At 37.7% G+C, this 72,089-nt stretch overlaps 2 protein-coding genes and 1 long non-coding RNA gene across 3 annotated transcripts; 2 read left to right on the top strand and 1 right to left on the bottom strand.

Moving 5' to 3' along the window:
* Positions 1-22,922: 22,922 nt before the first annotated feature.
* LOC118487495 lies at positions 22,923-25,119 on the bottom strand. Its single transcript, XM_035984386.1, has 4 exons — positions 25,108-25,119; positions 24,922-24,989; positions 23,572-23,688; positions 22,923-23,463 (listed from the first exon to the last, which is right to left on the bottom strand). The coding sequence occupies exons 1-4, from the start codon at positions 25,117-25,119 to the stop codon at positions 22,923-22,925; spliced, it is 738 nt and encodes a 245-aa protein (XP_035840279.1).
* Positions 25,120-29,794: 4,675 nt separating this feature from the next.
* On the top strand, positions 29,795-38,019 carry LOC110912032. The gene is made up of 8 exons (XM_022156699.2): positions 29,795-30,004; positions 34,764-34,812; positions 35,785-35,858; positions 35,964-36,065; positions 36,958-37,089; positions 37,172-37,223; positions 37,739-37,812; positions 37,920-38,019. The coding sequence occupies exons 1-8, from the start codon at positions 29,874-29,876 to the stop codon at positions 38,017-38,019; spliced, it is 714 nt and encodes a 237-aa protein (XP_022012391.2). The 5' UTR covers positions 29,795-29,873.
* A 20,580-nt stretch (positions 38,020-58,599) lies between these two features.
* On the top strand, positions 58,600-59,356 carry LOC110909890. Its single transcript, XR_002575699.2, has 3 exons — positions 58,600-58,750; positions 58,953-59,007; positions 59,134-59,356. It is a non-coding gene; the product is annotated as an uncharacterized LOC110909890 (long non-coding RNA).
* Positions 59,357-72,089: the final 12,733 nt, after the last annotated feature.

Consider the following 72,089-nt stretch of genomic DNA (forward strand, 5'->3'; position numbering starts at 1 on the left):
AAGGTCTGCGCTGCCCGCACTGTTCTTCAGGCTAGGATCAAGTTAACCCAGGAGGCTATGGATACTGCGTTCGACCGCTCTGCTTGGGACATTACTGGATGGAAGCAGGCTCTCCTAAACCTGGGTGGTGATGGCGATGTGGATCAGGTGATGGCTCTAGAAGCAGGACCAAGCAGGGTTAAGGATCAGAAGGAGGCTGGTGAAAAGGGTGCAGCTGAAGGTGGTGCTGCTAAAGTGGGTAACGAAGGATGATATAGACGAGGCTTGAGCCCACTTTTTTTAGGATATGTGGTTTGGTTTTTTGGTTTACGGTGTTTGAATTCTAAACAATTTGGTTTGTAAGTATTTGAATAATAGTTTTTAGGGTAAGGATGCATGATCCTTAAGACAATAGGGGGTGGCAAAAGTGGATGGGTCCTTCTGTTTGTGGGGGATGAAGCCTTTACACCTCTCGTCTTTACTTTCCTGCATCTTAAGAACAATTAGTATGGACACCCTTTATCAACCCAAGTGGACGTGCCATGTTTTGCTGGTAGAAACTTGTGTTGATGATTTTGGTAACCATTTAACGGGGTTTTAATAAAAGTTACAACCTTTTAACTATATCTGGTGTTGTATTTTTATTTCTGAAATGTTTTTTTGATGTGTTTATGTTTATTGTTAGCTTTATTTATAAAATTTAGAGAATTTTGGATTGTTAAAAATATACCAATTCTCCATTATAACTCTAGAAAATATGAGAAGTTATATGATCAAGGATCATATATCCTGAATTAAATGGTCTAGGGTGTAATCAACTATGTAAATAAACTAAGGATAAAACATACCAAAGAATCCAAGTTAGGATCCTATATCCTTAAGACTTACAATTGCATAAACAGACCTGAGAAATCAGTTAAGGTTTAAGGATTCAGGTTCCTTATTTGCAAACCTTTAAAGCTTCAAGAACCTGTAAAAAACAACTTGGGACTAAGCCAAATATACTGGGGACAAGCCCAAATAAACTGGGGCCAAGCCCAAATAAACTGGGGCCAAGCCCAAAATCCTTGGAATACTAGGGTTCGGCCCAAACTGATGACTAGCCCAACGTAAGTGACATGAAAATGCCAAACCCTTAGCTAATGTGAAAACGTTAGAAACCTTAGGATAATGGATGTATGGTACGTCTACCATATACTGGAGATCCTACATATGGCCAACAATAATGAAATTGTCAGCCACTAAGCGTGTACTGGTCCCATTGCCTCGAACCATACTTGGATAAACGTGCGCTACTGGTGGGGTGTTAAAACCCAATTCGTATGAAAGGTGAAAACCTTTAAACCTTATAAGGTATAAGATACCTTAAACTGGGGATAATCCCAAAAACTTTAGAGAGGTAGCCAACCCCTTAATCCTCTGTGAAAGATGTTAAAAACTCTATGAAAGCTTAAAACTTGATAAAAATGGATGTTAAATTATTAACATCCTCCCATTATAATGAATAATAAGTATGAAATGAAAGAGAGTGAAAGTAACAAGTTACCGAAGTAAGGATCATATATTCTTCGAGGTTCCTTGAGCCTGGGTCAGAATATTGGAGTCTCTGGGGATCCTTGATCCTTCTTACATGAAGTATTTCTTCAGATGAGCAATGTTCCAAGCTCTTGGTAGGATATCACCATCCATAGTTAATAAGCGATATGCCCCCTTTCTAGCTTCTGCTTATATCAAATAGGGGCCTTCCCATTTTGGTGCTAATTTACCATCAGCTGGATTTGTAGTGTTATGCTTTCCTTAGCACCAAATCACCAACTTGAAATCTTCTGATCTTGACATTTTGTTGTATGCTCTAGCCAATCTTTGTTGATAACTAGCCATCCTTATTCTTGCTAAATCTCTGAGCTCATCCACAGTATCCAGGTCCTGAGTCAGGTTTTCAGCATTTGTCTCAAGATCACGGATGCTTGTTCTGGCTGTAGGAACAAACATCTCTGTAGGGATCACTATCCCAGTTCCAAAGACTAGGGAGAATGGAGTCTGGCCTATGGCATTCTTTGGAGTTGTCCTATCTGCCCAAAGGACATATGGTAGCTCTTCAGCCCACTTTCCTTCCTTGGATCCTAATTTCTTTTTCAAGTTGTTGATGATGATATTGTTGCTTGATTTTGCTTGACCATTAGTTTGTGGGTGGACTGGTGTTGATGTTATCATCTTAATCCCCTAGTTGTCACAAAAGTTAGTAGTTCTATTCCCTATAAATTGGGATCCATTATCACAAACAATTTCGAAAGGAATTCCAAATCTAGTAATACTGTTTCTTTTAATGAAGGATATGACTTCCTTTTCCCTGACTTAAACAAAAGCTTTTGTTTCTATCCATTTGGAGAAGTAGTCTGTCATAGCTAGCATAAATACTTTTCCTCCAGGTGCTTTTGGGAGTTTGCCTACTATATCCATCCCCCATTTCATGAATGGCTAAGAGGAAATTATTGGATATAAAGGCTCTGCTGGCTGATGTAGGATGTTGCTATGTCTTTGGCAAGCATCACATTTCCTTGCAAACTCTACAACATCCTTCTTCATTGTAGGACAATAGTAACCCGTTGTAAGGATCCTTGAGAATAATGCTCTGCCCCCAGGGTGATTTCCACAGTCTCCTTCATGAAAATCCTTCAAGACTCCTTGAATCTCTGGATACTCAATACACCGCAAATAGAGACCTGCAAGAGATCTCTTATACAACATGTTATTTAATATAGTGAATTGAGATACCTTAATCCTGAAGACTCTGGGATGCTCCCTTGTGGGAATTTCCCTACTCTGAATATACTTCAAAATTGGAAGGATCCATGATCCTGAATTTGACTGCACATCATTACTAGGTACAATAGCAGTATCCTGCACTATCTCCATTGCTTCATTTTCCTCAATTGCAGGATAAAGGATATGGATGATGGGAATCATCACATCCTCCGGTATTTTCAAGGATGATCCTATGTTTGCTAAGGCATCTGCCTTTGCATTCTCCTCTCTAGGCACCTGTGTTAAGCTGAAAAAATCAAAAGAATCTACCAGTTTCCTGACTATTTCTAAATATTTTATTAGTTTTTCTCCTTTGACAGTATATGAGCCATTAAAATGGTTAGTGATTAGTAATGAATCTATATACACTTGAAGATACCTGATCCTCATTTGCTTAGCTAATTGCAAACCTGTTATTAAGGCCTCATATCCTGCTTCATTGTTGGTAGTTTGGAATTCACATGCAATGGATCGGGGTATTATGTCCCCCTATGGCGATTTTAGTAGTATGCCTAGTCCAGTTCATTTGACATTTGAAGAGTGTCCAAGGATCCTTGGTCTCCTAAAGTTATTGAACCTCTAGTTCAACTTCCCTTTGTAGATCACTACTGAAATCAACCACAAAGTCAGCCAAAGCTTGAGACTTGATAGCAGTCCTGGGTTCATACTTAATGTAATATGCACTAAGCTATACTGTCTACTTTGCCATTCTATCTGACATTTCAGGTTTCCTGAGAACATTCTTAAAAGGAAAGTTAGTTTTCACAATAATAGTATGAGTTTCAAAATAATGTCTAAGTTTAGTGGAAGCCATAATTAAAGCAAGAATTATTTTCTCTAAATGAGAATACCTGGCTTCAACATCAAGAAAGCTTTTACTTACATAGTATACTGGATGTTGTTGGCCTTAATGATTCTTAACTAACACTGCACTTACTGCTTTACCTGAAACAACTAAGTACAAGGATAATGGCTCACCATCTTCTGGTTTCATCAGGGCTGGTGTTGAGGATAGATAATCCTTCAGAGCTTTGAGTGCTGCTTCATGCTTCTCAGTCCAATCAAATTTCTTATTCTTCCTCAGAATGTCATAAAAATCCTTGCACTTCTCTGAAAACTTTGAGATGAACCTATTTATGGCAACAATCCTTCCTTTTAGCCTCTGTATATCCTTAGCATTGCTTGGAGATTTTATATTTACTATTGCCTTGATCTGTTCAGGACTAGCTTCAATCCCCCCTTTGGTCACCATGTATCCTAGGAATTTCCTAGCTTTGACACCAAAATGACACTTTGAAGGTTTAGCTTCATGTTGTACTGGTCAAAGATGTTAAATGCCACTTCTAGATCCTTAAGATGATCTTCTGCTTTCTTGAATTTGACCACCATGTCATCAATGTAGACCTCCATAGTGTTTCCAAGTTGTTCTTTGAACATCATATTCACTAGTCTTTGATAAGTGGCACCTGCATTTCTCAATCCAGAAGGTATAGCAATATAACAGTATATGCCAGTGGGGGTCTTGAATGCTGTATCCTCCTGATCAAATGGTTCCATCTGAATTTGTTGAAATCCAGATGAAACATCTATAAAAGTAAGCAATTCATGGCCTGCTGCTGCATCCACCATGGAGTCAATGTGTGGAAGTGGAAAAGGATCCTTGGGACATGCTTTATTTAAATCAGTAAAGTCAACACATACCCTCCACTTTCCGTTTTTATTTTGGACAACCACCACATTGGCTCACCATTTTGGATACTTGACTTCCCTAATCATACCTGCCTTTTAGTGTTTGTCAACTTCTTCTTGGATAACGACATTCCTTTCAGGTGCCAACTTACTTCTCTTTTGATGGATTGGCCTGAAAGATTTATCAATACCCCTTTTATGAGTAATAATGTCTTTGGAGATACCTGTCATATCTTCGTGCTTCCAAGCGAAGGTAGACTTTCTTCTCTTTAAGAAGGATATGATATCCTGCTCTATACTGTCAAGGATCCCAGATCCTATAAAAACTTTGGATTCAGGATCCTCAGGGTCCAGTACTATATCCTTGATGTCTTGCTCCCTTGCCTCCATGACATCCCTTGGAGGATACTTTAATTTTTATATTGCCCTTGGTTTCGAAGCTGGCTTCATTGAAGAGGTGTAACAGTTCTTCTCCTCTTGCTGATCACTTTCTATTTTCACCATTCCCCATGGGGTTGGTAGCTTCACACATTGACTCGAAGAAATGGAAGGGGAACTACAATAAGAAGCCTAATGTAAAGGTCCAAAAGCGGGATGCAGGTGTAAGTGCTTCTTGCTGTAATGACTCCAAAGGGAAGATTCACTGCAAGTTCTGCCGTAAGGTGGGACATAAGCAGAAGGACTGCCCGGAATTTAAGGAGTGGCTAGCCAAGAAAGGTGATAATCTTTTCGTGATACTTGAGTCCTTTAATTTAAATGTCCCATCTAATACTTGGCAGGACTATCCTTAGTTTAGTTTACTTTTTTATGTTTTCTAGTTTAGTTTTAATTTTCAGGGATAAAACACACTCGGGATGGTGAAGGATACCAAGGGAAACTTGAACCAGCACCCCATGCACAAAAACAGATTCATCCGACAAAATTTTCTTCATTACAGCAAGTTCAGTACGGGCCGTGCCCGTCCAACACGGCCCAGTGCTGCACAATCTGCAGGAAATGCCCAGTTCAGGTAACTGGACACGGGGCGTGCTCACTAAACACGCCCCCGTGTCCAGGCTTCTGTTTCTTTTTAACAATTTATGTTACTGGCGATCTGAACACGGGGCCGTGTCCAGACGCCCAGTAACATAAATTTTGCTTTTTCACACCTTTTTACACATTCAATCAACCTAAAAACTTATTTTTGGGACACAATGAGGACAATGTGTAATTTAAATGGGGGGGGGGGTGCTAAAACCTTGAATCTTGCAAGTCCTAAATACAAGCCTTACACAAAACTCTATTGGAATCGCTAATCACCCCAAATTTTTTCAATTTTTTTTTACTTGTCTAGGTTTAATTTGGGAATTTCAAATTCTAAAAAAAGGTTATATTTTTACAAATTTACAACCGATAGCGTCGTGATAAAAAGAACCAACATAAGAACATTATGAAACGGCATGACAAGTTTAGTTAAAATTTGATTATATATACTTGATCACATAAAAACCCATTCCCACAAAAAAGGTGAGTTTTGAGCCTTTATTGAGCATACAAATACATATCTTTAAACTAAATGCTCATTTTTCGTTTCTTGTGTGAATAGCCGCTTGGTGCTTACGACTCTAGAACTTGCCACGACGATACATTCCCGGTCCTTACCAACTTAAACCCGAGTAAGTAAATGATGGAGGCATTAGGACTAACCCCTTTTTATTTCTACATCTTTATTTTTCTTTTTCTTTTTTTACCACCTACCCAAAATCCCCCTAGTTAACCCCTTTGAGCCTAAACCTTTTCATTTCTTAACCCAAAACAAACAGCCTTTTACCCACCAAAACCCTTTTTCATTTTAAACCCTTTATTTTAGTAACAAGGCTCCGTTTTTCTTATGACTTGCTTATGAAAAAAAAATGATGATGATAAAGCCAAAAGAAATAAACAAACAAGTTTATCAAAAAGAACTTTGTTTGAAAGAAATACTACCTCAAAATAAAAAGTAATGAAAAATAAAAAGTCTTCCGAAAACCGACGCTTTTTACGCCTTTCGCCCTTTTACAAACCACTAACCCAACCACCCACCTTTAGCCCAAGCCTAACCCTTCACCCCAAAAGTCCTCTTGATATTTACAAAGGTGTATAGTTAAAAAGGAGGAGGATTGATTGCTTGGCAAGCTTATGGTAGGAGTAAGTTTCATGCCGCTCTCAAGTGATTCACTAAAATACATCTTCGGCCGAGTGTTGAGTGGTCCCCCGTGAGGTATGTGAACTTGTATATAAATGGAATTATAAAAAAGGCATGTTATGCCCTAATAAGTAATTTATCTTATGTAATGTTTTAAATAAATCATGACGAATAGGATTGTAAATAAATAAAAATAAAACTTAATAAAGAACCTTGGAAATCCCGACACTCTATGACAAGCCCAAAAACCTTCTCTTCTACCCATTCCATTCGAGAGTGTAAAGCCACATTATAAAGAGTTTTGCTTGAGGACAAGCAAAGATTCAAGTGTGGGGGTATTTGATGTGCACAAAATGCAACATATAAATTACATCAATTGTTGCATAAAACTAACCCTTTTTAAGTACTAATGTTGGAAAAAGTGTGTTTTGTCTTCCTTTTGTATTTTCAGGATTAAATGAGCTCAAATGAACAAAAGAAGCAAAAAAGGTAGCTAAATCTAACATAAATACAAGAAAAGGGACAAACGTGGCATGCCCGACCCCCCGACAACATCTTCCCAAGCAAAAACAAGAGAACAGAATACTGAACACGCCCCGTGCTCACTGAGCACGGGGGCGTGTCCAAGTGTCAGCAGAAAAGACAAAGTTGTAGAAGCTTCTATCACCCACCACGGGGGCGTGTCCAGCGGACACGGGGCCGTGGTCAACTCTAAGATTCGCAGAATCTAAGGAAATCTTGATAGTACAGATACGCTTCTGCACACGGGGTCGTGCTCAGCGGACACGGGGGCATAGTCAACTAATGCAGACAAACTGCAATTAATGAAGAAAGAGAAGGAGGATGGACACGGGGCCATGCCCAATGGACATGGGGCCGTGCCCAAGCTGCTGTTCAGGCTATAAATAGGGGTGCTTGGCTCATTTGCAAACCATCCCTTGGCACACCACCTCTCTCACACTTCACCCACCCACCACCACCATCACAACACCATCATCCACCACCACCATCATCCATCATCCATCATAGAGTGTGTGAGTCGTCTCGGGATCCAAGATTGATCGTAAGAGTTCTTGACAACCATAGGCCATGTTTGCCTAAGTCTCTTACATCACTTGGTGAAGACAAGTGTTTAGTGTAATACTTTTTATTTTTAATCTTTTTGCACTTTTTATTTGGTTATGTATTAATGACTTTAATAACTAGTTTCTTATGTTGAAGGTGATTCTTCCTTATCGTTTGTTCGTGGTGTCTTGGCATTATTTTACTGTCTATATAAAATAAAAGATTTTCACCATTCATTTCTCCATGGTCTATATGGAGATATGTTGGCTACCTGGTCGAGGGTTAAGGGAACGGTTTGGTAAGAGTCTTGCCATTGTTTAGTGTATAGATCCTGCAAAGGACCTGGGTCAAATTTAGTAGGACCTCCTTCAATACCCACCGGTATTGGATGGCGGGGGTCCAAACTCTTTGATTTGATTAGATGTTGAGGATAAACCGGTACTAAAAGCTCTTGTGTCCTTGGACGACCTCGGTATCTTACCAACACTATTCTACGTCCACGATGGGTGCACTTGCCCATATGTGTGTTTAGTGTTAGTAAATATCGTGTTTTATAAATTTAAAACTTGGCAAAAAAAAGTATAAAAGGGCTTTAAATATATATATAAAAATATATAACACCACACACACATCAATACCTTATATATTCCTGAGATTACTCGGAATCTTGTATCAGGACCAAAGTTAGACGTAGACGGATTTCTTGTTTCTCATGGTCATGGCAAACTTACTATCAGTTTTAATTCTCAAATTTTTGGTTATGGCTTCTTGGATGGTGGTCTCTATCGATTAGAATTAGATGATGATTTTTCCATGTCTTTGTTATCATATAATATTAGTGAGAACTTAACAAAGAGAAAACGCAAACGAGACTTAGAAACTTCATCCATGTTGTGGCATCAACGTTTAGGCCACATTTCATGATAATGCTTAACTCGACTTGTGAAGGATGAGGTCTTACCACCTCTCGATTTCAATGATTTTGGAACATGGGTCAAATGCCTTAAAGGTAAAATGACATCAGCGAATAAGAAAGATGCCACTAGGAGCTCTAATTTATTAGTACTCATTCATACTGATATTAGCGGCCCTTATAACATCGCTGGCATAACTGGACACACTTCATTTATCACGTTTATTTATGATTATTCACATTATATGCACTTGTATTTCATTAAAGAAAATTTTGAATCTCTCACAACGTTTAAAGACTATAAAGCTGAAGTTGAAAAACAATTAGATCGTCAAATAAAAGTTGTTAGATCAGATAGAGGAGGCGAATACTATGGTCGACATACTGACGTGGGTCAGGCTCCTGGTCCATTTTATGAGTTTTGTAAGGGCCAGGGGATCGTGAACCAATATACTATGCCCGATACTCCTCAGCAGAATGGTGTTGCTGAGAGAAGAAATAGAACCCTAATGGACATGGTACGCAGTATGTTAGCCAACTTAGGTTTGCCCTTATTCCTATGGACCGAGGCCTTAAAAGCATCTGTTCATATACTCAATAGAGTTCCTTCGAAGTGTGTCCCTAAAACTCCTTATGAACTTTGGACAGGAAGGAAACCAAGTCTTAGATATATGAAAGTATGGGGTTGCCTTGCCGAAGCTAAACTTTATAACCCTTTCTTAAAGAAACTGGATATGAAAACAACAAGTTGTTTCTTTATTGGATATCCAGATCACTCAAAGGGTTATAGATTCTATTATCCATCCCATGTTACTCGTATTGTAGAAACCAAGCGTGCCGCGTTTCTTGAGGACTCTAAGGTCAGTGGGAGCAGTGAAAATCCTTACCCTGATTTACAAGAAGTACAAGACACGGGTGGGGGAGGTGACACTCATCCATTTCATTACCTCCTATTACTACTCCTCTTGTACTCGATGCTGAACCGCATGTCACTGCACCACCTCCAACTCATTCAGAATTAATTGTTGCTCTGCATGTACCTGAGAATGAAGGACCCTCCAATGTCGAAGTTGAGAATCAACCTAGGAGGTCATCTAGGGCGAGGAGGCCCACTAATTTTGATGATTATGAAACCTACCTAGCTGAAGCCGTATCAGATGATGGAAAGTTTACCGATCCTAACTCTTACAATGAAGCCATTAGTAGTGATCAGTCTTCTGAATGGAACAAAGCTATGATTGACGAGCTTGACTACATGAAGAAAAATGATGTTTGGGATTTGGTTGAATTACCCGACGGTGTTAAACCCATAGGATGTAAATGGGTCTTCAAAACAAAACAAAACTAAATCCGGATGGAAGCGTTAAACGATATAAAGCAAGATTGGTTGCAAAGGGCTACACTCAGAAAGAGGGAATCGATTATCAAGAGACTTTTTCACCTGTCTCTCAAAAATATTCCTTAAGGATCGTCTTGGCCCTAGTAGCTCATTTTGATTTAAAGTTGCATCAGATGGATGTCAAGATTGCTTTCCTCAATAGAGACTTGTATGAGGACGTGTTCATGAAGCAACCTGAAGGGCTCAAACCTGAAGGTCAAGAACATCTTGTCTGCAAGCTGAAGAAATTCATATACGGTTTGAAGCAAGCATCACGTCAATGGCATCTTAAGTTTGATGAAGTCATGAAGACGCAAGGCTTTATGAAGAACCAAGTGGATCAATACACCTACCTCAAGACGAGTGGGAGCAATTTTGCATTACTTATCCTTTTCGTAGATGATATTCTATTGGCAAGTAATAGCTTAGATACGTTGCATGAATCGAAGCGCTTACTCTCGCATAACTTTGACATGAAAGATCTCGGAGAGGCTTCTTACGTTATTGGCATCAAAATACACCGAGATAGGAGAAATGGAATTTTGGGCTTATCACAAAAGGCTTACATTGATCGTGTCCTTAGTCGATATAACATGCAACACAACTCTCCCTCTGTAGCTCCAGTAGTTAAAGGAGATGTTTTCGGTTCTATTCAGTGTCCGAAAACTGAGGATGAAAAGGCACAAATGAGAATGATACCTTATGCCTCAGTAGTTGGGAGCCTCATGTATGCTCAAGTCTGCACCTGTCGTTACAGGGATGCTAGGCCGTTATCTGTCTAATCCTGGCCTTGATCACTGGAAAGCAGCGAAAAAAGTATTTCGATATCTTCAGGGGACAAAAGACTATAAACTGACTTATAGAAGAAGTGACGTTTTGGAAGTGGTTGGTTATTTTGATTCTGACTTTGCTAAATGCAAAGATGACAAGAAATCCACTTCGGGGTATATCTTTATGTTAGCCGGCGGACCTATTTCATGGAGGAGTCGTAAACAACAGCTAACTTCAACATCCACTATGATGGCAGAATACATTGTTGTATATAACGCTACCTGTCATGGAATGTTGGTAAAGAATCTGATTACTGGACTCAAAGTTGTTAATTCCATATCTAGACCATTGAAGTTGTACTGTGATAACTCAGCTGCCGTTAACTTCTCAAACAGTAACAGTTCGACCGGAGTTGTATTATATCTTGATACAAAGTATTTGTTCGTACGTGAACGTGTTGAGGAAAATAAGCTTTGTATTGAGTATATAAGTATGAAAAATATGCTTGCGGATCCGATGACTAAAGGTCTCCCACCTAAAGTATTCGAAGAACATGTTTCAAAGATGGGCTTTCGTAAAGACCTTATTTAAATGCATATTGTACTTACTTACGTTTAATGATAAAAATTTCCTCATTTGATTCGTTTGTCTCTAACTACGTTTTGCTAGCCTAATGACGTAAAGACTATTATTATACAAATCATCGTTTAAGGTCTTACTTGTAAATTGATCCTTATTTTGCTTAGGTTTTAAATTTGGGATTGTAGTATGATTAATGGGGGTCCTAAGTTGAATAACTGACTCAACGACTGTATTTTCTGCTGCAATTTTGGTTTAAAACTAAAATGAGTATTAACTCCTCATCATGCTTATCTAATACTCATAATAAATGATCATTCGGCCAAGTGGGAGAATGTTAGCGTAAATTATTTATTTAATTATTTATTAAATAATTTATGATGCCCTTATTGATCATTTATCTAATGACTAGATCAATATTTACCTTAATATCCCTATAAAATTAACTGGGTTTTATTTGATGGACATAAAGGCCCGTACTAGTTAATTAGGGTTTCCCCTTGGGTGAAGCATATAAATACAGATTATTGGGAACCCTAAAGACACACCATAAAGTTTACGCCCCCCTCACTGCATTAACCTAATTCGTATTCAACTCCATCCTAACTGCTCACCCTAAACAGGAACCGGTCAAGATGGCTTCTTCTTCATCTCTAACCACTACTGGATTGTCAGGTATATCAAGATCCCTAAAGTGTCTTTCCATTAGATATTAAAAGATCTGATTAACATGTAAATGTTGTATTCGGACTGGAATCTTGGTTTCAAACCAAAGATGAATTGAGATCGTTACTCGTAACATTTCATTGTGATGAATGGTTATTTAATTTGTTGTTTTTCAAATATATCATTCTGGCTTTTCTTCTTTCAACAGAGTCATGGTGTATATACATATATATATATATATATATATATATATATATATATATATATATATATATATATATATATATAATATTAGGTTGCATTTCTTAAAAGAATTTTGAACTTAGCATTGAAGATATTAGACAAAGGAGTTGTTGAACAACGATTTATGGAAGGCATGTCCGCAATTGATAATGCAGTGTTAAATGCAACTGTGGTATTCGGACTCAAATTTCTTTATGAGGTATAGATGAACTTAGATTATTGATCGTGCCATTACTTCCAGATGATTTGTTCATCAGTCTTTTATTATTCAAATACATCCTTCTTGCTTTTCTTCGCTCAGCTGACTCATTTATTCGATTATAGCGAACAGTATCTGTACTCAATTAGTGATTACTTATTATTTAAACATATATAAAAATATTAGACTGCATTTATATGATTGAAAACTTGAACTTACCATTCCATATCTGAGACAATGGAGTTGGTGGACTACAAATTATATTAGGAACGCATGCGTTTGATGCAATGTTAGGTGTAAATGATGTATTCGGACTGAAATTTTCTTTGTTATGCATAAATGAGTTGACGGTACCATTGCTTTGGGATGCATTGTTATAGAACCTTTTGTTGTTCATATATATCCTTCTTGCTTTTCTTCTTTCAGCAGCCTCGTTCACTTGGATATTGCGAATAGTAACTGAAATGAAACATTGATCAATAAAATATTACATATATTTTTAATAATAATAATACACTGTAGTAATCGAATTTATAGTTGAACCTACCATTGGAGATATCAGATAAAGGACTTCTTGAACATCCAATTATGTTAGGAACATCCGCACTTGAGGATGAAGTACTTTTTCGTCTTCGTGACATTTTTTTGAATATTCAATATATCTCGCATGTAATATACATAAGATTAAATCTATATATATATATATATATATATATATATATATATATATATATATATATATATATATATATAAATGAGATGGATTTGGGCTAGGTGGCATTTGATTTTGGCCATTTTTAATGATGTGGAAACTTTTGGTGGATGTGGATTTTGAGTTTAGGAGGGAATTGAGAATAGAATTCTAAATTCACAAAGAATGCCTCATTGGATGCGAGATCCGTTTGTTATTCGGGTCGAAATCCTGAATTCGGGTCAAGCCTGACGGATAGTATATATTTCCTTTTTTTTCTCATTCTTCTTGCACACACTTTACAAACCCTAGAAAAACTAAGTTGCAGCCTCTCTCCCACCACCACCACCAAGATCCTCAGTTCCAAACCATAGCCAAAAACCTTTGCAACATCATCTTCTTCACACAAATCAATCCTATTAACCAATCAAAGGTATGTTTCTATGTTTTTGATTTTATTGTTTCTGATTTCTTTGTTTTACGATTGTAATCTACGCAATCGATCCTAAATCTGCTTTATTTATGTTATTCAATTCTATAGAAACTTGATTTTATAAAGATTGCTTCGAATGCTATTAACTTCTTCTTTGTCCTAAACTTTGTAGATCTGATCATAAAAATTAAAGGTATGTTGTTTTAGTTTGTTGTTTATCTATTGTGTATCTTTAATCAAGCGATTGAACATTTATCTTTTTGTTTTTTTACAAACAAAATCAAGATCAGAGGTTTTATTATCATCATCTACATTCTCCGATTTATGTAATGTTTATGAACGTTAATCATCTCTTCGACATTTATCAAAGTTACTGATTTTTGTTGATTTTGTTTTTCATGTGGAACCCTAAATCGTGAATAAAATCGGACTCCGATCATTCGTGAAACAACAGAGGTTAGTTAAATGTTATAGTCGTTTTCTCTTTTTTAAGTTTGTGTAGGTTTGATTTTATCCTTTCTGTTTGGTATTTTTTTTTTCAAAAATTAATAACATATGTTCTGAATGTTTATGGTTTGTTTTTCTCATGGTAAACCCTCAATCTTTTGTGACAATCGGACTCGAATTGTTCGTCGACCAAAACAGGTTAGTTCAGTTTTGTTGGTGTTGTTTGTTTTTTGATATGTATAGTCTTTCTTTTTTATTTTTGTCTTTAGGCGTTAATTTGAAATTTTATGTGATTATCTTTTAAATTTCTTATGGTTTGTTTTGTGAGTTATAATTTTTTATATTTAGTTATAATTTTTGTATTTAGTTAATTGTTAATTCTTTAAAGATGTCTTTAATTTCTTTTTAAAGTTGTTTTTGTTTCTATAAACAGATTAGTGTTGTTAAAGATGATTTTTGTATTCGAAATTATGATTCGGTTTATGTAAATAGACTTTGTTTCTATAAATAGATTACCGTTATATTTTTTTAAAACAGTGGTTACTTCCATTGCAGTTATGGATCATGAAAACAACGCTCCTTCGTTGTTAAAGTTGATTGGGGACTATGATCCTATATTTTTGGTATGTTTCTTAAGTTTTCAGTTTTGTGCACACAATAAGTTATTGCAACTTATATGTTTTTTTTTTTGTTTCGATTGATAGGAAATACCATATGATTTTGCAACTTTATTGTGGGGAGAACAACATCCATATGTGATATGCAACTTATATGTTTTTTTGTTTCGATTGATAGGAAATACCGTATGATTTTGCAACCTTATTGTGGGGAGAAAAACTTCTATATGTCAATGTCTTAAAATTATTGATGATGATTTATCGTGAGTCATTTAGTTATAGTTTTTGTATTTAGTTCGTTGTTAATTCTTTAAAGATGCCTTTAATTTCATTTTTAAAGTTGTTTTTGTTTCTATAAACAGATTACTGTTGTTAAAGATGATTTTTGTATTCGGAATTATGAATCGGTTTCTGTAAATAGACTTTGTTTCTATAAATATATTTCCATTATATATTTTTTTTAAAACATTGGTTACTTCCTTTGCAGTTATGGATCCTAAAAACAACTCTCATTCGTTGTTAAAGTTGATTGAGGAATATGATCCTATATTTTTGGTATGTTTCCTTAGTGGTTTGTTTTTTAAATTTTAAATTTTGAAATTAATCATTATTTTAAATTTAAATTTTGAAGTAAACCATTATTTTGTTTGATTTTAAATTTACAATTACGAAGTCAATTATTATTTTAAATTTAAATTTGAAAGTTTTCCATTAATGTGTTTCATTTTAAATTTCGAATCTTCTAAATTGAATTTAAATTTGAAAGGTTAGACTTTCCTAATAAGTTTGCTTGATTTACGGGATTGGATATTAGTGATTTGATTTTTAGATTTTAAATTTTAAATTTTGAGTCAATCATTATTTTAAATTTAAATTTTAAAGTAAACCATTATTGTGTTTGATTTTAAATTTTGAATGCTTTGAAATCTTGATGTTTTTTTATGAGATGCTTTGACTATATTATTTGTAATTTTAGGGATGCTTCGAGTCTTCGACTATTGTTTTTGTACTCGAGTTGCATATCTAATTCAAATTGTGTTTTGTAATTTTAGGTGAAGAGCTTCTTTCAGACTCCTTCCCCTACAAGGAACTCTTGAATGGGTTCCTATGAGAAGTTGAAGGAAAGGTATATCATGCACCGTTCTTTATCTATATCTATGTATCTTAAATGGGATTCTGTGGGAAATTGATCTCTATTCGATTCACTGATGTATATTCTTCTCCTCACCATTTTGTTCCATTAATCAACTCATGTGTGCTCTTATGTTTGATACCCGATCTTATTCCAGTGATTAATATCCGCTTGAGTAACCCAATCTGAGTCTGATTTTTTTCTTCATGTAAACTTTCCCGATTTGGGTTTTCTGCAAGGCTAATCATCTAAATTAATTTGTTATTTTTATGGTTTACCGTTGCATAAGTTAGTATAATTTGTTGACAAAGTTTTGTTTTGGGGGATAGTAGTCATAAATTGAGTAATATTCAAAAATTAATAACATATGTTCTGAATGTTTAATGGTTTGTTTTTCTCATGGTAAACCCTCAATCTTTTGTGACAATCGGACTCGAATTCTTCGTTGACCAAAACAGGTTAGTTCAGTTTTGTTGGTGTTGTTTGTTTTTTGATATGTATAGTCTTTCTTTTTTATTTTTTTTCTTTAGGCGTTAATTTGAAATTTTATGTGATTATTTTTTGAAGTTCTTATGGTTTGTTTTGTGAGTTATAAGTTTTTGTATTTAGTTATAATTTTTGTATTTAATTAGTTTTTAATTCTTTAAAGAGGTCTTTAATTTCTTTTTAAAGTTGTTTTTGTTTCTATAAATAGATTAGTGTTGTTAAAGATGATTTTTGTATTCGAAATTATGATTCGGTTTTTGTAAATAGACTTTATTTCTATAAATAGATTACCGTTACATTTTTTTAAAACAGTGGTTACTTCCTTTGCAGTTATGGATCATGAAAACAACGCTCTTTCGTTGTTAAAGTTGATTGAGGACTATTATCCTATATTTTTCGAATTGTTCGTCGACCAAAAACAGGTTAGTTCAGTTTTGTTGGTGTTGTTTGTTTTTTGATATGTATAGTCTTTCTTTTTTATTTTTGTCTTTAGGTGTTAATTTGAAATTTTATGTGATTATCTTTTGAAGTTCTTATGGTTTGTTTTGTGAGTTATAATTTTTTGTATTTAGTTATAATTTTTGTATTTATTTAATTGTTAATTCTTTAAAGATGTCTTTAATTTCTTTTTAAAGTTGTTTTTGTTTATATAAATAGATTAGTGTTGTTAAAGATGATTTTTGTATTCGAAATTATGATTCGGATTATGCAAATAGACTTTGTTTCTATAAATAGATTACCGCTATATTTTTTTTAAAATAGTGGTTACTTCCATTGCAGTTATGGATCATGAAAACAACACTCCTTCGTTGTTAAAGTTGATTGGGGACTATGATCCTATATTTTTGGTATGTTTCTTAAGTTTTCAGTTTTGTGCACACAATAAGTGATTGCAGCTTATATGTTTTTTTGTTTTGTTTCGATTGATATGAAATACCGTATGATTTTGCAACCTTATTGTGGGGAGAACAACTTCCATATGTCAATGTCTTAAAATTATTAATGACGATTTATCGTGAGTCATTTAGTTATAATTTTTGTATTTAGTTAGTTGTTAATTCTTTAAAGATGCCTTTAATTTCATTTTTAAAGTTGTTTTGTTTCTATAAACAGATTACTGTTGTTAAAGATGATTTTTGTATTCGGAATTATGATTCGGTTTCTGTAAATAGACTTTGTTTCTATAAATATATTACCATTATATATTTTTTAAAACATTGGTTACTTCCTTTGCAGTTATGGATCCTAAAACAACTCTCATTCATTGTTAAAGTTGATTGAGGAATATGATCCTATATTTTTTGTATGTTTCCTTAGTGGTTTGATTTTTAAATTTTAAATTTTGAAATTAATCATTATTTTAAATTTAAATTTTGAAGTAAAGAATTATTTTGTTTGATTTTAAATTTACGATTACGAAGTCAATTATCATTTTAAATTTAAATTTTAAAGTTTTCCATTAATGTGTTTCATTTTAAATTTCGAATCTTCTAAATTGAATTTAAATTTGAAAGGTTAGACTTTCCTTATAAGTTTGCTTGATTTACGGAATTGGATATTAGTGATTTGATTTTTAGATTTTAAATTTTAAATTTTGAAGTCAATCATTATTTTAAATTTAAATTTTGAAGTAAACCAATATTGTGTTTGATTTTAAATTTTGAATGCTTTGAAATCTTGATGTTTTTTTATGAGATGCTTTGACTATATTATTTGTAATTTTAGGGATGCTTCGAGTCTTCGACTATTGTTTTTGTACTCGAGTTGCATATCTAATTCAAATTGTGTTTTGTAATTTTAGGTGAAGAGCTTCTTTCAGACTCCTTCCCCTACAAGGAACTCTTGAATGGGTTCCTATGAGAAGTTGAAGGAAAGGTATATCTTGCACCGTTCTTTATCTATATCTATGTATCTTAAATGGGATTCTGTGGGAAATTGATCTCTATTCGATTCACTGATGTATATTCTTCTCCTCACCATTTTGTTCCATTAATCAACTCATGTGTGCTCTTATGTTTGATACCCGATCTTATTCCAGTGATTAATATCCGCTTGAGTAACCCAATCTGAGTCTGATTTTTTTCTTCATGTAAACTTTCCCGATTTGGGTTTTCTGCAAGGCTAATCATCTAAATTAATTTGTTATTTTTATGGTTTACCGTTGCATAAGTTAGTATAATTTGTTGACAAAGTTTTGTTTTGGGGGATAGTAGTCATAAATTGAGTAATATTCAAAAAATAATAACATATGTTCTGAATGTTTAATGGTTTGTTTTTCTCATGGTAAACCCTCAATCTTTTGTGACAATCGGACTCGAATTCTTCGTGGACCAAAACAGGTTAGTTCAGTTTTGTTGGTGTTGTTTGTTTTTTTGATATGTATAGTCTTTCTTTTTTATTTTTTTTAGGCGTTAATTTGAAATTTTATGTGATTATCTTTTGAAGTTCTTATGGTTTGTTTTGTGAGTTATAAGTTTTTGTATTTAGTTATAATTTTTGTATTTAATTAGTTTTTACTTCTTTAAAGACGTCTTTAATTTCTTTTTAAAGTTGTTTTTGTTTCTATAAATAGATTAGTGTTGTTAAAGATGATTTTTGTATTCGAAATTATGATTCGGATTCTGTAAATAGACTTTGTTTCTATAAATAGATTACCGTTACATTTTTTTAAAACAGTGGTTACTTCCTTTGCAGTTATGGATCATGAAAACAACGCTCTTTCGTTGTTAAAGTTGATTGAGGACTATGATCCTATATTTTTCGAATTGTTCGTCGACCAAAAACAGGTTAGTTCAGTTTTGTTGGTGTTGTTTGTTTTTTGATATGTATAGTCTTTCTTTTTTATTTTTGTCTTTAGGTGTTAATTTGAAATTTTATGTGATTATCTTTTGAAGTTCTTTTGGTTTGTTTTGTGAGTTATAATTTTTTGTATTTAGTTATAATTTTTGTATTTAGTTAATTGTTAATTCTTTAAAGATGTCTTTAATTTCTTTTTAAAGTTGTTTTTGTTTATATAAATAGATTAGTGTTGTTAAAGATGATTTTTGTATTCGAAATTATGATTCGGATTATGTAAATAGACTTTGTTTCTATAAATAGATTACCGCTATATTTTTTTTTAAAACAGTGGTTACTTCCAATGCAGTTATGGATCATGAAAACAACACTCCTTCGTTGTTAAAGTTGATTGGGGACTATGATCCTATATTTTTGGTATGTTTCTTAAGTTTTCAGTTTTGTGCACACAATAAGTGATTGCAGCTTATATGTTTTTTTTTGTTTCGATTGATATGAAATACCGTATGATTTTGCAACCTTATTGTGGGGAGAACAACTTCCATATGTCAATGTCTTAAAATTATTAATGATGATTTATCGTGAGTCATTTAGTTATAATTTTTATATTTAGTTAGTTGTTAATTCTTTAAAGATGCCTTTAATTTCATTTTTAAAGTTGTTTTGTTCCTATAAACAGATTACTGTTGTTAAAGATGATTTTTGTATTCGGAATTATGATTCGGTTTCTGTAAATAGACTTTGTTTCTATAAATATATTCCCATTATATATTTTTTAAAACAATGGTTACTTCCTTTGCAGTTATGGATCCTAAAACAACTCTCATTCATTGTTAAAGTTGATTGAGGAATATGATCCTATATTTTTGGTATGTTTCGTTAGTGGTTTGATTTTTAAATTTTAAATTTTGAAATTAATCATTATTTTAAATTTAAATTTTGAAGTAAAGAATTATTTTGTTTGATTTTAAATTTACAATTACGAAGTCAATTATTATTTTAGATTTAAATTTGAAAGTTTTCCATTAATGTGTTTCATTTTAAATTTCGAATCTTCTAAATTGAATTTAAATTTGAAAGGTTAGACTTTCCTAATAAGTTTGCTTGATTTACGGGATTGGATATTAGTGATTTGATTTTTAGATTTTAAATTTTAAATTTTGAAGTCAATCATTATTTTAAATTTAAATTTTGAAGTAAACCATTATTGTGTTTGATTTTAAATTTTGAATGCTTTGAAATCTTGATGTTTTTTTATGAGATGCTTTGACTATATTATTTGTAATTTTAAGGATGCTTCGAGTCTTCGACTATTGTTTTTGTACTCGAGTTGCATATCTAATTCAAATTGTGTTTTGTAATTTTAGGTGAAGAGCTTCTTTCAGATTCCTTCCCCTACAAGGAACTCTTGAATGGGTTCCTATGAGAAGTTGAAGGAAAGGTATATCTTGCACCGTTCTTTATCTATATCTATGTATCTTAAATGGGATTCTGTGGGAAATTGATCTCTATTCGATTCACTGATGTATATTCTTCTCCTCACCATTTTGTTCCATTAATCAACTCATGTGTGCTTTTATGTTTGATACCCGATCTTATTCCAGTGATTAATATCCGCTTGAGTAACCCAATCTGAGTCTGATTTTTTTCGTTAACGATTCATGTAAACTTTCCCGATTTGGGTTTTCTGCAAGGCTAATCATCTAAATTAATTTTTTGTTTTTATGGTTTACCATTGCATAAGTTAGTATAATTTGTTGACAAAGTTTTGTTTTGGGGGATAGTAGTCATAAATTGAGTAATATTCAAGGTTTATGTGTTTTTATTTTGATTCATTAGGTGTTTATTTTGGATGGTCCGGAGTTGTTGGTTGCAACTATGTTGGACAGAGATATGCTTGCTATGGCTGGAAATTGGTACCATGTCGGTTGGTTTTGCTTGGCAAGGTTAGACTTTCCTAATAAGTTTGCTAGATTTACGGGATTGGATATTAGTGATTTGATTTTCAGATTTTAAATTTTAAATTTTGAAGTCAATCATCATTTTAAATTTAAATTTTAAAGTAAACCATTGTTGTGTTTGATTTTAAATTTTCAATTTGGAAGTCAATTATTATGTTAAATTTAAATTTGAAAGTTTGCCATTAATGTGTTTGATTCTAAATTTTGAATCTGTAAATCGAATTTAAATTTGAAAGGTTAGACTTTCCTAATATGTTTGCTTGATTTACGGGATTGGATATTAGTGATTTGATTTTCAGATTTTAAATTTTAAATTTTGAAGTCAATAATTATTTTAAATTTAAATTTTGAAGTAAACCATTATTGTGTTTGATTTTAAATTTTGAATGCTTTGAAATCTTGATGTTTTTTTATGAGATGCTTTGACTATATTATTTGTAATTTTAGGAATGCTTCGAGTCTTCGACTATTGCTTTTGTACCCGAGTTGCATATCTAATTCAAACTGTGTTTTGTAATTTTAGGTGATAAACTTCTTTCAGACTCCTTCCCCTACAAGGAACTCTTGAATGGGATCCTATGAGAAGTTGAAGGAAAGGTATATCTTGCACCGTTCTTTATCTATATCTATATATCTATATATCTTGAATGGGATCCTATGGGAAATTGATCTCTATTCGATTAACTGATGTATATTCTTTTCTTCACCATTTTGTTCCGTTAATAAACTCATGTGTGCTCTTATGTTTGATACCGGATCTTATTGCAGTGATTAATATCCGCTTGAGTAACCCAATCTGAGTCTGATTTTTTTCGTTAACGATTCGGGTAAACTTTCCCGATTTGGGTTTTCTGCAAAGCTAATCATCTAAATTAATTTGTTATTTTTATGGTTTACCATTGCATAAGTTAGTATAATTTGTTGACAAAGTTTTGTTTTGTGGGATAGTAGTCATAAATTGAGTAATATTCAAGGTTTATGTGTTTTTATTTTGATTCATTAGGTGTTTGTTTTGGATGGTCCGGAGTTTTTGGCTGCAACTATGTTGGACAGAGATATGCTTGCTATGGCTGTAAATTGGTACCATGTCGGTTGATTTTGCTTGGCAAGGTTAGACTTTCCTAATAAGTTTGCTTGATTTATGAGATTAGATATTAGTGATTTGATTTTAAAATTTTAAATTTTAAATTTTAAGTTTTTGAAGTTAATTATTATTTTAAATTTAAATTTTGAAATAAACCATTATTGTGTTTGATTTTAAATTTTCAATTTCGAAGTCAATTATTATGTTAAATTTAAATTTGAAAGTTTGCCATTAATGTGTTTCATTTTAAATTTCGAATCTGTAAATTGAATTTAAATTTGAAAAGTTAGACTTTCCTAATAAGTTTGCTTGATTTACAGAATTGGATATTAGTATACTTTGTTTATTGGGTTTTAACTAATAATTGATTGACTCGGTTGTTAGATTTGTGACGATGCGTCGTACAAACAACATTGGGAAAAGATACAGCCTTGAGCCTTGGTAAGTTAACACATTAGTTAAGATTATGAAGTTTTTTCATGGCACCCTCAATACGCATCGTATAGGCCTATACGATGAGTATTTAGTTGGTTAATTAATTCTGTGGCAGTCAAAGGTTGACACTGTCTGACGGGGTAAAAGTAATATGCATCGTATAGGCCTATACGATGCGTATTACTTTTTTTAGAAAGTACCATCAGCTTTCTGTCACTGTTGAGTGACGTAAAGTTATTGACATAAGCCCTATACGCATCGTATAGGGCTTACGACTCGTATTGAATTCTGAATTTGAATTCTTCCTCCCCTATTTAAACGACGAAGAAGACGATATATATCGTCTTCGTTATATATTCACATTCACTAACAAACATGTCTTGGTACAACTATATTTTCGGTGAGCCGTCTGACGCAACACGAGCGCGTCTACTCCACGTAAGGTTCGGTGGCGACATTGGATAGTCCCCTTCAAGTCTGACGTGGATGAAATGACTATGATTAACAAATAACAGTGAAACGAACTGATGGGGGGCACACGCGTGCTCTGGATCATATAAGGGAAATACAGTAGAACAACCTTGGATGTCTAATATGTGAACAATCACACCAAACCTATTGGCAAGAAGGAGTGCTGCTTGAGGCATCTCCATCCAATGTTCCCTGGGTGTCATTCCAACCCCGGTAAAATCTATTCTCTGTACTTGTTGGTCGTAGTCCCCTAGTAATTCACTATCGAAGACGTACTTCCACATTTCTTTGTTCGGACCTGTCAGCTCTTCAAGTAGTTGGTTTCGAATATACCCAAAGTAGTCTTGTTCAAACCCTAAACCCACAGTCGCCGCCCGAAACCCACAATGTCCATCCAGCCTGACATCTTTTATTCTTGAAATGTAGGGGTGGAACACTTTTGGAATTTGTTTTTTGTATCTGTGCGCACATTAAAGCATTCCCTCATCAGTGATTAACGAAAAGCCATTGTCCTTGCCAGGCTCTTCTTCATGTGAAGATGTTGAAAGACCGCGTCGATTTAACGACCTTTGAGACTTTAGAGACATTGCAGACGTAGACGGTATTAGGGAATCTTGCGACGGTACATAAGAGCTATGTCGAGGAGGGTCACACCTACTTTGTTGTCTAGGAGGCCCATCTGAGCTATAATACAATAATTAACGATATAAAAATAATAGAGATGTGATACGATACGACACGATAAGCTATAATACGATACTTAACGATATAAAAATAACAAAGATTTTAAAACTTATTAAAATAAAAATAACCAATAATAAACTCAAAACACCAAATCCCAACACAACACACAAAAAATAAACTTCAAAAATTCAGGGTGTCAATACGCATCGTATAGGCCTATACGATGCGTATGATGCCAGCCGCCAGACAACACCTGCACCTGTCAGTTTGCAATGTTTTTTTAACTTTTTTCAATACATATCGTATAGACCTATACAATGCGTATTGAAAATCCAGGGTGTGCGGATAGATAATGAGGTGTGGGAATAGAATTCCCCAAATCCATATTTAAATGTTTTGTGGTGACATCAGGGAATTAATTCAACTTTTAATATTAATGTGTAGTATTAGTCCCTCAAAATTCCATGCTTGTCATGATGAATTTTCCACTTTCATTTATTGCAACTCAGGTCCTTCTAGTAAAACATACAATAAAATAAGCGTTCGTTGATCCGTTTAAGCACGTTTCGATTCCTTTTTCGCACCGAGACTTGTAACAAAATAAAATAGTAAAACATACGATAAAACTAATAAAACTGACTCTAATTAGTTACTAAACTATACAAAATACATAGGATAAAAAATGTGTATTTTACAACACATCAATTCATCAAATATCCCTACACTTACTCTTTTTTCGTCTCTAAAAAACTCTGCAAATGGAATTAGAACTAGAAGACTTAGGGCATGTTTGGCTAAACCTTTTGAAATAATTTATTGACTTATTGGCTTTTTGAAAAATCATAAGCTACAAATTGATGTTTGACAATAAGGATGTATGTGAGGGGAAAAAAGTCAATAAGTCACTCTATACTAGCTTTTCCAAAAAGCTAGTAAGTCAATAAGTTGTTTCAAAAAGCTTAGCCAAACATACACTTAGATTTCGCATTTCAAATCAATGAAAAATAATTATAAAATTATTTTTTATTGATATGTGAGCAGTCTTGATGTTTTCAAGGTGATGACCCATTTTCAAGTAGCAAAGAAATTAGGTGATCTTTTGTCTTTTGTTGACTTTATGTTAAATTTTTCACATGAAAATTGAATGCACGTCTACTACTGATCCTATTATTTTAGGCTAGTCGGTATGGGGTTTGGCCTCGGGTCGTCCTGGGTCGGCGACGGTCCAAACACCGTGCCGCCCCCGTCCCGTCTTCCGCGTCGGATTCCTGCCGTTTGCGACGAAGCAAAAGTGGTGGGCCCTTCAAACATTGTGACCGTTGAAAATAAAAAAAAATTAATTTATAATTGACATTAAATATTCAAACGGTCATAATTCAAAATATACCCAAATTCACTTCCATTTTTATAAATACTCACATCTTTAACCATTTTTTTCACAACTTTTCACCCACTACCACCCCATCTCTCTCAAATTTTATAAACCACTCTTCCCTATTTATAAAAACTCATCATAATTTTGTACCATTTTTTACCCGCTACCACCCAATCTCTCGCTAAAAAATTATCATGACTTCACCCGTTTCTTCCATTTCTTCAATTTCTTCTATGTCTTCATCGTCTTCGTCCGCGTGGTATTCATCATCTTCGGAAGAGGATGCTATTATGCACAACATGATTATGAACGCGGCTCAGGTGTTCATGGCGGCTGATGAAGGGTCGTCCCAACGGCTAACTAGACGAGCAAAATATAACCACCAAGAAGGTATTTTACTTTTTTTTTTCCTTATGTTTTATATAGATTTTAAAATGTATTTTATAATTAATTTCATTTATGTTTTGTTCTAAATTTATAGCCGGCCACGATAAACTAGTAGCCGATTATTTTGCCGATGAACATGTGTACCCAGCCGAGATTTTTCGACGTCGTTTCCGCATGAGTCGTCCACTATTTTTACGTATTGCAGGCGACATGGCCCAGTCTGATCCGTTTTTTACATTGCGAAACGATGCTAGGGGGCAAAGGGGTTTCAGTAATTTACAAAAATGTACGTCGGCCATTCGCCAACTTGCATACGGTTTCGCACCAGATGCATTAGACGAGTACATTAGAGTGTCTGAAAGAACCGCACGTCGATGTTTGCACAAGTTTTGCCAATGGGTTGTCAAATTGTATAGCAAGCGATACCTGCGAAAACCGAACGCAAACGACGTCCAAAAATTATATCAAGCACACGAACAGAGACATGGTTTCCCAGGAATGCTCGGGAGCATTGATTGCATGCACTGGCAGTGGAAGAACTGCCCAGTTGCATGGCAAGGTCAGTATACTAGGGGAGATCAGGGACATCCGACTATCATTCTAGAGGCTGTTGTGTCACAGGATCTCTGGATATGGCATGCTTTTTTTGGTCTACCTGGTTCGCTCAATGACCTTAACATCATATACCAGTCACAGATTTTTGATGATGTAGTGGCGGGTACAGGTCCAAACACAAGCTTTACGGTTTCAGGGGTGGAGTACAGGCGAGGTTACTTTATTTGTTAAATGTTAAAAAAAATTAGAAGATTAAAAAAAACATAAAAGTGGTGTAAGACTATGACTAGAACCATCCTTCCATGCCCCCTAGTTTTGGAGGATGATCCATCCTTGGGAGGACTATGACATGTCGCCTACGTGGCGAATCATCCTCCAAGGATCGTCCATCACCATACCTTGTAGTCTTATATATTCATCGTCTAGTTAACAAAAACTGTGAAGGTTGGGCAACGCTTCTCCACACACTTTACGTGCAAAAATGGTGGCGGCAGCATCTATTGGAGTCTCAGTGAAGACGTTGTTTATCGTATTATATTGTGTGATGGCAGCTGCGTTTGTTTACTTGTTCATGTTCGGTGACTTAATTTCTTGTTTTGACATACATTCGAGGTAACTTACATACCAGATCTTTTGTTCTCTTGATAAAAACTAAAGGTACATACATATAAATAAATGGTTCTTATTCCGGTACTTTAGCTCAATACATAATGTTGGTCCTGATTTTTAATAAAAATCTACAATAATTTAGCTCCAATATATAATGGACAATATATTATTGTTCAAGAACACTTAATTTTGGCACTTTAGCTCCAAAACATAATCTTGGACTATTTGCCGGTAAAACTATGTTGCTTGAACTTTTGAGTGACAGAAAGCAACCTAGTACGCATCGTACAGGCATATACGATGCGTATTGGGGTTGTACACATGAACCATTTTATTCATGTCAGATTAGAAGGGGAATATCCAATGCCAACCCCATCATGATACTGGAGACAACTGACACGGAATACACCAGCAGAAAGTTGGTATCACTGTTATAAGGAACGTATTGACCAATATAATAGGATCGTTGATGAATACAGGACCAGGGCATACGTGGATTTAGGTGGCCTATGAATATAAAATGTTATTTGCATGTTTTGACAATTTGTAATGATGAACATACACGTTATATAAATGTTTTGGCAACTTGTTGAAATTGAACTTGAAAAAACTTTTAAAATGTTATTTGCATATTTTGACAATTTGTAATGATGAACATACACGTTATATAAATGTTTTGGCAACTTGTTGAAATTGAACTTGAAAAAACTTTTAAAATGTTATTTACATGTTTTGACAATTTGTAATGATGAACATACACGTTATTTAAATGTTTTGGCAACTTGTTGAAATTGAACTTGAAAAAACGTTTAAACGAATCAACGTTAACACATACCAGCTGTATCTTCGTCACTTCCTCATATAGTAATTTAAGAAAAATGAAAAATACTCAATTGTATACGGGTCGTATAAATGTATACGTCTCGTATACAGTGATCAATATGAAATATATGACTGAATTAAAAAAACATTTAATTATTGTATACGGGTCGTATACATTTATACGGCCCGTATACATAGAAAAAAAGATCGTATAAGATTTATACGACCTCATTTCCACCATACGGCCTCAACATTCCATCAAAAATTCTGTCGGTTTTCTCTCGGATCGTTCTTGGATAGCGTTCTTCGACATTTATGGCGTTTTCTTCTCGTTCTTCCTATACGGTACGTTTTCGTATAGTATACTTTCAAATTCCGAAACATGTTAGACTATGGTCTTGTATAGTAAAGGATCGAATAACGTAGATAGGCGTAACGATTAAGATTGTATAATTGAATTTGAAAAAAAAAATTGAAACTGAAAATTGTAACTGATTATTCAAGTGTATATGGTCGTATACAATTTATACGATCGTATACAAGTTGAATATTCAAACTGTATATGATCGTATACATTATATACGCTCGTATAATGTTTGAATATTCAAACTATATACGACCGTATACGATATACGGTCGTATACAGATTGAATGTTCAATCTGTATACGATCGTAAACATTGTATATGATCGTATGAACTTATATTTTATTCCCAATTTGTTATATTTTTAGCGTATCCGCGACGTGTAATACGTGCGTATAGGAAACATATATATGATGTGTACGTAGCGTATATGTGCGTATAATACTTGCGCGTACGGTCGTATACTTCATGTTTAGGGATCGTGTATCGGATCTATAACATGTGAGTATACGAAACCTATACTTGATGTGTATAGAGCGTATATGAGATGTACAATACGTTCGTATACAAGAACAGCAGTCGTATAATACGTTAACGCTAGTCGTATAGTGATTGCTAAGTTGTAATTGTTATTTTTATTTTTACAGACGATATGGCTGAGTCATCAGCAGCTGTTACGGCCCGTAGAGGTCAAGGTCAGGGTCGGGGCCGTGGAGGTGGACGCGGACGGGGACGTGGACGTGGACAGGAGGAGGAGAGAGAGAGTTAGAGAGAGAGAGTGCAGGTTTTTTTAGAGAGGGAGAAGAATTTTTTAGAGAGGGAGAAGAAAGAGGGGAGAGAGAGAGTTAGAGAGAGAAAGAGCGCAGGTTTTTTTTATTTATACTTTATTCTTTTATTTTTTACATAATTAGTTCCTTAATATAACGGAGTTACTCAATAGCTGATTTGAAGATGCTGATTTGAACAAGGCTGGTGAAGACGAAGCTCCATCGGAGTTTGCGAACGGAAACGAATCGCTGCGGTCGGAATTTGAAAGGCCTCAGGCGTTTATTGGGTATAATTCCAAAGTCTGCATGGCTGGATCTCCAAGCATGTGCATGAAAAATCAAAAGGATCTTTCTGTTCCCAATATTGAAGAGCACGTGCATGTAGAGTGCTTTGGAAACCAGGAACCACCGTTTTCTTTATTTAATGAAGAGAGAGAACTTGTGGGGCCTATGTTGAGCTATGGCCTTGAAGCCGAACAGGGTAGGCCTCCGGATGCAGGTAATAGGCCCAGTTACATCACATGCAGGCCCAAACGCGGTAATAAAACCAAAAAAAGGTCCGAAACGTAATTATCCCTGATCTTAATCAGGAGCCGGAGATTTCAAACACTTTGGACCCGTTCAACCTCGAGGAGATATTCCGTTTGGAGGAGGAGGTTAACAGGATGAGGGAAACTGGTCCAAGATGTAGTATACACAGGGAGGCGTCCGAAGAAATTGCGGGGGAAGAGCAGGTTCGTCTTAAATTTGAGGAAGAAGTCTCTCGTACATTGGAATTTGGGGCCTGTCTGGGAATAGGTGTGGATGGATTTGAGAATCACGTGAAAAAATTGATTTGTGAGGAGATGGAGATGAACTGGGATCAATGAATTTTATCTCATATATATATCAATGGGGGTTTGGTGTCGGCTTGGGAGCCGGATGGAATTGGTTAAATTTTGATACTGTAGGGCTGTTGTAATTGTCTTTGTGTTTTCTGTCGTTTTTGTTTTTCCTATTTTGTTTCCCAGTTTCTAACTGGCTCTTTATATATATATATATATATAAAGTGATTTGCGGTTCAAAAAAAATTATTTTTTATTGATATGTGAGCAGTGTTGATGTTTTCGAGGTGATAACCCATTTTCAAGTAGCAAAGAATTTAGGTGGCTTTTTGTCTTTTGTTGACTTATTTTCATAATCATCATGATAAATTTTCCACATCAAAATTCAATGCACGTCTACCACTGATCCTATTATATATTCATCCTATTAACAAAAACTGTAAAGGTTGGGCAACGCTTCTCCACACACTTTACATGCAAAAATGGTGGCGGCAGCATCTATTGGAGTCTCAGTGAAGACGTTGTTTATCGTATTGTATTGTGTGATGGCAGCTGCGTTTGTTTACTTGTTCATGTTCGGTGACTTAATTTCTTGTTTTGACATACATTCGAGGTAACTTACATACCAGATCTTGTGTTCTCTTGATATTAACTAAAGGTACATACATATAGATGGTTCTTATTATTAAAAAGTTAAAAGCTGCCAAACTTTTCTTAGTTTTTTTGAGGCGTATATACATATTATTAGTTCTTAATCTTTTTTCATTTCAAAAGAAAATATATTGGATATAATTGTTTGATTAACATCCATATCTATACACACATATATATATATATATATAGGGAGCCGCTAGAATGAGAACCACCCCGAGTTGTAAGAACCGCGAGAACTACACCCCACGGAGCGCCGTTCGCCATGATTTTTTTTTACAAGTAGATGTGTATATTATAAACACAGCCGTAAAAACTCATGGCGAACGGCGCTCCGTGGGGTGTAGTTTTTTACACCACAAGTTTGGTGAAAAAAAAAATTAAAAAACACCAAACTTGTGGTGTAAAAAACTACACCCCACGGAGCGTCGTTCGCCATGATTTTTTACGGCTGTGTTTATAATACACACATCTACTTGTAAAAAAAAAATCATGGCGAACGGCGCTCCGTGGGGTGTAGTTCTCGCGGTTCTTACAACTCGGGGTGGTTCTCATTCTAGCAGCCCCCTATATATATATATATAGTGGAGGGTTCAAATGAGAAGAAAAATTTTGTAAGAATAAAGAGAATATGTTTTAAACCAATAGAAATGCTCCATTTACTTCATTTAATATGAGTATTTAATGTTATTAATAAGGGCATATAGGTAAATTTCTAATTGTAATTAATTAGCTAACTAATTAAAATTGTAACTCACTTTTAAATATTCTTTTTCAAGATAAAATAATTTAGGATGAAGGACAATTTTCGACATGTGTAGGATAAATTTTAGTATGTGTAGGATAAATTCTTAAATGTGTCTGATAAATCTAGATATGCGTAGGGTAATTTTCGGTAAGTGTAAGATACATGTAGGATAAATTTTGAAATGTGTAGGATAAAATGTTTTTTGCTTTATTAATTAGAGATAACATAATTAATGGGGGAGTTATAAACTATTTAATGTTTTACCATTATGCCTTTCTTCTTTTTCTTCTCACATTAAATTTCTTCTCAAATGAACCTTCCCATATATATATATATATATATATATATATAGGGTGGGGTTCTAGAGTGAACACTAGTGTATTTGCGAGTGAACAAATCCTGACCATTTATCTACACACGTGTATGGCCAGGATCTCATCATCAAATCGTAAAATACACTAGTGTATTTCAACATCAAATTCTGGACATTGATCTACACACGTGTATGGCCAGGATTAGTCAAATTCAACATCAAATTCTACACACGTGCAAGCTACACTAGTGTTCACTCTTGACCCTAACTATATATATATATATATATATATATATATATATATATATATATATATTGCACACTGTTACCTTATACTTTGTCTTTGAATAAAAAATAAATTCACAAAGACATTTACTTTTGTTGTCAAAAGCTTATTGGAAATGTCATATCCATCTATAAGACCGTGGGGTGTGATGGGACAGGGTTTTGGAGCATGGGTTGACACATGGCTTGAGGGGCTTCACTGGGCTGACCCACATTGAAGACGGTATGGTGGGGCGGAGGTTTGGGGCGTGGCCAGCCCAAACGGGTGTATTATATTTTAAAAAAAAAAAAATTAAATTTTTTAATGTTTTTTAAATAAAGAAAATTACATAAAAAAATTCCTAACGCTTATATTTTTTCTTTATCTGTTCTCTCGTCTCCAACATTAGTTCCAACTCTTCACCCTCTAGATGATCAATGGGCTGAGCTAGAAATTTCATATCATCTCGTCTTTGTTTCAGGGCATCCCTAGCTTCTTTGCTCTTCCGAATTTCGGCCATTTGTTGTTGGAATACGTTGAATGTATCTAACTTGTATGCAATGTCATCCAACCGATCGCTGTATACTCCCCTACGCGAGCCCGAACTCCCAACTGAAGGCGATGCCGTACCCGATCTTGATTTTTGAGCGCGCCTTTTTGCGGCATCTCTTCCGTATTCAGGCCAGTTTGGCGAATCATCCAAAAAGTCCTCCAACTCTTGATCTCGTGCATCCGATTGGGCTTGTGACGAGGGTGTCCTTGACCTTTTGGAAGATGTGTTAGTTTCGCTACCACTGGGGATATTCGCCGACTTTGGATGGAACTTACAAATCTCCCAACAATAATGAAACGGAAGTCGCTCCCCACATTTGTTTTGAATGTAACCAATGCATTTGTCACAAAGTCGGCTTCGGTTTCACCACTTTTTGGGTTTTGCTTTGCTTTATTTAAAAAAAACACTAAATTTGGTAAGTTGACCGCTTATCTCGGTCCACTTCGAGGATAAACTATCATTTTCACGATAAACCTCCCTTTCCATTTCTTCATGGAATGCTTTACTAATCGCTTCCCACAAATGGCTTCTATGTTGAGAATTTCCTATTTTAATCAAAACAAAATTTAATATATTAGAAAGTTATATAAAAAACCATAAATATTAAGGGCTACAGAATATTTAAAATTACCTAAAGTTGGATGTAGAGATTGTTGAAGCCAAGCCCTCGCCAATGCAAGTTCTTCATTAACGACCCATCTTTGTTGTTTTCGTTTGGCGGTTTCAAGTGCTTTCTCCGCCTCGGTTTTTTTTCTTGTAACTTCTCTTTTTGACGGGTTTGGATGCGGAAGGACCATCGTTGGGTGGTTGAGTTTCGGGGACGGTTTCGTTTTGGGAAAGGTTGATGGAGGTTGGTGAAAGGTTGATAGGCGTTTGTGGAATCGGGCTAGATATAGAATCGTCGGTGTGTGGGAAGTTAGTATACAAACGATTCCCGAGATACGATGCATAACCCGCCATATCGGGCATAGAGGAGTGTATTAAAAATGGACGAGGCATTGGACGATTGGGTGGTGGGCTAGGATTTTCTTGGAATGCCCACGGGTTGTTCGGGTCATAACCACGATTATGAGGATGCATTTTTTGTTTTGTAGAATGAGAATAGAGATGATTATAGAAGATGTGGAGTATATTGTGGTTGAATGTGGTAAAAAAAGGAATAGAAGTGTGAGTTTTATAGTGAAAAAAATAAATATTTTTTTAACATAGCCGTTAGCCAACGGCTAGTTTGGTTTGGCCAACGAGAACCCGTCATGTCATACTGATAGACCCGCCCCACGCCCGGCTTTAAACTCCCGCCTCTTAAGCCACGCCGAAACCCAAGCCCACCGGGGGTGATGGCTTGAATGTTTTCAGTCCACCCACGCCCCAACACCCGCCCCAAACCCCACAAAAGTAAAACAATATGTAATTAATTATTCTCTTTTTCCAAAAAGGACCATCCCTTCCCCTAACATCCACATAAACTCTACCTCATCACATTTCCCTTCATCCCATAAGGGGGGGGGGGGGGAGCGAGGCAAGGGTGTACCTCTGCCCCTTTCCCCTCCAGCCAATCATCATTAAGGATTTCAAACAAACAAGCTTGGAGAATTCTCACCGATTGCTCCGAAATGTGATTGAGGGGGCGGTGTTCCCCTTAGGGGAAGGTGCCACATGGGCTCCCCGATTCTCTTTCCCTTCCCACACCCTATTGCCTTACTCGGCGCAACACGTCGCTTTGGATACAACTAGTTGACATTTAATTTTCTAATAATAACTAGATGAGTACAATTTCCTTTTTTCTTTTGAACGGCCAACAAAGTTTGACCACCAGGTAAATCCAATGGCAAAAGGCCACTCACGTCCGTGATTGTAGACGGCGCTAGTGACCTGTCCCACCACCATTTCAGAGGAAATCCACCGTCTAAAGATCCACTGTGATAAAATCTTCAACCCGGAGTATTTTTACTCCAGACGAGACTCAAACCCATGACCTTCACTTTAAAATGCTATAGGGCAAGGTCATTGACTAGACGCGTAAGGTCTAAGTTGACCGGATCTAGTTGACTAGATCTGGACTTACTGTTCCGTTATTATGCTTTCAACTAGTTGTGTCAAGACTCACAAATCCACTTTTTCAATATTTGTGAATTTTTTTTATGAAATTAATATTATTCTCAATTTCTCATATACGTTTCTATAATCTAATAATTAGTCTATGATTTGTTTTAGGATGTATTTCAGGGGAGAATTTCAATTAAGAAGAAATTTTAATTGAGAATAAAAAGAATAAAGGGTATAATAGTAAAATATTAAAAAGTTTTTTACTTATCTCATTTATTATCATATTTGACTAATTGTTAGTCATAAAGACTATCATCTTCCACATTAATTTTTTTGGCTATACACATCAAAAGTTATCCTACACATTTCGAATTATTCCTACACATATTGAAATTTATCATACGCAACTCGTAATTTATCATATACGCCTCGTAGGTTATCCTACACTCTAAGTTATTTTATTTTTTTGAAAAAATGTACATTTTGAAGATAAGTTACAAATTTTAGTGTAGTTACCTATTAAAAAGGAAGACTACAAATTAATGATCTATGTAGTTTTTCCAATGTACCCTTATAGTAATATTAAATACTTATATTAAATAAAGTAAAATGAAACATACTTGTTGGTTGAATTTTTTTTTTAATCTTCTCATTTGAACTCTACACTGTATTTTAATTGTCTTATATAGAGAGAGAACTTGAATATATTAATTAATTATCGTTAATGGTATCCTTTTATCTAGAAGAAACAACTTTGATCAACTGTACTGAATATAATTTCTTAAATTTGTTGCAGGTGGTTCATACTAATAGTGGCAGACTTCACAGCATATGTTGTTATAGGGGTATGATAGTTCTTGCTCGTTTGCCATTTGTACTTAAGAGTTTATTGTACAACAATCAGTTCAATTAATTATGTTTATTTCTACCTATTAGGGGAGTGGGTGGTCACTAATGATAGAATTCTATCACTCACAAGCACCAATCAAGTTCCGCCATGTCATCAACCATTTTTTTTATCACTCACAACTTTTTTTAGTGGGGGTGGTCATCACTCACCACCACACCCAACAATTTCCTCCAAACCAACAACTACCCTCACAAAACAAAAGAATAACGCGTGATAAAAATAACGAAAAATCGATTCCGTGATAAAATAACGCGTTGAACTTTCTTGTGGGGGCGGAACAAATATTCCATCACGCGTTATAATGCTTTCCGTGAAAAAAATAACGCACGGCCCCGTGTACTCTTACCTTGAGGTCTAGTATTATAGTGTCTCTCCTCTATCACGGATGATTTAAATTTTATAACTTGCATCTATAGGTGTATTTAGTTGTAGATTATTGTTCAAGCATCAAAAACTTTTAAGTATAAAAGCATCTTTAATTATGTTGATTTCCATATCACTTTAAATTGCTGAAGAATTTTTTTTGTTAAAGTTAAAAAAAACTTACTATGTAACAGGTGTGTAACCCTAGACACAGTTTTTTTTACATATGTAACAAATAAGTTTATTTAAAACAATCAACTCCACATTTTTTTTTCTCAAAATACTTAAAAAATACGTATGTTACATGCTCTATTTTTATTATAAAAAAAAAATTGTTTGTTACATAGGGTTTGAATCGGTTTTTTTTTTTTTTTTCACAAAAGTGGGTTTCAATTCTAGTACTCTCATATATACAAATTAAGTCATCTATTATTGGTGCTAATTATAAAAAGTTGAATAATTATATACTTATATATGTCATTTTGTATCGTTGAATAATTATATATATACTTCTATATGTCATTTTGTATCGTTATTCTTTTAGGCATGGGTTGCCTATAAGGAATCAAATTGGATTATTGCAATTGTTTTAATGGTCACCATGTATTTTATAGGAAGGTAATCTTCTATCTGTTTAATAGCTTTATGTTATTAATCTAGAATCATGTTTTCATTTCACTCATATTAATTATATTCAACTTTTCTGACCATATATATATATAGCCTCGTTAGCCTTGGATACATCCTTACACAGTTCTACAAGCTATCACACGAAGAATCCGTGAAAGATCCATTATATTTTGTGTTAACCAGACGTCAAAAAATGTAAGAAATGACCAAAGATACTGGATTTACCTTTTGAACACTCTATCATGCTCTTAAAATCCATTTATATTTAGGAGTGTAAAATTTTTTACATTTTAAATGACAATGATGTCTTATTTTTGCATGTGTTAAAGATATTCTATATAACTAAAAACACAAGTTGGATGAACACTGACATGCTGCTGCATGGCAACTGGCCTGTCATTGGTCAATTTTTTTATGGTTTTTTTTTTTTTTTTTTTTTTTGTCTTTTAGTACTAAAATTTTTGTTTATTTTAGCCTTTTACTCATCAACATTTACTATTGACACTTGCAACCCCTCAATTTTCTAAAAACTTTGTAATCAGTTTTTACGTAATTATATTTATGTGTGTGTCAGTATAACTTTAAATTGATTACGTTTCTTTGAAAACTGGTAGACTCAGATATAATATGTTTTTTTTTTTGTTTTTTTTTATTGAAAGTTTTCGGTTGATCTACATTTTTGTATAAATTTTATTTTACAACAAGTCGAGTCAAATATAATATGTTTTCATTAGACTTTATAAATTCGACTTACTTTACGTTTTAACGCCACCACAACGCATGATACCAATTTTAACTTAAAAACATAATTTTTTTACTCATTTTTATGTATGTGTCGATATAGGTTCAGGTTGGTGTTCGATGTAAATTTCTTTCGCAAATAAGTCGGGCCATATATAATACGTTTACGTGCTTTTTTTATGTACATCTTCAGTTTATCTACGTTTTGACGTAACTTTTGTTTAGAAATTAACGATTCAGATCTTTACTGTACAAATCCGAGTTACTTTACATTTGAACCCGCCGTACCGTGTGGGGAAATATACTAGTTTATAACATCTAACTTCGATTTTAACATTTGGTTTAGGGATGTTAGTGGAGGACCTTCTGTTGTAGCTACAAGAGTGATCTTTTCACTATTAAGTTGCTTGGAGCTGGGAGCTCTAATTTATACGCTTATTGTTGAGTTATCACCATCGTATCCCAAATATTTCTCATCGTAAATATTCTTTCCTTTTTAGAAAGTAAAACAGAATATATCTTAGTATTATGTTGGCATAAAAAGAGAGAATAATTGGCAGGTGCTTCATAACAACTGAAACTGACATGTATATTCACATTGTTATTTTTTCGGTATGTGCTCCTTCTCTAATCCAAGTTTTTTCATAAAGCATTGCTATACCCACCCGCTAGTACTGACAAATATAACTCGGTTTATATTATCAACATGGGTCTAAATGTCTAATAATGTAACAAACCCTAGGTTTATATTATCAACATGGGTCTAAATGTCTAATTCAATTTTTGTAATAAAAAGTTAACCCAATAAAACTTAATTATAAAATACAGAAATAGCTGAAAAGTCCAAAACTTTACAGAAAGAATGCTAATTATAGCAAAGGGGAGGGATCATGAGAACAATTGTACCATAAACAATCTGCACTCACTAATATACCAGTGTTTGAGATAAATCTTTTTTGTTAAGCATAAACATCTACGTTCTACAAGTATTATATATTAACAAATAACGATAATATATATACATTCTTTTTTGTAAAGTACAAGTGTGTCAATAAGGTGTAAGTACGTATATATAGCTACATTTTTGTAAATCCTTAACAATCTTGTACTCTTGGTTGGTTTGTCAGATATGGATAGTATACAAGGAATCAAGTTGGACAAGTGCTTTCTTCTGGATTGTTTTACTTGTATCCTTTACAGGGTAAGCAGCAAAAGTAACCATTGGTCTTTATGTAAAACACATAACAATAAAATATTACTACATATCGACAAAATGAGTTATCATCTTTTCCTACAACTTTATTGCAGTATTACACTATGTGCATACATACTGCGGCAACTGTTCCAACTCTCACTTCAGCAACCTGCTTACCTAATAATATTCAACAAGAACAGGCAAGTATATTAATGTACGCAATTAATTTTCATAGTGTTTTGAATACATATATATAAGGTTCATAGGGGTCGTTGATTAGTTGACATCTATATCAGTGAGTTGATCATACGTATTAACCAATATAAGTTATATAGCCACCAACTAACATGTGTTGTTGCTAACACATGCATCTTAGGGAAGCAATTTGTTGTGTTGTTGCTAACACATGCATCTTAGGGAAGCAATTTGTTGTGTTCTTGCTAACACATGCATCTTAGGTATATGCTCAGCTGAAAGTGAACTTAATTAGCCAGATTTTTTTATAAAGTTGCTAAAGGCCCAGGCTGCCGAAGAACGAACAAAACCGATTTGAAGACTAACCCTCTCATGACTTTCTTTTATTAATATAACCCGACACACGTAGAACATTACATTAACCCACCATTTATATGATTATATCACCAATGGTCCATTTATATTAAACTTATACTAATCCTTACACAAGTCAAACTTAATTAAATAAACAAAATCAAACTAACCTGATAAACAGAAACAAGTAAACCTCTTTAATTAAACTTCCTGGTGCCCAAAATCCTTGATGAACACAATGATAATCAACAAAATCATAAACTAGAACTTTTATTTATATTTCTGAATGAATAATGATTGTGAATGTATACAAGTGAAAATCCTAATCCTATTTATAGTTGAAGTGGTTCCTCTTGGTGAAGAGTCGTGTCTCTTCTTGAATCGATGTGTTGTTTTGTTGCCAAGTCCAATCGTCGTGACGTTTTGGATTGTTGCCAGAAGTCGTGATCCATATAGGTAGGTTACAGAGTTTCCATCTTGCCGCTTCTAGTCCTTCTACAATCTAACTAATCTAAATGCAATACAAACCTAACTAATAACTAATTACATAACTAACCTACATGAACTAAGGAATTATAATCTAATATTGCCCTCTAATTTCTTAATCTATGCCTTACACGTATTCATGTTTCTGCATGTTCATTCTTCAAGGGAATGAAGTCTTAATCTTCCTTTGAATCTTCTTTACTTGCACCTTGATCTTTCTCCGTGTCTTGATTGCCATCATGTGCTTCTCCATCTTTATCACGAACTTGTTGTAGAAGATCCTTGTTTTTAAACTTTGGTTTTCTGCCCGTCACTTGCGTGACTTCTTGATTCGATTCTTCAACAATTGCAATGTGAACTTTGTCTTCAACATGAGCAAATTCTTTCATGTCTTCATACGTTTGAACATCATCATCTTTAAGTTGCATGCCATCTTCTTTGGTTACAACTGGTTTGTCTTTGGGTAATGAATCACGAATTGCTTCTAGTCTTCTTTTCTTGTATCCCTTTTCTTCTTGAACACAGACACAACACTGTTTATCTTCTTGATGATTTGCAAGAACTTCATGTTTTTTTCCCTTTCTAACTATGCTTTTTCTGACTTAAGCCTTTTAATCTCTTTGTTTATTTTGTCTGCAAATGACTTCTCCTTTTCATGCATCTTCCTTTCAAACCGTATTTCTTTGTGTTTCATCTCAGTCTCAAATTCTCGTTTTCTTTTCTTCAAAATCATGGAGCAACTCTAACTTCCAAGATTCTAATTTTTTTTTTCAAATCACTTTCAGTTTCTAACCTTTCTACCTCGAAAATCCTCTTTTCAATGACTAGATTCCTCTATTCTAGTTCTTCTGTAGTTGCCATCAAGAGTATTGGTTCCTCATCCTCTTGTATCAAGTGTGACTCCTCTTGCGGTTGTTTTGCTTTCTTGCATTGCAAGGCATAATGTCCAAACTCATGGCAATTATAACACTGCACTTATCTAATATCTTTCTTGAAAATGTTTTCATCTCTAGGGTTTCTATTCCTCGTATCATAACCTTCATCCTTGTTCCTAGAACCATCATGCGAGATACTTCCGACTCTTTCTTCTTGTCTAATTTTTTCATCAAGTCACTTGCCTTGTGATGCATTGAACCATCCTTGTCCACAGTTTCCAAAATGCCTTCTATGGCCATAGTTCTTGTCGTGTCGTGTGAACAAAAGTTTCTCTTGATTGTCTATCGGGTTTTCATCTACCAGATTGGTCTTTTCTTCAAAGGCTTTCAATCGTCCTCTTGTACTAAGTGTGACTCCTCTTGTGGTTGTTTTGCTTTCTTGCATTGCAAGGCATAATGTCCAAACTCATGGCAATTATAACACTGAACTTCTCTAATATATTCCTTGAAACGGTTTTGATCTCTAGGGTTTCTATTCCTCATATCATAACCTTCATCCTTATTCCTAGAACCATCATGCACGATACTTCCGCCTCTTTCTTCTTGTCTAATTTTTCATCAGGTCACTTGCCTTGTGATGCATTGAACCTTCCTTGTCCACGGTTTCCAAAATGCCTTCTACGACCATAGTTCTCGCTGTGTCGTGTAAACAAAAGTTTCTCTTGATTGTCTACCGGGTTTTCATCCACCAGATTGGTCTTTTCTTCAAAGGCTTTCAATCGTCCTCTTGTACCAAGTGTGACTCCTCTTGCGGTTGTTTTGCTCTCTTGCATTGAAAGGCATAATGTCCAAACTCATGGCAATTATAACACTGCACTTCTCTAGTATCTTTCTTGAAACGGTTTTGATCTCTTGGGTTTCTATTCCTCATATCATAACTATCATCCTTGTTCCTAGAACCATCATGCGAGATACATCCGCCTCTTTCTCCTTATCTATTTTTTCATCAAGTCACTTGCTTTGTGATGCATTGAACCTTCCTTGTCCACGGTTTCCAAAATGCCTTCTACGACCATAGTTCTTGTCGTGTCGTGTGAACAAAAGTTTCTCTTGATTGTCTACTAGGTTTTCATCCACCGGATTGGTCTTTTCTTCAACGGCTTTCAATCTTCCAGATTTCTCATTTAGGGTTATTGTTTCTAGATCGGTGAATTGTTCAATGGTTGCAACGATTTGAACGAGCCTTCTTAGTACAGAACTTCCAAGTTTCCGTACTAAAGTTGATTGATGAAACATTGAACCGAAAGCACTTGCCCTAGTGACAATACTATTAAGCCTTGTGGTGAATGAATCGATAGTATCATCCTTCTTCATTTTCAACATCTCAATTTATGTTGAGTGTTCGAAGACGTGTTTTCTTCACTCGATCTGCACCAGCATGTATTGTCTTTAGTGCATCCCAATTTTTTTTGCACTCTTGGAACTTGTATTACCATATCTTCCGGTAGTGCTTGAAGTAGATACACATTCACCGTCATATCCTTCTTTTCATCGGGTTACGTATTATCCTTGGGTTCTATCATATCCCATAATCTGTTTGCCTTAAGTATGGTTCTTATACAGATTGCCCCATACCGTATGGTTTGTAGATTTTTAAATAGGACACTAAAATTGGGAGAACGGACTACCCTCTTTAATTACTACAACATTTGACGAAGAAGCTCCTCCTAAATCCGTCGCAATTACTTTCCCAACAATTTTCACTTTCAATACTTTTTTTCTTCTAAAACCCAAATCTACGATTCCAAAGTTCACACTAACTTTCTAATGGAATCAAAACAATTATAAACTTAAATAAATTCTAGAAAAATAGAACGTTGAAACTGTAATTTGCAAACCCACTCCGTGCGATTATGTTTTCTCTTTCTTTTCTTCGCAGTTCCGTTTATGCCCTTGATAGCGAACAACTAGAACACTTCTTCCGCTTCTGACGTAACAAGAACAAACAACGAACCAGAACAAGTGTTTTGATCACTAAACCGGAACGATTAGACTTCTAATTCCGCTAATTTGAGAACGCTTGCTTGACAGATTCGAGTATCAATTTTTACTAATTGAGAACGTTTGCTTGAAACGATTTGGGTTTCAATTTCCGCTAATTGAGAACGCGTCTTCGATTCGAACCTTTGGCTCTAATACCACTGTTGCCCAGAATCCTTATTGAACACAATGATAATCAACAATAATCATAAGCTAGAACTTTTGTTAATGAATAATGATTGTGAATGTATACAAGTGAGAATCCTAATCCTATTTGTAGTTGAAGCGGTGCCTCTTGGTGAGGTGCCTCTTGGTGAAGAGTCATGTCCCTACCTGAATGATGTGTTGTTTTTCCCCAAGTTTCAATCGTGGTGACGTTCTAGATTGTTGCCAGAAGTCGCAATCCATATAGGTAAGTTTCCATCTTGCCACTTCTAGTCCTTATACAATCAAATGAATCTAAATACAATACAAACTTAACTAATAACAAATTACATAACTAACCCACTTGGACTAAGGAATTATAATATGATACTTCCATATTTATCACCTTATGCTATGCATCTTTATCCCTTATTCCACATGTGAACGACCCCAGCTTCATCTGTTGATCCGATCCTAAACAATATTGATTTAGAATTGGATGGACAAAAGAACTTAATTTCACATTAACCTTCAGGGAATATATACAAGATACAAGCACCAATTGTGGAGCGGATTAAGCTACAGTTACAACAACCTATTGACCTATAATTATGGTAAATAACTACCTAATATAACAATATGTGAAATAAATACAATAATATAAAATGTTAATTATTTATTGTTAACATATTCATTGTTAACACGCCCCCGCAAAATGGAGGATCCGTTGAAGACTCCAATCTTGGATCGAATGGAGATAAAAGGTGTCTGCTGTAGTGGCTTAGTGAGAACATCGACAAGTTGATCTTTGGAGCTAATGTGAGGCATTTGTAGCTTGCTAGCATTTGTAGCTTGCTAGCATTGAGTTGTTCTCTAACAAAATGGTAGTCCAAGGCAACATGTTTCATCCTAGAATGATATACCGGATTGGCGCATAAGTATGTTGCACCTGTATGGTCGCAGAACAGTTATGGAGTGCCTATCGTCTGGATTCCAAGTTCTTGAAGTTCTTGAAGAAGGTTTTGTACCCAAGCAATTTTTTCAGCCGCATTGGCAACAACTTTGTATTCAGCCTCAGTGGTGGACCGAGAGACTGTCTTTTGACGAGAGGAGCGCCAAGATATTATGTTAGAGCCAAGGTATATAATGTACGCCGTAGTAGACTGCCCCTATCATTGACTCCTCCCCAATCCAAGTCAAAAAAGGCACGAAGTGTTAGAGGGGAGTCACAATGCAAATATAACCTGTAGTGTACCGTTCCTTTCAAATAGCGTAGAACCGGTTTGAGGGTTGCCAATGAGATTGTCTAGGTGAGTGCATGAATTGTGAAAGTTTGTTGACCACAAAGGAGATGTGTGGTCGTGTAAAGGATAAGTATTGTAGAGAGCCAATGAGTTTACGATATGGGGTGGGATCAACGGAAGGAGTGGAGTCACTGGTAAAAGAGGGTCGGATACACTCATCGGAGTGAGAACATCCCTAGAGCCATCCATTTTGAAGGCGGTAAGAATGTCGTGAATATGTCGATGTTGTGAGAAAAAGAGACCTTGAGGTGTAGGAATAGCCTCAATGCCTAAAAAGTGATAAAGAGGACCAAGGTCCTTGATGGAGAATTTTCGACCAAGAGAGCTAATGAAGGTTTCCAGAAGATTGTTGTCGCTACCGGTAATGATAATGTCATCTACATAGACGAGTAGATAGCATGTGACACCATGGTTATGATAGACAAAGAGAGATGGATCCGATAAGGATTTTTGAAAGCTAAAGTGAAGCAAGAATGAGGTAAGTTCGTTGTATCATGCACGCGGGCCTTGTTTAAGACCATAGAGAGATTTTCGAAGGTTGAAAATGTGGTTTAGAAACTCCGAATGAGCAAAACCAGGTGGTTGAACCATGAAGACGTCCTCATGTTAGGTACCATGGAGAAACGTATTATTGACGTCGAGTTTCCGTAAGGGCTACCATTTAGAAAGGGCAATGGATAAAATGGTTCTTATGGTAACAGGTTTTGTCACCGGACTAAAGGTGTCAAAATAGTCCTTGCCAAATTGTCGATGGATGCCCTTTGCCACGAGACGGGCTTTGTATTTGCCGATAGTGCCGTCGGCCTTTCGCTTGATGCGAAAGATCCATGTGCAGCCAATGACATGTTGGTCGGTACGCGGTACAAGCTGCTATGTGTGATTTTGAAGGAGAGCATTGAACTCAAGATCCATGACGCGTCGCCATTAGGAATCCTTCATAGCTTGGATATGAGTTGTGGGTTCAAGTGTTTAGGGTAAAGGATGTAGTGTGGTGGAGTTTATGAAGTTTGAGTTGAAGTATTTATTATTAGGTTGGGTTGGGTTGGGTTAGGTTGTCGTTTGGCAGGTGGAGGAGTGGTGCTGGGAGTTTCGTTGGAGTGTGGAGTAGCGGTGGGAGATGTTTCGGTGGATGATGAGATCGGCGGAGATTGAAGGTGCGAGACAGAGTGAGGTTGGTCAGTGGTAGGAGGAGGTGAGGATGGTGATGTGGATGGTGGTGTAGAAGGAGGATGCGAGTGGTGAGGGGAATGGGGTTGGGCCGTAGGTGGGCTATTGGGAGGGCTGGAAGAAACAGAAGATGCAGGATTGTTGTTATGAGGTGATCCTGATGAAACAGGACTAAACGATATAGGCGGTGGGTATGGAGTAAGAGGAGATGGGTTATTGGGTGTGGGATCAGTAGGTGGTGGTGTTGATGAGTGGTTGTAAGTAGGAATGGGAAAAGAGTAGGTTTGAACTGGATTTAATTATGGGTGTTCAGTGGGGTGGGCAGGAAAGATGTGTGGGATGAATTCGACATGTCTTGAAAAATGCACGAATGGGAGCGATGTTGTAGCTTAGAGGTAGTATACAGGCGCAACCATGGGAAACAAAGGCACCCGAATGGTTTGAGTTTCGTGTAGTCAGGTGGTTTCCCGAACAACATGTCACACATGGTTTGGTTGTTAAGTATGGGAGTAGGAAGGCTATTTATGAGGTAGGTAGCTATTTGGAAAGCATGTGACCAAATTTTTGAGGAAGGTTAGCATAGTGTAGAAGGGCAAGGCCCGTTTCAACAACATGACGGTGACGCCTTTCGGCAACGCCATTTTGTTCGGGTGTATGGGGTGGAGTGGTATAATGAGAGATTCCGTTTGAGGTGAGATATGGTTTAAGACCGATGTATTCACCGCCACTGTCTGTAAATAGGGACACGAGAGGGGTCTTGAAGAATCGTTCAACGAGAGATTTAAATTGGGGCAAAAGTGTAGAAACATGGATTTGCATTTCATGGGATATAACCAAACATACTTGGAGAAAAAATCAACAAATATGACATAATACTTGAACCCGTTAATGGAGGTTTGCCCCGGTCCCCAAACATCCGAATAATGAGTTCCAAAGGTTTGTGCACAACAAAGGAATTTTGACCAAATGGAAGTTTGTGACTTTTATTCAAGAAAAAGATTTACAATGAAACCAGTGGCGAAGCTTGAAAATTTCCACTGGGGTCGGAAGTCATTGGACCTAAAAAAAATTATATCGCTTTGTTTCGAGGTGATATGTTCAGGTCGGACGTCGGTGATTCGATTCAAGTCGGATCGGGTCGGGTCAAACATTAATATCAATAAAAAACGTTCTCAAACAATAAAAAGTAAACATTGTTTAACGAACAACTGAACAAAGACACCAAAACATTAAAAAGGAGAGGAAGGTGGGTACCCTGTTGAGCTGGATGAAGAATTATAGTTCTACCCGTGTGCTTCTTGATTCAACAAGTTCTTATAGAATAGAAAAGCGTTTTTATGATTTGAACAATGGACAATTATCCCGATCATTAACTTTTTTTTCCAATTGTCAAATCCTTCACTAGTAAACACACTATGACCGTGTCTCTCATTCGGTTTATCATTGTATACATAGCAAAGGAAACAATAAGCCTTGTGTTTCGTTGGAGAACACTCTAACCAATTAGGGAACATATCAAACCAAGCATATTTAAATCTACGAAGATTGTTCTTTGGACCTCTAGGCTTATACTCTTCAAGCTTTATTTGATACACTCATAATGGTATGTAAGCTAGTCTTACTTGCTTCCTTATATTAACCAGATATTTCCACATTTCGAGTCGCTAGCGGGATCTCTTTCTAGACTACTAACATCCACTTCATTGGTGTGTGAGTGGAGGTGGAGTGTGCGGCTGCACACACATTTTGTCTCACAAATTATATATATGCATATACTTACACATATACATATTCAAACAACAATCATATCATAAAATTTCAGTCATTATATTCACATAACATAAAATTGAAATCATGCGGGAAAACCCAAAGTATCACAATTTAGCTTGAAGTTTTGTCGCATAAGTAAATCTTTTGGTGTTGTACTTTGAACTTCCATAATCTGTTTGTGTTTGAATAAAGAATATAACTTCTTAAGATTTTAGAAATTACACAAGATACATTCATAACAACTAATTAAGATAATATTAAATACTTCATATGTTTTCAATATAAATATGTTAGCAATTAGCATTACTAGTGGGAGGAGAATTTGTATTGAGTGAAGTGCATTTTTAAATCAATGCATGTGGTTGGTTCATCTTTTGTATGATAAATTATTCATGAGCACTGAGATTAATTTACATATTTTATGTCTCTTTTAGTAAGATTTAAACTGTACAAAGTGCACTTGTGTCTGTACTTTGTCTGTATTCGGTCTGTATGTAACGATGTCCTTGTAAGTCATGTAAGTTGACCAAGTCAACCGTCCTCCTGGTTTGACTCAGTCAACAGTAAGTAAACTTGTTGAAAGTTGTCTGGCTCGAAGGATGAGTGATCGAAGGATAATGTAGATCCTTCGATCACCTCGAAAGACATGCTTCGACTGATGGTCCTCGAAGGATGATCCTTCGAGGTCCTTGCTAATCCTTCGAAAGCATTGTATCCGAAAGATGATCCTTCGGACCATCTTTCGGACCCTTCGAGCAGACCTGCTGTGTTTGGGTATATATACCCATGCATGTGTTGAGTTTCAGTAGACAGACACACAGACAGAAAGATACCGAGAGATAGGTTGAGAGCATTCTGTCCAGGACTCACACACACACTTAGAGAGTTTATAGAACATTTCTGTAAACATTGAGCTTGTAACCGAACCCTCATTGCATTAATACAAGTTGTGTTAATCGGTGAACTTGTGTGTTTGTTTCTCTACTTGCTACTAACTCGGTTTGCTTGCTAGCTTGGATTCCGCACTCGCTAGTAGGTTTGTATAACAAGGTTTAGGTTCATAATCCTCCGCGAAAAGGGACCTACAAGTGGTATCAGAGCCTCGCTCTTTACCTTGTTTAAAACCGGGTTTTTACAAGTTTTGGTGTGTTGAAACACTTGGTTTTGCACCTGTTTTTACTTGTTTTCCTGCATTTTCTTTGAGTAAAAACGTGTCTAAACTAACCGGGAGTGTTTTAAGGTGGGTTGGGTAACTTGAAAACTTGTTTTTGAGTGATTTGGTGAATTCCGGCAATATTCCGGTTAAGGTTCCGGTCACCGGTTTCTGGGTTAAGTTTTCCATTTTTGGCATATTTTATTTCAAAATCTTGGTTGGTAAGAAAGTTGTCAGCCTGCCATACTCTTTGCCGAAAGTTGACCTTACCAACCTGTCACCTTTTCACCAACCTTTCACATCAGATCAGTTTGTGTCAGAACCTCTCGAAAGATATCTTTCGACATCGAAAGACTATCCTTCGACATCTGTCGATCAAGGAAGGCTCGAAAGATTGTTATCCTTCGACCCATCCTTCGAAGTCTGAATCATATCCTTCGAGAAAGGAATCTAATCGAAAGACAAGTGTCCGAAAGATAAGGATCTTTCGTATTGGTGAATCTTTCGAGATCTGTTGTCCGAAAGATAGGGATTTAGCTCGAAAGATAAGGATCTTTCAAAGGAGAATCCTTCGAGCTCTTGAATCTTTCGAAATCATTGTTCGAGAGTCAACAGTAATCTTTCGAATACTGTTGATCCTTCGAACAAGGTTATATCTTTCGATTGTGGTCAGTTTGTTGTTAACAAGTTTCTGTGATTTCAGATCCTTCGACCAGGATCCTTCGGCTGTGTATCTTTCGGATCATTCTTACTTAGCATTTATTTTGCTCATCTATCATGAATCCGAGTTGGTGGGGAAGTCCGGCTCCAGACAGTGGAAAATACATGAATACCAGTCAATCTCCATCATGGGCCGAATCTCCAGTATCTACATCCTCACAAACAAATGCCACTCCAGCTGGTCAATGGGCGTTTGTTTCAAATCAAACTCCGAGTATTCAAAGTCTTCTTCTAAGCGAAAGTGAAACCGGAAGTTTGAACAGGCCTCCAAAGTTGATGCATCTTAATGAATATCCGGGATGGGTTGATCGTTTCCATACATACATTCTTGGTCAAAATACAGAGTTGTGGTTGCGGTTCACTACGGAATTCGATCAAACTATCGAGGTTGCTGCTTCTTCTACTGCTACATTTGCCGATCTTCCTGATGATCAAAAGAAGACGTATGACTTAGAAAAGAAAGCATACGCTATTCTCACTCAAGCACTGAGCAAGGATATTTATCATCAGTTCGTCAGTTTCAAGACTACGAAGAAGCTGTGGGATGCATTGAAGACAAGAGGAGTAGGTAATGAAGCCACACGTCAACTACGACGAGATCTACTGAAGAAAGAATTCGATGGCTTCACATGTATGGATAAGGAGTCCTTGGGAGATATGACAAGCCGTTTCTATCACCTGCTTACTGAGCTGACCAACTTTGAAGTCACAACGACTCCAACAGAGGTGGTAAAGAAGTTTGCCGATGCATTGCCTCCTCAATGGAATAACTTCCTGGAAATCTTGAAGTACAACGGAACGTTGAAAACCACAAATATCAACGATTTCGTGCAGCTTCTGGAGAACAAGGATCAGGAAGAAACGTTGAAGGCAAAGAGAGTTGCAGTGCCACAGAATCCAGAGATGTATTATGGCACCTCCACTACTTCATCTGCAAAAGCTGGTTCACATGCTCCACTTCAGACGGCGTTTGTCACAAGCACGGATATGTATGGCAATCCAGTGCAAGTTCCTGTAAAACCGCCTCCAACCACAGATCTGTATGGAAATCCAATACAACCACCTCCTCCTCCTCCTGCTCAACAACCACAATATGCATGTTATGGAGGAACATCATCTGCTGCAGGTCAACAATCAAAGTCAAGTACAGTACAGCTCGACACGTCAAGTTTCTCTAAAATCAGTGTAGAAGTAGCTAAGGAACACATGGAGCTGCTTAACACTGTAGTGAGCGCGTACTGTGGGTTGATAGAAGGTCAGATTGGAAACATTAATCTGACACAAGAAGACTACAGGCAGATTGATAAAGAGGAGATGGACTTGATGGACATCAAGTGGGCCTTTGCGAGTGCAGTGAGAAGAGCAAAGGATTGGATGGAAAGTACTGGCAGAACCAGCTTGGAAAGTAAGCGAGACACCAAGTATGGGTTCGATAAGCAAGCTGTTAAGTGCTTCAACTGTGGTGAACGGGGCCACTTTAAAAGGGAATGTACAAAGCCAGCACAGCACGGGAATCAAAATCCCTTCAGAAACCGAGGCAACCAGCAGAATCAGAACAGAAACACTGAGCGTTCATTGGTGCCTGCAAATAACCAAACCAACCGAGCACTTACAGTTCAGGTGGATGAAGGTTGTGACTGGTCAATCCAGTTGGGTGGTGATGCTCCTGATGAAACAGCATGTTTTGCTCAAATTGTGAAAGAGTTGGTTCACACCAGTGGTAGAGAATCTTCTGCCAGTGGTGGTGAATCGTCTGAAGATGAAGACTCTTCTGGTTATAGCAGGAGTGCTGATGAAGAATCATCCAATTCTGGTGATGATTATGTGGGTGAGACATCGAATGCAGCAATCGATGCAGATATTGATGAACTCTTGGAGGAAGCTGCAGCAGAAACTCAAAGAAGATCTATTCTGGTGGATCAAGCTGCTTATACTTCGTCTTCTCTCCATTCAGCCTTTATGGCTAATGTCGACGGTTCATCAAGTCAGGTATGTGTCGATGAACCCACTGCTGTTAATTGTGATGAATGTGCTAGGTTGCATGCTAGATGTGCTGATCTGGAGAAAAGTATGTCTGAGTTGCAAGGCAAACATGATGCTTTACAAGCTAGTTTGTTTGACTTGCAAGACAAACATACTACTGTGAATGAGAATTTGAGTGACTTGCAAAGTAAGCATGACGCTTTGCAAGAAAAATATGATGTGACCTTTCTCCACAATCAGAAATTGACTGTGGATCTCTCAAAATGCACAGAAGCCAACATGTTTCATGAAAACCATGAAAAAGAATTTAAGTCAATGATTGAAACATTAAAGAAAGATAAAACTGAATTGACAAAAATGGTTTCAAGAAAACAGACGGACATTAATTTGTATATCTCTCGTCTTGAAACAATGCAAAAAGAGATGGCCTGTGTGAAAACCGAAAGTGATGCGATCCGACTCAAGCTAGACAGTTATTTGAGTTCTAGCTATGTGTTAGATCACATCATTGACGTTCAGAAGGAAAAGAGAGATGTCACATGCATAGGCTACAAGAAGTGTCCACCACCAGTGAGACATAATTATGACGCCATGCCTGATGAAGAGGACAGGGTTTTCTTTGAACCTTCTGTGCCTCTGGATGTTAAGGAGTTTGCTGCAGGACTCGGATACCAAAAGGAAGTATCCTCAGATTCAGATGTGTCAGCAGATACATTTGTGAGTGCTGAACAGAATCAAGATCCTCCAGTTGTGATTGAGGATGCTGATTCGTCTGATGATGAATCTGATGATACTGTCCCAGCAAAGTCTGATGCGGTAGTCAAAAATGAGGACATACCTCTTGAGAATCACATTCTATGTGACCCCCCTGTTCAACCCGCTAAGACTGTTGCAACTGAGTCCTCATCTGCAGGAGAGCCGGAGAGTGTGAATTTGCTGTACACTCTAGTTGGTGATGATAAAATTTACTCAGACAAAGATTTTCCCATTAAGAATGTTAATCAATCCTTAATCTGCAAAGTCTTTGAGAATTCGACGAGTAAGTTCTTGGGAAAGGCAGGACCTAAAGTTACAGTTACACAGTGTCCTCCTATTCCAAAAGCTGAAATTCGAAAGCAATTTGGTAACAAGAAATTACCAACAGTGCCAACACAGCAAAATCACACCAAACCCAAAGGTAAAACACCGGCTCAAGCTAACAAGAAGCCGAATCAAAAGAAGAAGAAAAATGTTAACTTTGTGAAATCGACGGGAACAGACAAAATTGAAAAGTTTGAAAATCAATCTAACTTAGATTTTGTCAAGAAAGCTATTGTCGAGAAAAGAAATGAACCAAGCAGTTCAAAACCTAGTTCCTCGGGTTCACAAAGTTCAACATCATCGGCTAAGCGATCACATGATACTTCGGGGTTTGTAGAACGAAGATCATGTTTTGAGTGTGGAACCATTGGGCATATTATTAGAAACTGCCCATATCTTCATAAACAAAAAGGCAAAATTGATGATCCCCGTGGCAAAACTGACCGTAAGCCAACAGTTTCCACAAAACAAGATCCCCGACTTGTAAAAGAAAGGGAAAAGAAACAGAAAAGGCAACAGGTCAAGAAAATTGAAAAAGCAATTAAAACCGATGTGGTTCAAAAACAATCTGTTGTTGTAAAACCAGAAAATTCTAAAACTTCAAATCATCAAGAAGTTAAACTTTTAAAGAAAAACACTGGTGAAACCAAACAGACTTGGAAACCTAAATCGGTTACTGAATCAGGGGGACCATCACAATTCACCAACCATCAAAGACAAGAAGTTATTGTCATTGATGAAAATGGAAGACCCAAGACCACAATGGCTTGGGTCCCCATCTCCAACTAATTGATTGAGTTCATGTGCAGGGTGCTTCAGGAGGAACTATCAGTAGTCATTGGATTGTTGATAGTGGGGCATCCAGGCACATGACGGGCGACATGAAGCTCCTCTACGACGTTAAATCTATTAGAGGAGGTTATGTTGCTTTTGCTGGAGATAAAGGTGGATATATAACGGGTGAAGGAATGATATCTAACGGGATTGTCAGCTTTGACAAGATCAATTTTGTGCAACAACTTGATCACAATCTTCTTAGTGTTTCTCAAATCTGTGACAAGAAATTTTCAGTACACTTTGATGCTAATGGATGTTATGTGCTGAAACCCGGCTTCAAAATTCCAAAAGAATGGATTCTCTTGTCGGCTCCAAGAATAAATGATTTGTACGTTCTTGACATGAGCCAAGCTATTACTACGTCTGCACAAGCAACTTGTTTCGTTTCAAAAGCCACAGAAAAAGACACTATCTCTTGGCACAGACGAATGGGTCACATTCACTTACGCAAAATGAACCATTTGGTTTCAAATGAATTGGTGAATGGTGTTCCCCTCAAAAATTTCCATCTTCAAGACGTCTGTGTTTCGTGCCAGAAAGGAAAGCAAACAAAGAAGAAGCACCCTACAAAGAAGATCAACACAGTGGCAGTTCCTCTTGAACGTTTGCACATGGATTTGTTCGGTCCTGTCAAGCACAAGAGTATTCGGGGTGATCAATACTGCCTCGTGGTTACTGATGATTATTCAAGATTTTCTTGGGTTGCGTTCATGGCACACAAGAGTGAAACCTTCGGTATTATCAAAAACTTGATCATTCAGATTGAGAATTTGTATAAGTTGAAGGTTAGGCGGATACGTAGCGACAATGGTACTGAATTTAAGAATCATTCCATGGCGGAGTTCTGTACTTCAAAGGGTATTCTTCATGAGTTTAGTGCAGCCTATACTCCTCAACAGAATGGTGTCGCTGAACGTAAGAACCGCACATTGATCGAGACTGCTAGGACAATGTTGGTAGAGTCACAGTTACCCATTCCATTCTGGACTGAAGCTGTGGCCTCTGCATGTTACACGTTGAACAGAGTTCTTACAGTCAAAAGACACAACAAGACCTGCTTTGAGCTTCTTCAAAAACGGAAACCAGATTTGTCTTATCTAGAACCGTTTGGAGCTCCATGCACGATCATCGATCCTAATGGAAAGTTTGGGGCAAGAGCAATTGATGGATACTTTCTTGGGTATGCCACCCCTAACTTACGAGTCTGGAATCTAGAGACTAAAAGGGTCGAGGAATGGTCTGAGGTCAGAGTACAAAGGCACACCTTGCCAGTCAAAAATCCGGGTCAACCTTGGATGTTTGAGTACGATGACTTTTTCAATTCGATCAATGTTGAAGCCGTTGAAGAAAATGCTGCGGCTAGGATGTTTTTCGAGAGTGACAATGCAACAGTTTCACCGGTGTTTCGTCCAATTCTTGTTAATCAAGAACCATCTTCTTCGGTGAACAATAATACTCTCAACAATGAGGATTTTCATGACGCAAATGAATTGAACGAATCTTCAGAGGATGATGAATTTCTAGATGCAGATCAAGAAGCTCCTACAACAGCAGTTCATGGTACTTCAGAGGGTACTCCTCCAGTGGATACACATAGAACAGCTGAGACTACTGCATCATCCTCTTCGTCAATTCCGGGTCTTGAATTGGTTGTTGATCTTAACCTCAACAATCTGGGTATAAATGTTCCAGTTCCAGATAATCCAGAAACAAGGATTCATAATACCCATCCTCAACAAAACATCATTGGAAATGTGCAGAGTGGCGTACAAACAAGAAACATGTTGCGAAACAACAACAATGCAGGCTTATATGCAGCTATTCGAGAATCCGGGCAACAAAACGACTGGTCCTTCGCGTGTTATGTCTCACAAGAAGAACCAAGAACGTGGAAAGAAGCCTTGAAAGATAACGCTTGGGTTGAAGCAATGCAGGAAGAACTGCAACAATTCCAGAAGCTGGGTGTCTGGAAACTAGTAGAGAAACCTGCTGGATACAAGAAGATTGGTACCCGTTGGGTTTTCAAATGCAAAAAGGATGACCGCGGAGTTATTATCCGAAACAAAGCACGTTTAGTCGTTCAGGGTTTTCGTCAGATTGAAGGGATCGACTACAACGAAGTCTATGCACCAGTGGCACGTCTCGAAGCAATTCGAATCTTTCTAGCCTATGCGTCCTTCAAAGGATTCAAGGTCTATCAGATGGACGTGAAAAGTGCATTTTTACACGGTGTGGTTGAAGAAGAGGTGTACGTCGAGCAGCTTCCAGGTTTTGAAGATCCTATCCATCCCGATCGGGTTTGGTTGCTCAACAAAGCTCTTTATGGTCTTCATCAAGCACCACGAGCTTGGTATGCAACCTTATCACACTATCTGCTGGAGAACGGTTTTCGTAGAGGTCTTATCGACTGTACTCTTTTCATCAAGGAACAAGATGGAGATCTTCTTCTGGTACAGGTATACGTTGATGACATTATTTTTGGTTCTACTAATGATGTCTTGTGTAGGGAATTCGAGCGGATTATGCAGGATAAATTCGAGATGAGTGCTATGGGGGAAATGACTTTCTTCTTGGGCCTACAAGTACAACAAACAGAGTCTGGGATATTCATCCATCAGACTAAATATGTTGGTGACATCTTGAGCCGGTTCCAGATGTCTGATGCAACGCCCATTGGTACCCCATTGCCAACTAATCACGGAATTACTCCAGACTTGAAGGGAGAAGCTGTTAGCCCTTCAATCTATCGCGCTATGATCGGATCTCTTATGTACCTCACAGCATCAAGGCCAGACATAATGTACCCAACGTGCCTGCTTGCCAGATATCAAGTTAACCCGAAGGCCTCACATCTTGCTGCTGTTAAAAGGATTTTTCGTTATTTGAAGGCGTACCCTGACACCGGTCTGTGGTACCCTAGGGATAATAACTTTGAATTGGTAGCTTTCAGTGATTCTGATTTTGGCGGATGTAAAATCGACGGCAAGTCCACAACGGCTGGATGTCAGTTTTTAGGAAATCGCCTAGTTACATGGCAGTGCAAGAAGCAGACGTGTGTAGCTACATCAACATGCGAAGCTGAATACATTGCTGCCTCAAGTTGTTGCTCCCAAGTTCTTTGGATCCAACAACAGATGCGGGACTACGGTTTTGAATTCCTAACTACTCCTATTTACGTTGATAATTCTGCTGCTTTAGATATCACTAGAAATCCTGTGCAGCATTCAAAGACCAAACACATCGAAATCAAATATCACTTCATACGTGATTGCTTTGAGAAAAGGCTAATCGATGTTGTTAAGGTCCACACCGATGACCAACGTGCCGACTTATTTACCAAAGCTTTTGACAAATCAAGATTTGACTTTTTATTATTGGTAAACGGCATTAAGGTCAAGCAAGAGTAAAACCAACATCGGAAAATCATTTTTTGTAAATATCTTTGTGTGTTTTTAAATTTATCTTAGTTTATTGATTTTAGGGGGAGTAAATCCAAAATCTGAAAATCCAAAAACATCGAAAAATTTCAAAAACACAAAAACAATAGAAAATCAAAAATGAGTTTCCTGGCGAGCAAAAGAGAAAATGATAGTACATCAGTGGTCTATCCAAACCTCTTTAAACCTTAAATGCAAAACGATAAGCAGCTCTATATAAGATGTATCGGTAGGCTCACAATCATTTTAAAGTGTGCAGGGTGATATAAATCTTAATCGACTGAAGACCAGGTGGGAACCATTCATTGGCATATGGTCTTAGTACCGAAATTTCGTTTGATAGATTGCCGAGGTTCTGAGATATTCGGTCTTTATGCTGCTTATCATCTGGGTATCATGGTTGTATCTTTTACCGAAAAATAACGGGGACGCAAGTCTAGATCTTCCATGATACTATACATACGTGTACATATTACATACTGCATTCGACCTCAATAAGTGATAAACAATCACATGTCCAAATCAAATAAGTGATAAAATATCACATTTATCCGGGTGTCAAGTTCGTCTCTCTGCTGTACGAAAGTACTGACCTGTTCACGGACTTGCACCTGTGCCCTCATGCATATGAAAATCAAGTTCCTCATCAATAAGTGATTTTATCACAAAGGGCTTGTTTTCAATTCAAAATAAGTGAGTATCTCACAATTTATACGGTCAAACAGATGATAATCGGTATACTCACCGGTAAGATGAACTCTCGTGCATACCTTGATACGGGAATGTGTCGTGATGTGGATGAACACCGGTCGGTAAGTATAAATCATACCTTAACGTATCCCCTCGTCATGATTACATCTGATAAGTTGAGCTTAAGTGGACAACAATACCGATAATTGTTATAGGATGCTTATCTTAATGTTAACTAACTGAACAACAAGAGTGTTTTGGCATGACCGTACACTGATATGATTCTCTTACCCTCGAAACTCGCAAAAAGAATGTTTGTATATATTTATTTATTTACTGCTTAACTTTTATTATTTCTTTTAAACAGTTTCGTCGTTTGGTGCATATCAGCATGACATTAGCGGTGATGTCGTTTGATAACACTCAAAGGATTTTAAGTTGTTGTCTTTCAATTTCAAAAATACCAAAAAGATTTTAGGCGTGTTTTAATATAAACTTTATAAAAGCCAAAAAGATTTTATTTCTGTTTTGTTTTCGATCGTACGATGTTGGAGCTCAAGTCTTCGTTACCTGAAACCTGACTGAAAACCGAACTGACTAAATCTTCATAAACGGTCAAAAATTTGCATGTTTGAAAGTTAAAAGGCTAAAATTGGCAAATTTATTAAACTTTCAAACTGTCGGACGGTGTTTGTTTGTGACATGGTCATTCGTGTGTCATTTGTTTATACTATATTCCAAGCAGTTGTTCTCATTACGCGTTTAGATTTCTTGCATGTGTAGATTCTAAAGGCTAGGAGAACATGGTCGATGACAAGCTTTGGATTGAAGACACGACGAGAAGGCGCTCAAAAGATGAAGATGATCGAGTTGCCGCTGGCCATCATCAACACCACAAGGATCTCACTTCATAAAGTTAGAGTATTTCACGAGCATAACTCAAGGGGGAGCTTATGTTAAGGGGGAGTTTGTCAACACACTTCCTACATGATACGGGTAGTTTGTTGATACACTCTCTGCTTTCAAGACGTGAAGACTTTGAAGATCCTCCGACATTGAAGACCTGAAAGGACATCAAAGTCTTGAAGACTTGAAGACCAAAGACCGTCAAGGTTCAAGACGAGTCTACAACTTTAGAAGATAAAGACAAAGCTACAGCCAAGGGGGAGTTTGTTGGTGCACTTGTGTCTGTACTTTGTCTGTATTCGGTCTGTATGTAACGATGTCCTTGTAAGTCATGTAAGTTGACCAAGTCAACCGTCCTCCTGGTTTGACTCAGTCAACAGTAAGTAAACTTGTTGAAAGTTGTCTGGCTCGAAGGATGAGTGATCGAAGGATAATGTAGATCCTTCGATCACCTCGAAAGACATGCTTCGACTGATGGTCCTCGAAGGATGATCCTTCGAGGTCCTTGCTAATCCTTCGAAAGCATTGTATCCGAAAGATGATCCTTCGGACCATCTTTCGGACCCTTCGAGCAGACCTGCTGTGTTTGGGTATATATACCCATGCATGTGTTGAGTTTCAGTAGACAGACACACAGACAGAAAGATACCGAGAGATAGGTTGAGAGCATTCTGTCCAGGACTCACACACACACTTAGAGAGTTTATAGAACATTTCTGTAAACATTGAGCTTGTAACCGAACCCTCATTGCATTAATACAAGTTGTGTTAATCGGTGAACTTGTGTGTTTGTTTCTCTACTTGCTACTAACTCGGTTTGCTTGCTAGCTTGGATTCCGCACTCGCTAGTAGGTTTGTATAACAAGGTTTAGGTTCATAATCCTCCGCGAAAAGGGACCTACAATATCTTTTAAATCTTGTAGAGATTTGCAGTCAAGTGACCCACTATTGATGGCGCATCCCAATGACGTATAACTATAATATGTGTAATGGTTTGTTTTTACTTTTAATAATTGTGGTGCGCATCTTAATGTATAACCACACAGTATGTTAATGGTCTGTTTTTACTTTTAATAATTGTGGTACGCATCTTAATGTATAACCACACAGTATGTTAATGGTCTGTTTTTACTTCTAAGAATTTGGGCCATCTTGAACTTTCAGTTTATTGTTGTAATGTTTTCTTCTTACTATCAATAGTTGTGGTTTTGGACTATGGGACAACTATAAAAATTGTTACAAGTTGTTATTTAGTAGTCTTCCTTAATTTTGTTAATAATTCAGGGGTTATAGTTGCTAATTGTTCATAACGAGTTGACGCTAACACGGTCGTTATAGCGGGAAGTTAATTATGTATGTCTTTAGTAGCACCATATGAGATGTGAAAATTCTTAAAGTTATGCGAAACATTTTTTTTATTTTGCTTTATTCTAAGCCTACAACAATACTACACTAAAACAATTTTTTGTTTTGTATACATGATCCGATTATAACTATGGTAGCGAGAATTTTAAAATTAATTTATTTATGTTCTATACTTACAATATCTATTATCTATTATATATAATAAATGAATAGAATTTGGGCCACGTGTCAGCGTGATATTGCACCTCAGATTGTTTTGGGCGGGAAAATTTTGGGTATAAAATATGGGTTAGGCGCGCTCCATATCCTGCTCCAAATCCTATTATGACCCGACTATATTTATACGCAGTTATGTAATTTGTTTTCCAAAACCCTAGAGAACCATCTCCGTTTTCCTTCATCTCCATCTCCATTCTGGTTCAAAGGATCAAGCATGAGGTATGTTTAATCTTCTAATACCAAATCTTCTTTCAATTCTATTGATCTTGTGGTATTGGCTATCAATTTCTTTTTTTTTTCTACGAGATTCATTCAGTTTCAAAAGGGATCTTACACATATTTAGTTCTTCATTTTGATTGGTGTCTCAGTTAGATTAATAGTTTGATGATCCAAGTTTGATTAATAGTTCTTCATTTCTAGGGTTTCACCGTCTTCTCCCTCTCTTCGCATCGCCTCTCAAACATCTTCATCCAAGGTTTTGTTTCTATATCGAATCTATATTTTTCAAAGTTTATTTATCTTGATTTCATTTGTTTCTATTTTGTTTTGGCATTCCTTCCATCATATTATCCATTTTTTTTATTTTTCAATGTTTGGGCAGATTGGATCACCGATGATAGCAGATTCTCTACAAACACAAATCAGTTGTTGATAAACAATGAATTTTAGGGATAATAATAAAGATGAAAGGTCCGATAGAGATCTTTGAAACCGTTTCTTCGTACCGGCAGTTGGTACCGTATCACAATTTAGTTGAGACATTGATAAAAAGATAAATTTGTTTCATCTGATGTATTATTTTTTGTTTATATGTGAGCAGGTTGTTCGTTGCTTTTCAGTGTATCTTTTGTTTTGATGCTGAAGTTAATACATTTCATGGTTATCAAAAGCGCTCGCCTGGTGCGCCTACGCGCAATTTTCAGGCGAGGCGCAACCATACCGCCTTGTGCCATTAAAGGCGCGCTTCTGGTAAGCTTCCGGCCAAAAAACGACTTTCCGGTGACTATTCCGGCCGGATTCCTGACCAGTTTCCGGCGAACTTTTGCAAAACCAGTGCCATTTTCCGTCTGGACAGTGGTTGTGAATGGATCATCGGAGAGCAGAAATTTGATGAAGATGAGTAGAAAAATAACAAAAGACAACGTGATTTACAGAAAAGAGGAGTATGTGTTTTGAAGAGGAGAGCAGATTTTTGCTTAAAAACTAACCTTAACAGTGTTTTGTTGCAGAAAAAGCTACCCTTTTGCAGAAAGGGACTGTGCACAACAGTGATACCAAATAGTTAACAAAATTCATTTTTATTTCAAAATGTTTTAAACTATTATAGCAAGTACAGATAGAATTTCTTTTACAAAGATTATCTTAAATGGTTTAAATATTTTTTGAAACTAGCTACATAATTTTAATTTTAATATCTAATTATATTAGTTCTATAGATGTATCTAGAGAGTAATATTTATTTAATACACCTACAAGGTATATTTATCATCTTTTTCAATACGTAATACATTTTATTTTTTCATTAATGTGCGCTTTTTTTTCTCGGGCCCTCACTTTTTTTGCGCTTTGCGCCTAGGCCCCAGGCGAGGCCTATGCGCCTTGAGTGCGCCTAGCGCATTTTATAACTATGATAGATTTGATTATGATCGTTATAAATTTTTGCAATGTGTAAGTGATATTTGTGTTATTTTGATGAATTTGCAGTTGTAAGTGGTATTTGTGATGTTATGCTAATCTTCGTTTGTTTTCACCGTTTATGATCTTGATGAATATGTTCCAATTTGTACTTAATATTAGTTGTATTATTATGACTTTGTAGCTTTAAGTGGTTATTGAAAGGCTAAACGTAGATTCTTTTTTTTTTCTTTAGATCAAGTCATATTGGTTCAGCACCTGTTTCTTCAAGGTTTTCATTGATCCCACTTCTTAACTGTGTGACAACTCGTATTTCAAACCCGTCTTCGTATTGTATGCAACGTATGTGAACTTGATTGAATCATTGAATGGTTGAATTATTGAATGTTATGACGTTATGATTTTTTGTTTTATGTAATGTAATGTACGTATGTATATATTGGCTCAAACGCACAACATGAACCAACCGCACAACCACCACTCGATCGCACAAGCCCATTTGGGCCACACCTTGTACGCGGACCCATAGGGCACCCGAGTTGGGTTCGGCCCACTTGTTTTCCACGCAAACAAACACCCACCTAGGGGTTGTTCTCTCATTTTAGTTACAACACATCCACACACACCAAAACCCTAGCTAGCCTCTCTCTCTCTCACGAACTCGAAGGCAACCGCACACATCATCGAAGTTCATAGTGTTCCGGATCATTCTCTAATCTGGTTAGTACTTTATGTGTTTGTTGTTATTTGATGTTATGCTTGATCGATGACGGTGTGTTGTATATGATTGATTTAATCCGTTCATGTGTGTGAAATCAATATCATAGGGTTAGGGTTGCATGATGTTGTGTTATAGCTAGTAATGATAAGATGAATCGGTTCGTATGTGTAGGGTAATAATAATCGGATGAATCTATCATCGAGTATAGTATGGTGTAAGTTAATTATGTGATTTAAGATGTGAACAAATTGTAATCGGATTTGTATGAATGATAATCGACTGGAATGTCATATTTCCGGTTTGTTACACAAGAATTCGGAGGATATGCTTAGATGATAGGGTTGATCTGAATGAATGTTATAATGTTTGTTCTTGTTGATTTTGATTCGGTTAGGGTTCATATGAATAATTGATTGATTTTCCTTGTTTGATCGAATATTTGACTTGGATGGAAACTTGTGTTTGATTTTATAAATTAAGGAAACTGATTTAATGGATTGTAACCGAAATTACATGAAATCGGGATTTAAAAACTAATCGCACAAGGGGCCCTATCACACAAGGTTAGCCAATCGCACAAGGGAGTCCATTCGTACAAGACTCCTGGTCGCACAAGGATTGTTAACTGGACCGTGATTATAGTCCATGTTGGGCCGTTATTGCCACTGGGCCGGATCGCCCAAGATTCCACACGCACAAGACTGGTCGCACATTGTGTTTATTTATGCCGATCACACAACATCTTGTGGATCGCATAAGATGTAGCCGATCGCACAAGATGTTGGGCCACACACACGATTGAACTTGGATACGCTGTTGGGCCGGACAGCCCAAATCACCATCGCACAACCTGTTCGGATCGCACAAGGGCCATCCGGATCGTTCAAGCCCGGCCGGATCGCACAAGGCTCTTGTGTGCTTTCTGATTGGGCTGAGAATGTTATTGGGCTGATTTGTTTAGTTGCACAAGTTAGATGGATTTGCTTTAACTGTAAACTGTTGCCATGATCTATACGTGATAACTTGTGTGAAACATGCATGTTTTACCTGAACCAAACCTGACTTATATGGTAACCCTGTTAGGACGTGATTGACTACCTTTAATTCAAGTAACTTTGGTATAATCTGCCGAGCAAACCAAGGTGAGTTCAATGCATTTTCTCAAGCATGCGTCCCGGTGGTTTGGGACAACTGGTAAACATTTGGAGGGGAAACATTGGGTAAACAACTTAATCGGTTTTGGTTATTGCCTGGAGGGCAATGGGGTAATTAGTTGATAGCGCTATTAGGTGGGAAACCTCACACCGGGCCGTAAGGACGGGGGTGAACTAATTATCTGGGTTTCACTATGGTTGTTAAGAGGCACACTCCTCGGTTACGTAAGGGCGTTTTCCCTAGGGTAACTAGCGTGAACAACATAGTGGGTTGCTAAGAGGCACACTCCTCGGTTACGTAAGGGCGTACTCCCTAGGGTAACTAGCATGAGCAACATCGTAACACAACATTGAATCGCATTAACATATATCTGGTAACACAACACGTTAACGAAACCTTGAACTCACCAGCGTAGTCTGACACACTTGTTTGCATGCTTGTAGGTCGTTAACCTTGGAACATGGACTTGCTATCTGGGAGTGCTGGAGTGGTCATGGATCGAAGCTATTGGAATTACTTATAATTGATACATTGGTTTTGAGTTTATTTTGAAACAATTGCTAAACGACTTAACATATGCTTCCGCTACATAACTCTTTGTGAATTAATATTGTGTTTGACATTTAATCTTGGCCATTAATGACATGTTTTATTTAAGTATTTATCATTGGTTCAATGTGATTGGTGGCTCAGATTCTGATGTGTAACACGCCTCGCGGGGTGCCCGCAGGTGGTATTTTGGGGGTGTTACAGTTTGGTATCAGAGCCACTGGTTATAGTGAACTAGGTTTTAAAACGTTTTGTAAAACCAGACTATAACCAAACAACTTCGAAGATCGATCATGACACCCAGCTCCAGATTGCAAGGTTCGTCTCTCTCACTTTATACATTACTTGCTTAGCAGTCACACACTCACAACGTATATGAACTGAAACATTTAACACTATAGTGACTTGATAGTGTGACACTACCCTTCGACTCATGTGAACCATAGACCTGTGATACCATCTGTTGTGTTGTTTGAACGGGGGAAACTTTGAACGCAAGCTAAGAGGCACTGAGATAAGCATGCAAATTGCCTTATTATTATGGGTGCACACTTAATAATAACGCGGGGTGCATGCAAGTCCCAGTGAGGCTTATCGAGCGTGAGAAGGGTTCTGCCTTATTATGTGTGAACTTGGTAGTACGTAGATACGAACACGATACTTGATTTCCATCTCGTTTCGATTTCCTGAATCAGTTCATCTCCATATATAGAATCATGAGTGGACGAGGACACGGACGTGGCAACATCAACATGACTCAGGCTGAGTTGACTGACCTAATCAATACCCGTGTAGCTGAGGCTTTAGCAGCCTATCAAGCTGGTACGGAATGTACCAAGTACTCTTTACTCTTATACCACGTACACGTCTTTTCATTCCTATAATGTGTTTCCTCCCGTTATTTAGGTCAACAAGCGCAACCTCAACCTAACCAGCCTGCGTGTACGTTCAAAATGTTTATGGACTGTAAGCCACAGACCTTCACCGGGACTGAAGGGGCTGTGGGACTCCTAAGATGGTTCGAGAAAGCAGAGTCTGTGTTTGCTATCTGTAATTGTCCCGCTGGGGACAGGGTGAAATATGCTGCGGGTACCTTGGCAGATGGTGCCCTAACGTGGTGGAACGCCCAGGTACAGTTGTTGGGCATCGAGGCAGCGAATGCCACAACCTGGGAAGACTTTAAAGAACTGATCAGAGAGGAGTACTGCCCTCGGGATGAAGTCCAGAAGTTGGAAAACGAGTACTACGACTTGAAGATGGTTGGATCTGAAGTCGAAGCGTATGTGAAGCGATCGTATGAACTGGCCGACATGTGCCCGAATTTGTCCCGGCCTATGTCTCGGAGGATTGAGCTATTCATCAAAGGGTTGCCCCCGCGTGTGAAGAGCTTGGTCACTGCAGCCCATCTCAATGATTTGACACAGATCGTTCGTCTGACTCATAAGATTGTGGACCAAGAGGTGGAAAGCAATTCGTTACCCCCGCGTATTTCGGCCACTACTGCTGCTACACCCACTGCCACTGCGTCCGCTAATGATAACAAGCGGAAGTGGAGTGATTATGACAAAGCATCCAGTGCTGGTCAGACTCAGAAAAGGCCAGACAACAGCAACCGCAACATCAGCCAGTCGTCTTCTGTCAATCAAGGCCAGGGAAGTGGCCACAGCCAGGGTTCGTATGCAGGGAGAAAGCCACGGTGTAACAGGTGTGGCTATCATCATTTTGGGCCGTGTGGTCGGATGTGTAACAAGTGTGGTAAGCCGGGTCATGAGGCCAGGGATTGTAGGGCCTCACAACCCAAACACCAGCAGCAACAAAACCAGCAGAATCAGAGACAACAGGGACAACCACCCCAGCAGAACCAGGGTTTCAGGAAGGGGTGCTATCAGTGTGGTGACGAGGGTCACTTTAAGCGGGATTGCCCTCAGTTAAACCAGAACGCCAACGACAACAACCGCCCGAATAATAACAATGCTGGGAACAACAACAACAACAGCAATAATGGGGGAAATGGTGCTCGCGGTAGAGTGTTCCAGCTTGGAGCAGGGGATGCCAGGAATGACGGCAACGTTGTAACTGGTACGTTTCCTGTTAACAATCGTATTGCTTCTGTATTATTTGATTCGGGTGCCGATTGGAGTTATGTGTCCCTAGAGTTTAGTCAACGATTAGGGATAACCCCAACACCTTTAGAAGTTAAACAAGTAGTAGAACTAGCAGATGGAAAAACGATAGAAGCCTCGAATGTCCTTTTTGGATGCAAACTAGATCTCGTGGGTCAAGTGTTTGATATTGACCTCCTTCCCGTTACACTCGGTAGTTTTGATATAGTAGTAGGCATGGATTGGTTGTCTAAGCACCAAGCAGAAATTTTGTGTAAAGAGAAGATCGTGCGTATCCCTCTCCTTGATGGGGAGACATTATTAGTTCAGGGGCATCGTAGTGGGACGATGGTTGGTATTATCTCGGCCATGCGCGCACAGCAGTATCTACAAAAGGGGTATCCTGCACTGTTAGCGTTAGTTACCAACGCTCAGTCTGAAGAGAGTAAGATCGAGGATCTACCAGTGGTGCGAGAATTCGCTGATGTATTCCCAGAGGAGCTACCAGGGTTACCTCCTCACCGTCAAGTAGAATTTCAGATTGATCTTGCGCCGGGAGCGGCTCCAATTGCTCGAGCCCCTTATCGGCTAGCACCTGGAGAGTTACAGGAGTTGTCCAATCAACTACAGGAGTTGTTGGATAGGGGTTTCATTCGACCCAGCTCGTCGCCTTGGGGAGCCCCAGTTCTGTTCGTAAAGAAGAAAGGCGGGTCATTCCGTATGTGTATCGACTATCGAGAGCTCAACAAGGTGACCATTAAGAACCGCTATCCGTTACCACGCATCGACGACTTGTTTGACCAGTTGCAAGGGTCAAGTTTCTATTCCAAGATCGACTTAAGATCGGGTTATCACCAGGTAAGGGTTAGAGAAGAAGATGTTCCTAAAACGGCTTTTCGAACGCGCTACGGACACTATGAGTTTTTGGTCATGCCGTTTGGATTAACTAATGCACCAGCGGTTTTCATGGATCTCATGAACCGCGTATGTAAGCCATATCTTGACGAGTTTGTTATAGTGTTTATTGACGACATCTTAGTCTATTCCAAGAACAAGGAAGATCACGAGCGCCACCTACGTCTCATCTTGGAACTTTTGAGAAGGGAACAGTTGTATGCGAAATTTTCTAAGTGCGACTTTTGAATGGTTGAATTATTGAATGTTATGACCTTATGATTTTATGTTTTATGTAATGTAATGTACGTATGTATATATTGGCTCAAACGCACAACATGAACCAACCGCACAACCACCACTCGATCGCACAAGCCCATTTGGGCCACACCTTGTACGCGGACCCATAGGGCACCCGAGTTGGGTTCGGCCCACTTGTTTTCCACGCAAACAAACACCCACCTAGGGGTTGTTCTCTCATTTTAGTTACAACACATCCACACACACCAAAACCCTAGCTAGCCTCTCTCTCTCTCACGAACTCGAAGGCAACCGCACACATCATCGAAGTTCATAGTGTTTCAGATCATTCTCTAATCTGGTTAGTACTTTATGTGTTTGTTGTTATTTGATGTTATGCTTGATCGATGACGGTGTGTTGTATATGATTGATTTAATCCATTCATGTGTGTGAAATCAATATCATAGGGTTGCATGATGTTGTGTTATAGCTAGTAATGATAAGATGAATCGGTTCGTATGTGTAGGGTAATAATAATCGGATGAATCTATCATCGAGTATAGTATGGTGTAAGTTAATTATGTGATTTAAGATGTGAACAAATTGTAATCGGATTTGTATGAATGATAATCGACTGGAATGTCATATTTCCGGTTTGTTACACAAGAATTCGGAGGATATGCTTAGATGATAGGGTTGATCTGAATGAATGTTATAATGTTTGTTCTTGTTGATTTTGATTCGGTTAGGGTTCATATGAATAATTGATTGATTTTCCTTGTTTGATCGAATATTTGACTTGGATGGAAACTTGTGTTTGATTTCATAAATTAAGGAAACTGATTTAATGGATTGTAACCGAAATTACATGAAATCGGGATTTAAAAACTAATCGCACAAGGGGCCCTATCACACAAGGTTAGCCAATCGCACAAGGGAGTCCATTCGTACAAGACTCCTGGTCGCACAAGGATTGTTAGCTGGACCGTGATTATAGTCCATGTTGGGCCGTTATTGCTACTGGGCCGGATCGCCTAAGATTCCACACGCACAAGACTGGTCGCACATTGTGTTTATTTATGCCGATCACACAACATCTTGTGGATCGCACAAGATGTAGCCGATCGCACAAGATGTTGGGCCACACACACGATTGAACTTGGATACGCTGTTGGGCCGGACAGCCCAAATCACCATCGCACAACCTGTTCGGATCGCACAAGGGCCATCCGGATCGTACAAGCCCGGCCGGATCGCACAAGGCTCTTGTGTGCTTTCTGATTGGGCTGAGAATGTTATTGGGCTGATTTGTTTAGTTGCACAAGTTAGATGGATTTGCTTTAACTGTAAACTGTTGCCATGATCTATACGTGATAACTTGTGTGAAACATGCATGTTTTACCTGAACCAAACCTGACTTATATGGTAACCCTGTTAGGACGTGATTGACTACCTTTAATTCAAGTAACTTTGGTATAATCTGCCGAGCAAACCAAGGTGAGTTCAATGCATTTTCTCAAGCATGCGTCCCGGTGGTTTGGGACAACTGGTAAACATTTGGAGGGGAAACATTGGGTAAACAACTTAATCGGTTTTGGTTATTGCCTGGAGGGCAATGGGGTAATTAGTTGATAGCGCTATTAGGTGGGAAACCTCACACCGGGCCGTAAGGACGGGGGTGAACTAATTATCTGGGTTTCACTATGGTTGTTAAGAGGCACACTCCTCGGTTACGTAAGGGCGTTTTCCCTAGGGTAACTAGCGTGAACAACATAGTGGGTTGCTAAGAGGCACACTCCTCGGTTACGTAAGGGCGTACTCCCTAGGGTAACTAGCATGAGCAACATCGTAACACAACATTGAATCGCATTAACATATATCTGGTAACACAACACGTTAACGAAACCTTGAACTCACCAGCGTAGTCTGACACACTTGTTTGCATGCTTGTAGGTCGTTAACCTTGGAACATGGACTTGCTATCTGGGAGTGCTGGAGTGGTCATGGATCGAAGCTATTGGAATTACTTATAATTGATACATTGGTTTTGAGTTTATTTTGAAACAATTGCTAAACGACTTAACATATGCTTCCGCTACATAACTCTTTGTGAATTAATATTGTGTTTGACATTTAATCTTGGCCATTAATGACATGTTTTATTTAAGTATTTATCATTGGTTCAATGTGATTGGTGGCTCAGACTCTGATGTGTAACACGCCTCGCGGGGTGCCCGCAGGTGGTATTTTGGGGGTGTTACAGTTTGGTATCAGAGCCACTGGTTATAGTGAACTAGGTTTTAAAACGTTTTGTAAAACCAGACTATAACCAAACAACTTCGAAGATCGATCATGACACCCAGCTCCAGATTGCAAGGTTCGTCTCTCTCACTTTATACATTACTTGCTTAGCAGTCACACACTCACAACGTATATGAACTGAAACATTTAACACTATAGTGACTTGATAGTGTGACACTACCCTTCGACTCATGTGAACCATAGACCTGTGATACCATCTGTTGTGTTGTTTGAACGGGGGAAACTTTGAACGCAAGCTAAGAGGCACTGAGATAAGCATGCAAATTGCCTTATTATTATGGGTGCACACTTAATAATAACGCGGGGTGCATGCAAGTCCCAGTGAGGCTTATCGAGCGTGAGAAGGGTTCTGCCTTATTATGTGTGAACTTGGTAGTACGTAGATACGAACACGATACTTGATTTCCATCTCGTTTCGATTTCCTGAATCAGTTCATCTCCATATATAGAATCATGAGTGGACGAGGACACGGACGTGGCAACATCAACATGACTCAGGCTGAGTTGACTGACCTAATCAATACCCGTGTAGCTGAGGCTTTAGCAGCCTATCAAGCTGGTACGGAATGTACCAAGTACTCTTTACTCTTATACCACGTACACGTCTTTTCATTCCTATAATGTGTTTCCTCCCGTTATTTAGGTCAACAAGCGCAACCTCAACCTAACCAGCCTGCGTGTACGTTCAAAATGTTTATGGACTGTAAGCCACAGACCTTCACCGGGACTGAAGGGGCTGTGGGACTCCTAAGATGGTTCGAGAAAGCAGAGTCTGTGTTTGCTATCTGTAATTGTCCCGCTGGGGACAGGGTGAAATATGCTGCGGGTACCTTGGCAGATGGTGCCCTAACGTGGTGGAACGCCCAGGTACAGTTGTTGGGCATCGAGGCAGCGAATGCCACAACCTGGGAAGACTTTAAAGAACTGATCAGAGAGGAGTACTGCCCTCGGGATGAAGTCCAGAAGTTGGAAAACGAGTACTACGACTTGAAGATGGTTGGATCTGAAGTCGAAGCGTATGTGAAGCGATCGTATGAACTGGCCGACATGTGCCCGAATTTGTCCCGGCCTATGTCTCGGAGGATTGAGCTATTCATCAAAGGGTTGCCCCCGCGTGTGAAGAGCTTGGTCACTGCAGCCCATCTCAATGATTTGACACAGATCGTTCGTCTGACTCATAAGATTGTGGACCAAGAGGTGGAAAGCAATTCGTTACCCCCGCGTATTTCGGCCACTACTGCTGCTACACCCACTGCCACTGCGTCCGCTAATGATAACAAGCGGAAGTGGAGTGATTATGACAAAGCATCCAGTGCTGGTCAGACTCAGAAAAGGCCAGACAACAGCAACCGCAACATCAGCCAGTCGTCTTCTGTCAATCAAGGCCAGGGAAGTGGCCACAGCCAGGGTTCGTATGCAGGGAGAAAGCCACGGTGTAACAGGTGTGGCTATCATCATTTTGGGCCGTGTGGTCGGATGTGTAACAAGTGTGGTAAGCCGGGTCATGAGGCCAGGGATTGTAGGGCCTCACAACCCAAACACCAGCAGCAACAAAACCAGCAGAATCAGAGACAACAGGGACAACCACCCCAGCAGAACCAGGGTTTCAGGAAGGGGTGCTATCAGTGTGGTGACGAGGGTCACTTTAAGCGGGATTGCCCTCAGTTAAACCAGAACGCCAACGACAACAACCGCCCGAATAATAACAATGCTGGGAACAACAACAACAACAGCAATAATGGGGGAAATGGTGCTCGCGGTAGAGTGTTCCAGCTTGGAGCAGGGGATGCCAGGAATGACGGCAACGTTGTAACTGGTACGTTTCCTGTTAACAATCGTATTGCTTCTGTATTATTTGATTCGGGTGCCGATTGGAGTTATGTGTCCCTAGAGTTTAGTCAACGATTAGGGATAACCCCAACACCTTTAGAAGTTAAACAAGTAGTAGAACTAGCAGATGGAAAAACGATAGAAGCCTCGAATGTCCTTTTTGGATGCAAACTAGATCTCGTGGGTCAAGTGTTTGATATTGACCTCCTTCCCGTTACACTCGGTAGTTTTGATATAGTAGTAGGCATGGATTGGTTGTCTAAGCACCAAGCAGAAATTTTGTGTAAAGAGAAGATCGTGCGTATCCCTCTCCTTGATGGGGAGACATTATTAGTTCAGGGGCATCGTAGTGGGACGATGGTTGGTATTATCTCGGCCATGCGCGCACAGCAGTATCTACAAAAGGGGTATCCTGCACTGTTAGCGTTAGTTACCAACGCTCAGTCTGAAGAGAGTAAGATCGAGGATCTACCAGTGGTGCGAGAATTCGCTGATGTATTCCCAGAGGAGCTACCAGGGTTACCTCCTCACCGTCAAGTAGAATTTCAGATTGATCTTGCGCCGGGAGCGGCTCCAATTGCTCGAGCCCCTTATCGGCTAGCACCTGGAGAGTTACAGGAGTTGTCCAATCAACTACAGGAGTTGTTGGATAGGGGTTTCATTCGACCCAGCTCGTCGCCTTGGGGAGCCCCAGTTCTGTTCGTAAAGAAGAAAGGCGGGTCATTCCGTATGTGTATCGACTATCGAGAGCTCAACAAGGTGACCATTAAGAACCGCTATCCGTTACCACGCATCGACGACTTGTTTGACCAGTTGCAAGGGTCAAGTTTCTATTCCAAGATCGACTTAAGATCGGGTTATCACCAGGTAAGGGTTAGAGAAGAAGATGTTCCTAAAACGGCTTTTCGAACGCGCTACGGACACTATGAGTTTTTGGTCATGCCGTTTGGATTAACTAATGCACCAGCGGTTTTCATGGATCTCATGAACCGCGTATGTAAGCCATATCTTGACGAGTTTGTTATAGTGTTTATTGACGACATCTTAGTCTATTCCAAGAACAAGGAAGATCACGAGCGCCACCTACGTCTCATCTTGGAACTTTTGAGAAGGGAACAGTTGTATGCGAAATTTTCTAAGTGCGACTTTTGGATTCGAGAAATGCATTTCCTTGGGCACGTTGTTAACGAGAAAGGGATACATGTGGATCCTGCGAAGGTGGATGCAGTTAAGAATTGGGCGGCACCAAAGACTCCGTCTGAGGTGCGACAATTTCTTTGTCTCGCAGGGTATTATCGAAGGTTCATTAAAGATTTCTCGAAAATCGCGCAACCTCTCACCTCGCTGACATAGAAGAACACGACGTACTCTTGGGGAACGAAGCAGGAAGAGGCTTTCCAAGTTCTGAAACAGAGACTTTGCAGTGCACCGATCTTGTCTTTACTAGAGGGCACCGAAGATTTTGTGGTATATTGTGACGCGTCAATTCAGGGTCTCGATTGCGTGTTGATGCAACGCGAGAAGGTAATCGCCTATGCCTCGCGACAGTTGAAGATTCACGAGAAAAACTACACGACACACGACTTGGAGTTAGGAGCGGTGGTATTTGCGTTGAAGATTTGGAAGCACTATCTGTACGGTACCAAATGCACCATCTACACCGACCATAAGAGTCTTCAGCATATCTTCGACCAGAAAGAATTGAACATGCGTCAACGACGATGGGTCGAGCTGTTGAACGATTATGAATGTGCCATCAAGTATCATCCGGGCAAGGCGAACGTTGTAGCTGACGCCCTTAGCAGAAAGGATAGTGCACCTAGGCATGTACGAGCATTGCAACTCACGATCCAGTCCAACCTTCCTTCCCAGATACGAGACGCTCAGGTAGAAGCGTTGAAACCAGAGAACGTCCAAGCTGAAGCTTTACGCGGCTCGAGACAACGACTAGAACGAAAGGGAGACGGTGCTTACTATGTAACTGGACGCATTTGGGTCCCATTCTTTGGAAACTTACGAGAACTTGTAATGGATGAGGCGCATAAGTCACGTTACTCTGTACACCCTGGATCAGATAAGATGTATCACGACTTGAAAACTACATACTG

This window comes from Helianthus annuus, chromosome 15, assembly GCF_002127325.2.
Source record: "Helianthus annuus cultivar XRQ/B chromosome 15, HanXRQr2.0-SUNRISE, whole genome shotgun sequence".
NCBI classification, from domain to species: Eukaryota; Viridiplantae; Streptophyta; class Magnoliopsida; order Asterales; family Asteraceae; genus Helianthus; species Helianthus annuus.

Coding starts and splice junctions, on each gene's coding strand:
- LOC118487495 (XM_035984386.1), bottom strand. Junction 23,689..24,921: donor GACGGGACGGGGGCGGCACG/GTGTTTGGACCG, acceptor ATTGTATTATAG/CTCAGATGGGCCTCCTAGAC. Junction 23,464..23,571: donor ATGTCTCTAAAGTCTCAAAG/GTCGTTAAATCG, acceptor ATGTGCGCACAG/ATACAAAAAACAAATTCCAA.
- LOC110912032 (XM_022156699.2), top strand. CDS start 29,874: ATGGTGGCGGCAGCATCTATTGGAGTCTCAGTGAAGACGTTGTTTATC. Junction 34,813..35,784: donor CAGCATATGTTGTTATAGGG/GTATGATAGTTC, acceptor TTATTCTTTTAG/GCATGGGTTGCCTATAAGGA. Junction 35,859..35,963: donor ACCATGTATTTTATAGGAAG/GTAATCTTCTAT, acceptor ATATATATATAG/CCTCGTTAGCCTTGGATACA.